Source organism: Palaemon carinicauda, chromosome 38, assembly GCF_036898095.1.
Source record: "Palaemon carinicauda isolate YSFRI2023 chromosome 38, ASM3689809v2, whole genome shotgun sequence".
NCBI lineage: Eukaryota > Metazoa > Arthropoda > Malacostraca > Decapoda > Palaemonidae > Palaemon > Palaemon carinicauda.
The window spans coordinates 15,304,384-15,371,084 of NC_090762.1; the positions used below are offsets into that span (position 1 = coordinate 15,304,384).

At 42.2% G+C, this 66,701-nt stretch overlaps 1 long non-coding RNA gene across 3 annotated transcripts; it reads left to right on the forward strand.

Moving 5' to 3' along the window:
• The first annotated feature begins 12,528 nt into the window (after positions 1 to 12,528).
• On the forward strand, positions 12,529 to 60,661 carry LOC137630099 (uncharacterized). 3 transcript variants are annotated; one of them, XR_011041650.1, is made up of 3 exons: positions 12,529 to 12,625; positions 30,943 to 31,055; positions 60,533 to 60,661. It is a non-coding gene; the product is annotated as an uncharacterized lncRNA (long non-coding RNA). The 3 variants fall into 3 exon arrangements; XR_011041652.1 differs by lacking the exon at positions 12,529 to 12,625 and adding an exon at positions 23,417 to 23,607; XR_011041651.1 differs by lacking the exon at positions 12,529 to 12,625 and adding an exon at positions 24,107 to 24,218.
• Positions 60,662 to 66,701: the final 6,040 nt, after the last annotated feature.

The window sequence follows — 66,701 nt, forward strand, 5'->3', positions numbered from 1 at the left end:
TTACACTTGTTCGACATTAGACCTGATTATTTGTTTGAGCAAACCCACTGACAGACACTCACACATGCAAACACACACATTGAATGAGTGATAGAGTACCAACCAAGTTTGAGAACTTTATATGCCCCTTCTATTTGCATTTTGTATCCCGATGATTGCACAGAAAATATGATAATATTAGAAGCAGTAGTAGAAAAATCATAACATCGATATTGATAATGATAGACATGATTGGATTATTCTCTACAGAATTTGTGCCTTCATAATCATGTTAAATATGGTTTTATTCTAATAAGTGACTCACTTTAAGATACGAGTAACAGATTACTTCTTGCTCACATACCGAATGATTCGATATATGAAATCAATACAATACATACAGTATTTAACGTTGCAAATCCTGGTTCCCTCGCTCACTCATAAACAAAAAATAGTCACAGGGAAATTTGAATGATTTTATCTTAACAAGCAAGGCATTTCCCTAAGAAAAGATGGATATGTATTAGTAAAATAATGATGGAAAAAAAGATCAGTCCAAAGAGAACCGTTGTATTTTTATAAGTAAAGTAATCCAAAACTTTGTATTGTAGTGGTTATTAAGTGGAGATTACATTATTCTTCAAAAACTACAGTCTGTTAATCAAGCTACTTCCCATACCAGTGGTGATGTCAAACCTTCCAATCTGAGCAATGAAAATAAAATTAAATAGATATAGCTCTTAATGGTATATCTTAGATATGAATTCTGATAATTCACACAATGAGAGAGAGAGAGAGAGAGAGAGAGAGAGAGAGAGAGAGAGAGAGGAGAGGAGAGAGAGAGAGAGAGAGAGACGATCAGATAATTTTTTTGTATATTTCATATTTCTCAGTATGCATAAGCGAGTGTTTTGCATATGAATATACAGATTTCAATACAAATTGTCTCTTTACAAGGAAAATGATTAAATAAGCATAGCATAAAAGTACATTGCGAGTTATAATCTCCTTCAGACGATCTGAAATGTTTGATGGAGCTTCTTGACGCAAAGACCCCGAGCTAAGCTATTATGATCTTGAAGGAAATTCAAGGAAAACATCGTTAATTAGAAGGAGTTTGGCGATAGCGTGAAGGGAGAGGGTGGCTTTGACTAATCTCTTGGAATATATAATGAGTTTATCATCCCAGCATCCTTGTTTCCGCTTAACTAAGTGGAATTTCTAAAATGGTTTGCCACCTCCAGATCGTTTTGAGAATGATGTGGTATTGCACAGGTAGCGCAATTCATATTAATAAGTACCTCCCTCTATTTTAAGGATCCAATTGGATTACTCTCAATGCTGTTCTAGTCATTAACTTTGGTTAGATACCGCCATTTGATTTTGTGTCATTCTTTTATGAAAATAGAAAAGTTTCAAATTTCTAGCCACCTTTGAAAAATAACACTACTTTAGACAAATTTGATTTGAAGTTATTTCGAAATAACATACAATATAAGATATACATACTACTCTGCGATAGAAAACATACTGTACACTGTTAAAATTTTTCATTAAAAAACGGTAAAGTCTAGCAACATTTATTCCAGGATTTTTACCGTTCTGAAAACGGTTATATTGACGTAAAAGAGTGATATTACCGTCACCAACCCGCGAAAAATAATAACAAAATAAGGTAAAATTACGGTCGCCTGTATTTTACTGAAATACAGTTCAGAACAGTATATTTTTATGGAGAATTTCCGATAAAAAATACCGTTTTTTTCTAACTGTGTAGTGATATATAAAGGTCGAAGCGACTACAAACGACATTCGTGAATGTTCTCTTTATCATTTTCACCAACAAGACAATTTCACGGTTCGACAAATCGGGTAGACAGGGAAGCAGGGCAAGTTCCATTCATTAAGAATCGATTGTACTCCTGCTGATATGAGCAATGAATAGCATATGTAGTAGTTATACGACTTAAGAATTGGGTACCATCTCCAGTCTAAAACTATATGCTAGAAACCTAAAAGTAATCTCTTCTGGAAAAGCATTACACACACATACGAGAATATATATATATATATATATATATATATATATATATATATATATATATATATATATATATATATATATATATATATACGCATATATGTACATAATACAAAGAAAGCAGAAACTTCACCATTTTGAAACAGATTTATCAAGACTATCACCGGGTCCTGCCGATGAGAAAGGTGGTTTCCCAAAACCTTTGTGATCATAATAAATCAAATTCAAATATTTTATTCTACTTTCTTGAAAACCTGAAGCTTTCTAGATGCACAAAAGCCATTTATTATATATATATATATATATATATATATATATATATATATATATATATATATGTATATATATATATGTGTGTGTGTCTGTGTGTATGTGTGGGGGGGGGGGGGAGGTTAATGTAATTTACGTATGACTCGCCAAAAGAGGTCACAGGTTTCATTCTAGATATTATTTTGATTTTGCCGATCTAAGCACTGAAATATAAATTAAGTAGACTATGAGGGGCCGGAATGGAATGCAAAATGGCACGGGATTGCAACTGCATCAAATGAATCATCTTCAGAGACCTGAAAGGCAAACACACTGAGCTTCCCCATCAGTTTAGAAACGACTTATGGTGCAATTGTATATTTGTATATGCATTAGCGATTATTTGTGGTGGCCGATGTGGTAACGTCCCTAACTGGTGCTCACCAGACTGGGGTTCAGGTCCCGCTTTGGTCGCTGCAACCTCACCATCCTTGTGAGCTAAGTTTGGGGGAGCTTATAGGTCTATCTGTTGAGTCATCAGCAGCCATTGCCCTTCCTGGTCCTAGCTTGGATAGAGAGGGGGCTTGGGCGCTGATCATATGTATATATGGTCAATCTCTAGGGCATTGCCCTGCTTGATAGGGCAATGTCACTGTCCCTTGCCTCTACCATTCGTGATCGGCTTTAAACCTTTAAACCTCCAGCTGTTTCTTGAGATAATAAAGCCTATTTTCCAGTTATCATTTAATATATAATTCTTATCTTCAAGCAATCTCTTGCTTATGCAACAAGGGATGCTTCAGCTAATCCTTTTTATTATATCCTTCATTGCAACAGGAGAGGCTATATCCAACTCTTCAATCCCTTTGCTATTGCAACAGGAGAGGCTATATCCAACTCTTCAATCCCTTTGCTATTCCAACAGGAGAGGCTATATCCAACTCTTCAATCCCTTTGCTATTTCAACAGGAGAGGCTATGTCCAACAATTCAATCCCTTTGCTATTGCAACAGGAGAGGCTATAGCCAATCCGTTTTTTTTTTTTTTTTTTTTTTTTTTTTTTTTGTTTTTTTTGACATTGTAACAGAAGAGGCTTTGACAAATCCTTTTACCCATTTGGCCATTGTAACCGGGAAGGGTTTAGCCACTCATGTTATTATTTTCACCACTACAACAGGGAGGCTTTAGAAAAGCATGTTATCCCTTGTAATTTACATTTGCAGTTGAAGAGGCACATGCCAATCCTCTTATCCTTTCCTTCATTGTAACAGCAGGAGAGGCTTTATCCAAGCCTGTTATCCTTTTTACCACTGTAACAGGATAGGCTTTAACCCAATCCGTTATTCCTTTTGGCAACTGCAACTATAGATGTTTCAGCAACTCATGTTATTCCTTTTAATCCCTACATCAAGAGATGCATTAGCCAATCGTGTTATACTTTCTACCGTTGTAATTGTAGAGGCTTTTTCCAATCCTGTTCTCCTTCCTATAATTTCATACTATTGCAAAAGGAGAGGACAATCTTGTTATTCTTTCTATCCTTGTAATAGGACAGGCATTATCCAATCCTGTTATCTTTTCCACTGCTGCATTAAGAGAGGGTATAACCAATTATTTTACTCTTTTGGTTATTGCAACAGGATAGGGTTTAGCAAAATTGGTTACCCTTCATTCTACTCCAACTTGAGAGGCTACCTATTATACTGTGAAAAAATCAATGTAGCTTTAATGTATCTGTATAACTGCATAAAACGTGATTTTAGATATTATTGAAATTCGAGGAGGACCCCTTAGGGAAGGTGTTGGAGAAGAAAGACAATACAAGACTACGTGCACTGTTTGGTAAAAAACCTACAAAAAGAGAGAGAGAGAGAGAGAGAGAGAGAGAGAGAGAGAGAGAGAGAGAGAGAGAGAGAGGAGAGAGAGAGAGAGAGAGAGAGAGAGAGGGGGTATTTCCGAGAAACAAAATGAAACTACAACGAATACGATATGCTTGTTAGGTAGAGAATTTACATAAACTTGAGTAAAAGGGAATGCAAGAATTGTCTAAGCAGAGAGGGGATGCTGCACAATTGTAGCAAACATCAACAGCAATATATTTTCCCTTTACTGCTCTGGGGTCTCATAAAAGAGGTAGTACTGTTTGGAAAGTGAAGTTTTATTTAAAGGACATTCCAATGGGTTAATTTGGCCATTCAGATTATACTAATATAAACCTTTATTCTCAAATATCGTTCACTTTGAAATTAATTACACATACGTATAAACATTTAACCCAATCAATCACACACACAAAGACACAAAACGTGTTATAATTATGTATTCTCCAGACACATCTTGGGTATACAGAGCAAAGTAAGCAGGTAATGATTCATATTTTAACGGGATTTTTCACGAAAGGCAAGATAAGACTTGATTGAAGTTAGAAGTTTCGTCTTGTATGTGACATCATTGGGCTCATTGTGATTCTGAGTCCGATAATGTCACCAAGAAGACGATAGTAGTAACTCCAATCGAGTCTTTTATCTTTTCCTTGCGTGGCTATAATACGTATTTTATGCTAATCACGCGTCGAAGATAGAGTTGAAACTAATATTTTATAATGCATAGCACAAAAAAAAAAAAAAAACTCATCCAAACTTTTCATATAAGCAGTTGAATTTCAAAAGGTATTATCATAGAATTGGTGCACAAAACTTTGAAAATGAATGAAATGGAAAAATCGTTCGTGCTTTTAAGGGTGTCAGGTCTCAGTTCCAGTTTCATCAGAATAGATGCTCACCAGAACGTCAGCCAGGGAAGCCCAAACCCCCACTGTGGTGCCCACCAACATCAGTGGCTTCCCCGGTAAATATCTTAAACTCATGGTCCTGGAGGTTGGGATCGATCTGCTGCCATGTGAATGCTATGCGAAAGCGTTACCACTGTACTAGCCTGAAAATGTAATTAATATTTTATTTCGTTTTATACACTTATTTTATGACTATACAGAATTTGTGTAGACTAAAAAGTTATAAATAGTCCGCAATACAGAATAATAATGGAAGGAAACCCACTCACTCACAAATGGGCAGCCATATTAAATAGGGGAAGAATTTCCATAAAGGACGAAATGGAACTGATTAAAACGTTGGAGTATCACTCGAAAACTCTTTAAGGGTTACATAGAGGATATAGAGGTTTTTTTAGGGTGAAATTAAGAGTTCCATTCTTTCATAAAGTGAGGGGAGAGGGCGAGAAGATTACGGGACGGGAAGATGAGTTAGAAATACACAATATTAATTCCAAGAAAGAGGAAAATTTGATGAGAATATATTTCATTTTGTAAGGAAGGAGTTTAAGCGAAGATAGACGTTTCTTTAAAAAAAAAAAAAGAGAGAGAGAGAGAGAGAGAGAGAGAGAGAGAGAGAGAGAGAGAGAGAGAGCGATTCAGCTCGGGGAGATTGTGTAATAGAATTTGGTTTTGTTTTCCATTTCATGTGTAAGTTGAAACTTTAACTCGTAATAAACAATAGTGTGAATGCAAAGCCCCCTATATGAATAGAAACATATATTATTATCATTATTATTATATATTATTATTATTATTATTATTATTATTATTTGCTAAGCTACAACCCTAGTAGGAAAAGCAGGATGCTATAAGGCCAGGGGCTACTACAGGAAAAATTTTAAATTTGCAAATGTTTATGACCGCTCTCAGTTCTATTGGATATAAATTTTGCAATTTCTAGATTTGTTCTAATAGCTATAAAAAGCACACACACACTATCTCTCTCTCTCTCTCTCTCTCTCTCTCTCTCTCTCTCTCTCACACACACACACACACACACACACACATATATATATATATATATATATATATGATACTCTATTTTTACGATGCCCTCGTTACGCATTTTATGACTATATCTACAATAGAGATTGAAAGAGTTTTCCAAACTCTTTCAACAATCTGTATCATCAGCTTGAGAGATTGGGCGTAATTTTGTGAACACACAATATTGTAACCATGACTGCCTGAATGCCCTATATTATTATTATTATTATTATTATTATTATTATTATTATTATTATTATTATTATTATTATCATGTACCATATTTGAAACATCTACCCAACCGATATTAGTTTCTCAATAGATATCCTCGATCATTATTTTTTCTTTTTCCTTCGATTCCTTTTACCCGTAATAGCTATATTTTATAATAATAATAATAATAATAATAATAATAATAATAATAATAATAATAATAATAATAAGGGTATTCATGATTATGTGCACCAATTTTCTTTTACGAAGCCCAACATCCAAAAGAATTAATTAAATTCTTAGCTGCTCTAAGATATTCTTAAAGCCCCTCTTAATGTTTATCTTACGGCATATATATGAATTTCGGGGCACACACTCCCTTCTGCTTCTCCTCTGAAGAAAACCAATTTAACACATGAAGAGGCAATTAAACTAGAAACCATCTCGCCAGGAGTGTTTGACGCTTTGTCATTTCTTTTTTAAATAAACCCCTATAAGGGCAATGAAGGGATATTCTAGTCTTCCTTATGAGCATTGCAAGGGTGTATGGGAATTCATTTCCGACGTCGTATAGAATGATACGTTAGTGTCAATTTGGTGATGTAGTCTCATGTCTTATTTTGGATAACATATATTATACTTTCTGAAACAGGAATCTTGGTCCCTTTATTCATAACCAACTTCCTTTGACTTCACTCACATATATTCCCGTTTAATTGGTTTCTTTTGAGTAAGTGTATTATGGGAAAATTATTAGAAAACTTAGTGGTCTTTAAGCTTATAAGCTTATTCCGTCAGTTTACTGTTACCACCATAAGGTTTCAGTATCGTAAAGTCCTTACTTGGTTTTATTTGATTTAGACTTTTGTTTGACTGACAGCTTGAAATTCCGGCTTCATTTCAGCTGATTCATGCGTTCACAATTAAGTTCAATTCGTTCAAACGTTCGCTTAATTTCTAATAATTCAACACTTTCTACTGATGCATGTACCCTAGTACTCCCATATTTAAAAACCATCCGGTTCAGTTGTGTGCATAGACTCGTTTACTGCCTTATGGGTCATAATTCTAGATTAGTGGGGCCTCTAACGACAGGTTTCATTTCGCCATTCCGAGACGCGCCGTTGCAAAGGCAAAGCCTCAACCTGAACCTGAACCTGACGTAAAGAGGAGGGACGGTAGCAAGGTGTTATCCTATCCAATTTCAAAGTAGAAGGGAATAAAAGTAAAGATTGAGAACCTCATTATGATATTAATTTATTTAAGGCACAGATGATATAAACTTAATAACAATAATAAGAATAAGCTTAGAAGCTTTGCACCTATCTATAAAGAGATAGTGTGCCCGCAAACTTATTTTGCGGAGTGAGCAATAAGGAACCAGGAACCAGGAACCAGGTGTTGAAGGGAATAAGTTAATGATGACTATTGCGCTAACACAACTTACGTAAACGTGAGGTACATGGCTGTCATAGCGCGCTTCGAAAAATCAGAATAGTGAAAAGCTTATAGAATACAACAGGCTTTAAGTACTGTGATAGCGGTTTATTCTACGCCGATTATGCATCTTCATGACAGAACTCATGGCTTGAAGTGTAAAACCGGCTCACGGATAAATATCCCAGTGACTTTTATTTGTTTATTTCATTTTTATGATATTGGGTAAAATCAAAACATTATTTTTTCAAGATTAATTTTTGAGCCTTTTAAAAGGCAGCAAAGACGTTGCAGAATAAAAGAATATGTACATAACAAGAAATATTGAATAAACGGTGATGCAAAATTTGATAGAAAATAGAAATAAAAGCAAAATACAGGATGCTAATAAATAACAACCTTCGTGTAAAGGAAAAATTAAATAAAAGAAGCCCTACGCAGTAAAAACACACTCAAAGAAGCTAAATATGCTGTATTTGATAAGTAAGGATAAGTAAAAGGAAAAATACTTTAAAGAATGTTTGAATTAATTAATAAATCTCAAGAAAAAAAGGAGTAAATGAACTATAAATCGTGACGGCAAATCTCTCTCTCTCTCTCTTGAATTAATGATAGTGTTTACTTACAAATTTACTTACTGTATTTATTTTGTGCTTTTGTGTTACTGCTGTAATATACTCAAGCTGTACCAATATATTCGGGGTTCAGAATACACCGCGTTGGTGTATGAGAGAGAGAGAGAGAGAGAGAGAGAGAGAGAGAGAGAGAGAGAGAGAGATTCTGTCCGAGTAAAACTGTCATTTTGTGGAAATAATAACCAGAGAGAGAGAGAGAGAGAATAGAATAGACAAATATCTCTATCCAAATAAAACCGTAATTTCGTGGAAATTAGGACACACCCATTACCAGCTTCCCCCCCCCTCCAACCGCACTCCCCCAAAACAAAAGACTGGCTGTTGAGATAAAATAGAAATAAAAAATCACCAGGTTTCTGGTACCAGGAAGTTATATCAAAGGATACAAAATCTCGTCGGTATCCTTTCTTCTTTAGTGCGTAAAGAAACCAGGTTTTCTTTAGAATCCGAAACACTTTCTGAACTCTTTTATTACCTTATTTTCTTGTTTTCCCAACTCCTGTTTATATATATATATATATATATATATATATATATATATATATATATGTGTGTGTGTGTGTGTATATATGTATATATATATATATATATATATATATATATATATATATATAATATATATATATATATATAGAGAGAGAGAGAGAGAGAGAGAGAGAGAGAGAGAGAGAGAGAGAGAGAGAGAGAGAGAGAGAGAGAGAGAGAGAGAGAGAGAGAGAGAGCACTTTGGAAAAGTCAAATTTGGTGTAAGTCATGTATTAATGAGAAACAACTATTTTTGTATAAAATATTTTGCTTAGCGTACAACGTGCTTGCCATAATTTTTATACGTTAGGATGAGGAACCAAAGGCCAGTACTCCAGTGAATGTTGCTTCTTTAACAACTAGGTACTTTTGCTTGTTATCCAAGATCGGTAACAATTAACAAATATAGATCTGTTCTATCAACCAATTTGCTGGCACCGAGAGTAAGAATTCGTTTTGCTTTAAATACACATTACTCTTTAATTGTCTGACATGAAGACTTATGTTTGTTCACACTGCAGTAATTGTAAATCGTTAATCCGATATTTCATTGGAAACAACCCGTTGCCTTAATTGTTCGCTATTTCACCCAATTCAAGTAATATTTATTGACTTAGAGAAGGCTTATGATAGAGTTCCACGGCAGGAGATATGGAGATGTTTGAGAGAGAGGGGAACACCAGGGAAATATGTTAGACTGATTAGAGATATGTATGAAGGAGCAGGGCCACAGGCACACAAATAAGAACGAGTGTTGGTTTTACCGAGACGTTTTAAGTGGGAGTTGGGTTACACCAGGGGTCGTCATTGAGCCCCTATTTGTTTAATATAGTAATGGATGTAATTACTGAAAGCGTGAGGGAGCAGTCACCATGGACCAGGCTGTTTGCAGATGATAAAGTTCTGTGTGATGAAACCAGAGAAGGATTGGAGGGGAAGCTGGAGAGATGGAGAGAGGAATTGGAGAGCAGAGGGCTAAAGATCAGTAGAATAAAAACAGAGTATATGCGTTGCAACCGGCAGAACCAATTAAATGATATACATTTGCTGGGGGAAATAGTAAAGAGGACCGAAAAATTCAAGTACCTAGGGTCATATGTGGAGGAAACAGCAGAGCTCCAAGTGCAAGTGAACAGTAGAATTCAAGCTGGATTGAATAATTGGAAAAGAGTGTCGGGAGTGTTGTGTGATCGAAGGATAAACTTAAAGTTAAAGGGAAAAGTACATAAAACTGTCGTGAGACCTGCCATGACATATGGTGCAGAGACCTGGCCCATGAAAAAGATCTTTGAGAAGAAAATGAATGTTGCAGAGATGAGAATGCTAAGATGGATGGCTGGGATCACAAGACTGGATAAGGTTAGGAATACTTGGTAAGGGGAACAACAAAGGTTACAGAGGTGTCAAAGAAAATCCAAAAAAAGAGACTACACTGGTTTGGGCACGTAATGAGGAGAGACCAGGAGTATTTTGGGAGGAGGATGCTGGATATGGATGTTCCAGGTAGGAGGAGGAGGGGGAGACCAAAGAGAAGATGGATGGAGTGTGTAACAGCAGATACGGAGGAGAAAGATCTCACAATGGAGGACATCGGAGATGGAAGAACTTAGAAACGGCTCTCTAGAAATAGCGACCCTGCTGAGCGGGAAAAGCTTTAGTCAAAGAAGAAGAATCTTAACCCAATTCCAAAAGTTATTATTGAATCATTACATTTACTTATGCAATTTACTTGCTCAAACTGTCATCTTTTGCATACAAGTTACGTTATTATTATTATTATTATTATTATTATTATTATTATTATTATTTGCTAAGATACAACCTCAGTTGGCAAAGCAGGATGGTATAAGCCCACGGGCTCCAACAGGGAAAATATCCCAGTGAGGAAAGGAAATAAAGGAATATAAAATATTTTAAGTAGAGTAACAACATTAAAATGAGTATCCCCTATTTAAATTATAAAAGCTTCAACAAAACAAGAAGAAGAGAAATAAGATAGAATAATGTGTTCGAGTATACCCTCAAGCAAGAGAACTCTAACCCAAGACAGTGGAAAACCATGGTACAGGGGGTATGGCACTACCCAAGACTAAAGAACAATGGTATGATTTTGGAGTGTCCTTCTAGAAGAGCTGTTTACGAGAGCCAAAGAGTCTCTTCTACCCTTACCAAGAGGAAAGTGGTCACTGAACAATTACAGTGCATGAGTGCAGTAACCCCTTGAGTGAAGAAGAGTTGTTTGGTAGGCTAATCTTAGTTGTCAAGTGTATGAAGACAGAGGAGAATATGTAAAGAATAGGCCTGTCAAAAGACTCCATAATTCTCTAGCGGTAGTATCACAACGGGTGGCTGGTGCCCTGGCCAACCTACTGCAACCTATGTTTAAATTGCTTCACTGATAATTTTCTAAAGGCATAGCATAGGGAGTATTATAGAAACGTATTTAGACAACCTAACCCATTGTATAGTTAGCCGACAGTAACTTGGATATTTCCAGTGTGCGTTTTTATTCTTGCCTCGGTGGAGCAGACGCTTGCAGAGTGGTCTTTAGTATCGAGCTATTTTTTTTCCTTAGTGTCAATGAAGTTTGAACCAACATCACGGATGGCCATGTGGCTATGCCTGAATTAATATGAAAATCCGCATTTTGTTGAAGGAGTAAAATGTAATTACTCAACAGAATTAGTGTTGTTTACCTGGTCGTATCAGACATGGAAACCCTCTGCAATACAAGATCTTGTTTGTCGTATACATTCTTGGGCATTTAGAGCATCACACAGCATATTTCACGTAAACTGTCAAATCCATTTTACCTACAATCATTCCCTGTTGTTGAAGAGAAACAATGTGTTATATCAAATGGAATTGTCCTCATCATTAAAAAATATGATCCAGACATTCAAAAAGGCATACTTAATAGTAACCAGATGTTGAACATAGGGTGATTTAGGAATTGTATTTTTTTTTCTTGTTGTGAATAGTATGAGTACCTGCAATTACTAATCACGGATAGAAATTTTAAAGGTTCATATTGTATAACTTAGAGTTATAAGAGCTGGTTCTGCAAAGACAGGACCTGATAAAAATAACTTGGTTACTTGGTAAACAGTATACAATGCCAGATGCAAAGTACAGTCCCATTTCTCTAAATGATCCTTCGGCCAACAACATTTTAGGGTCTAGGTCCTGGCGGCTGGCAAAGTAGTTCCTGAAGAAATAACCCTTCAAGCCATGTTGGAATCTTTTCTTCTTTTATTTTAGCGAAACAAAACACTAAGAAAGTCATAGGAATTTTAGGATAACAAAATCAGTCGGCCATGACCAGTGTTGCCAGTTATGGGGATTTATCCCTAGATGTGGGGATTTTTGGGCATCCGATGTAGATATGCTGTACAAATTCCTATGAAGAAGAAACATAAAATGAGTAAACCTTTATATTGTTGCAATTAGTTTTTTTTTTTTTTTGCACTTATATGAAGTAATTTCTATATTAGCAAAGCCTACATAATCAGAAGAAAATATATTTGGGGAAATGGGGATTTTTTGGGTTTTGTTTTTAGGGGAGAGTTTTTATCATGAATTTTGGGGATTTTTAGACCAACCCATCTGGCAACAGTGACTCGCCATCACTCGGTGAGTCAGTCGGTGGGCACTGAGTATCCATTTTTGTTTTGTCTGTGTTGGTGACTTGTTTTTTTATTGAAGCACTCGATCTAGTTGCTTTAGGTGAGTTATGATAAGAAAAAGGGCATTTTAATTCAGTTCGTGAACATATATTGTCTTTTAAGCACGGTGTTCAGATAAACCATCAAGTTGACCCCTAAGTTAAGACTACTATTACGCCATCGGTAAAATTATAGAACAACACGGAACGACATTTCCAAGTAGAAAAAAACACTCCATGCTGTAAATAGTGTGATTTTAACGAATTTTACTTATTTCCACCGCAATAAACCGTTCTTCCGGTATCCTCCATTCTCGACTGACATAGGAGAGGACCTGGGTCTTTGGGTGGGCGAAAACAGAAAAAAAAACTTTTATTTAACACTCGAGAGATGTAAAAGGCCTTGCAACCTAACCAACCAACCTAACCAACCAACCTAACCTAACCTACTAGTTCCCAGATCACAGACCTAGCAGGGGCAACCCCCGAACCCCCTTCCCAGGTCACAGATCGGTAATTTTGTATATTATTCCATGGTAATGTAACCTAGGAAAAAAACTACTGTTTCTTACAGGAAAAATTACGATCTCTACAAAAATGACACTCGTTTCCGTTGCAAATGAATAGTTTCAGAAATATATATACATCTATATCCTACGATAATGGGGGACCCCCAGTGGGAACTCGGGGTTTTGGGTGGGGAAACGATATATAATTGTTTTCCTATAGTAAATAACGTGAATTAAGCGAATTTGATGTTTATTTCAATCGGAAACAAACAGATCAACCAATTCGGATAACTTTAAGATGCACGTTGTCACTTCTCTTACGAACGAACGATAACATTAGCAACGTTACCAATAATACACGGTGTTACCAACGATGACGTATGGTACACAGAGTTACCAACGGCACGTTGACATTACTAAAGATAGTAATGATAGATATTTCCATATATTAAATAATTTCTCCATATAAGTTTTACTCAATATATAAAATGTACAAAAAGGGCACAGAACCTAACAAACCCACCTAACCTAGCCTAGTAGTATGACAGGTCACAAAATAACATTTGATCTACATCGGACGTTGGCAGCACTGGTTACTGTATTTTTTCAAGACACAATCTTTGCAACGGCGCCTCCAAAGTTTATTCAGATATACTGTTTTGTATTTTCCTCCAGTTATTATAATTTCAAGAAGGTAATGTATAGAGAAGAAAAGGCTTGTTTTACGTTTATATATCGATTCCCCAGTATGTTTTCCCCACCCAAAACCCCGAGTTCCCACTGGGGGTCCCCCATTATTGGAGGATATAGATGTATATTTATTTCTGAAACTATTAATTTGCGACGGGAACGAGTGTCATTTTCGAAGAGAGCGTAATTTTTTCTATAAGAAACAGTAGTTTTTTCCTAGGTTACATTACTATGGAATAATATACAATGAAACCCACAGATCTAGCAGGGCCCAACCCGGACCCCCTTTCCCAGGTCACAGACCTAGCTTAGGGGTGGGGGCCAAGACCCACAGACCCCTCAACCAGGTACAAATTCTTAAAGCAAATCACAAATAATTCCTATGAAAGATACCGTGTCTTTTTTGGGTTTTATTATACTGTAGTTACGGAGGGAAAAAGCTTTTCTACTAAAGGGCAGATGTCTCATAGAAAAATATTGGTTTTTTAAAATGATGCTGATTTTCCCTGCAAATCAATAATTAATTACCTTAAGAATAATAATCAATGGAGTAAGCTTGCGTAACTCAGTCAGTTTATATGAGCTTGATGTTTTTCTTTATCTGCAAGCGAAGCGAGCGCACGGTGGAGCAAAAACCATTAGTTTTCTGAAAAATCCTGTTCCTAGACGGTCTAATGAGTTTTCAGTTTATGTGCTATTGAAATGGTCAAATTCAGTGAAAGCATATTATTCACTACAGGAAAAAATACTTTTTCTGCTCAAAATGTTGTTCCGTACATGACTATAATTTTACCTGTTTTTGTCTTGACAATCTTTACAGTCTAGTTACACTATGAAATGTGCTGGTTTTCCCTAAAAGCTAATTCGGAATTACACTTGGGACACTTAACTTTGAGGGATAACACAATGAACTTTTAAGAAATTATTCACTACACTGGGAGTACTGTAATACTCACCGTGAAACTTTGCTATAGCCACCATATAGCCTTTATGGCAGCCATTACACTTAATGTTGGGCTCCATAACTCACAACCACAACGTAAGGCAACTACAAAGGAACTAGGGAGTGTTCCTAAGAAAACGGGTCTGCAGAACTGCCTACGTCACACTGAAGCATACAATCATGCAAAAAAAAGAAAAAAAAGAGTAAACTTTGTTATATAGTAGGGGAAGGTAGGAGAAGGAGCTACTTGCAAATAAACGAACAGGAGTATTTCCATTGGTAGATAAAAGTAGAATGATGTCCAGTGTACAGTAAGTATGAAGTAGTTATTACGCAACATGCTATGCACAAGCACACAAACTGGAGCAGATACGTATGGTTTGTAAAATGTAATCAAAATGAAATAAATGTTTCAGGGGAAGATGATTGCCATATTTTGTGTGACTTTAGTGGATTTATTATATGTCCCAAAGAATAATGTATAGAGAAGAAGAGTTTCTTTTAACACTACTTAACGATTCTCCAATAAATTTTCCTCACCTAAAACCCCCAGTTCCCATTGGGTAGCCCACATTACCATAGGATATATTAGGGTATATCTTATAAACTATTTATTTGCGATGGAAATAAAGGTCATTCTCGAGGAAAATGGGAGTTTATCCATATAAAGCCACATCCCCTAGGAAAATGGGAGTTTATCCATATAAAGCCACATCCCCTCATTAATAAAGCTTTTTCCTTGGTTCACTATAATAATACCCTTTTCCATGTTTAGGCTATGCATAATCTACCTATTGTTCCGTAAGTGGAATACAAACTTATGCTATTTATTAAGGGGTATTACTTTCGGCAAAGCTGAAAGGATGAGTCCTTAAAATTTAGCGAGGGTTAACTACCCATCCTCCTAGTTAGTGGGGGTATAGGGGGTAGCTACCCCCTTCACTCACACACCTGTGACTGCTTCACTTTACTTTTGGCTGGGCGGGTGAGCGATGGTTACCGCTTTTCCTCCTAGCCTCTTTTGGACTGCCATTAATCTTTTTTTTGTTGTCAAACTAACAAACCTTTTGTTATTTACGGGGATACACTTTTGGTGGAGCTGGAAGGCAGCCCTTAGATTTAAAATGCAAGGTGGCAACCCTGTCTAACCACTTGAGTGGGTAGGCAGGCGGGGGCTGAAGGTTCCCCAGCCATCCATATATACTCTCACAGTGGTGAGCTATGTCACTTTTTGCATTTGGCTGGTAGGGAGCGGATGTCTCCGCTCTCTCCCTTCAAACCTTAGCCATTTATCACTTGCTTTACACTCATTCTTTTTCTTTACAGATGTGACTGCCTTTTTAACCTGATGCCCTATTACAGAGTAATGGGGCAGTTTCCATATATCTTGTTTTGTCTGTGAGTTTATCAGAAAGAATCCACTGCGCTGACAACTCCTCTTGGGGGTAACCTCTCCTGTCTGCGGTTTGGGTTTTTTCTTTAACCCTGGAGGGGAGGAATTTCTATTTCTCTCTGTTTCTTCTTCAGCACTTATAGTCGACATCGGGGTGCAAAGCCAGTGGCTGTAGCTGCAGCTGACGTCTTAGCTGTTTACAAGATCTGCCTCCTGTTAGCCCTTCCTTCGACTCCTGCTGACGACGAGTCTTCTCGCCTACTGCCGATCTCATCATCTCCCAACGATCCGCATTTTTTTCTCTATTTCCCTACAGGTAACGTTTTAGCCGCCATATGTAACTTCCACTTGTTGATGATTCCAAATCTACGGACGATTGTCAACCCATGCCTTGGTCGCCAGATCGACGGATTATTTTCTCAACAATCGCAGGAGCAAGACTCCTAATGAAATCAAAATTTATTCTGTTCAATGATTGCAGGGTCAAGACTCATCATTTCGTTTTCCTGGTCGGACAGGATGTCATTCGCGACAATCCAATGATAAGTTCAGAATTTATTGTTTTTAACGATCACACGGGCGAGACTCATCACTCGTCTTCATGGTCGGTCAGGATGTCATTCGCAACAATCCGGTGTTAGACTCTCGTCGGGGTGTCGTCTTTTTGATGATCAAGGTTCGCCACAGAGGTGGCAATGATTACGAAATCATAGTTGTTCCGTAACAGGAATTCAAACCACGCTATTTATTAGAGGTTATACTTTCGGCGAAGCTGAAATGACGAGCCATTAAAATTTTAGCGAGGGTTAACCACCCACACCGCTAGTTAGCGGAGGTAGGGGGTGGGGGTAGCTTGCTACCACTCCCATTGACACACCTGTGATTTAGTCACTTGACTTTTGGCTCGGATCGAGAGCGGTTATTTCCTCTCTCCCTCCTCATCTATTTTGGACTGCCATTAAGTTTTGTCTTTTAACTTACTTTTTCTGATACTTGTGTATATATATATATATATATATATATATATATATATATATATATATATATATATATATATATATATATATATATATATATATATATATATAAACATTCTTAATGTTTATGTGTACGTATATGTATAGAAATGTGCTAAGTTTCCTTTTCAGTGCTTGTACTGTGTGTGATACGACGACACTTGCGTAGTAGCAAGGCCAGCACATTTCCACTTCGTGGGGAACGACCTCTCCCTCTGGTCCATCGGTCTTCCCGTCGGCATATATTCGTTAACTCAGCCGCTGGAGGGGAATCGTCATCGCCTGGACCCTCTTCATTCAACTATTGTCTTCACCTTTTCCTCTTTTCCTACGGGAAACTTGGATTCTGAGCAAAGGGAATGTGCCCTTTCAAACATTGACTACGGTCTCTCTCTTCTCGAGGTCGTTCACCTTTACTACAACAGCGCACTATTGGGGAAGCTCCTTCAAGTCTCTTCTACGAAGTATTCACCTCTTGTTCGCGGGAGAGGCCTATCATAGAGACACCTCTTCGGAAGATCAACCAGACCTTCCAGCGCAGCCTGATCGTCCTGCCAGCTGACCTACCGATCTACCAGCGCAACGTTGTGCTGCAACGTAGTCCTTTGGACTTCGGTCCTGGACTCTAACACGGACCAGCTTACGGTCCCCATCGGTGGATGCTCGCCCTTCCAAAGGGCACATCCCAGTTCCTGATTGTCCTGCCAGCTGACCTACCGATCAACCAGCGCATCCTTGCTCTGCAACGTAGTCCTTTGGACTTCGGTCCTGGACTCTAACGCAGACCTGCTTACGGTCCCCATTGGTGGATGCTTGCCCTTTTTTTTGAAGGGCACATCCCAGTTCCTGATCGTCCTGCCACTGGTCATCCTACCAGCTGACCCGCCAACCTACTAGCGCTACCTTCGTGAGCGCGAGTGCCGACTTTCTTCCGCACGCAGGCACCTATGGTCTCCTGCGGGGGCACCAACAGTATTGCGGGCGTGCGCGCCGACTTTCTTCTGCGCGCAGGCGCCAAGGGTATCCGGCACGTGCGCCAACAGTCTATCGCACGCACGCACCGGCGGCCTTCCCGCGTGCGCGTTCCAATAATCTTAAGTGCGCGCACGCAGCCTTCCGCACGCACCGACGGTTCTACGTGCGGACGCCGATGGTCTTTCGCACGCGCGCCAACAGTCTTCACGTAGTACTCTCACGCACGCGCCAATGCTCCCACTCTTGCGCAACCAGTCACACGCTTTGGGGCATTCTAGGGTGAATGCACAAAACTACACAGTGCCTTACTGCGCCCCAGCGCTCTTCCTCTCTTTCCTGCACCCTCCTGTGCAGTTACGGTCCTGGATCCATGCGCCAGCTCTTGCCAAAGAGTCAATGCTCGCCGATCCAATGCACCAGCTCTTGCCTAAGAACCAGCGCTTGCCTGCTCTCCAGGCAGATATTAAGCACCAGCATCATCCTGTGCACTATCGCTCCAGACTCACCTACACACTTGCGCAATTGTCAGTAAAAAGGAATAAAACTTTTTGGACAGGTCACCATTGCCCCATTCCTCCCCGCAAACACACAAACATTGCCACCGGGAAAAGAGGAATAAGGCTCCACAGAAGGATTCAAGATCGCGAAAATTCCATCCTACAAGGGAATCGAAACGGGGAATACTTGGTCCCTGCCTCTTCTGAAGTTTCTTTTTCCTTTGACAGACCACTGTCAGCAAACAGAAAAGCATCAATAGACTGATCTCTAGATCACTGTTTGCTGATGGCTAGTTCACAGTTTACTGATCGCTAGGTCGCCGATCACCAGATCGCCAATTGCTAGCCCAATGCTGATCTTTGACCTCTAGTCCCTCCAATGACTAACGATCTCCAATTGCTAGCATTTCCAATCACCGATTGCTAGTCAATAACCAGTCATCAGCTTGCTAATCACTAGATCACCAATGGGCAGCTCATATTTCTTCGATCATTGAACTCAGCTCGCTGATCTCTGACCAGCCCATCTTCAGCTTGCGCATCTCTGACCAAACAGGGGGGACTATAATCAGTTTGCTGATCTTGAACTCACCATCGGCTCACAGACCACCGATTCATCGGTTATTTGCCAGCAGTTCTTGACTCGAACTTACTAGTCAACCGCTTCCTGTAGTTCCTAGATTAGAAGGTATACAACATACTTCTCGCTACTGGCTGTTTGCCATCACACTAAAGTGATCGGCAAACGTTCGACAACCCTCATCAACGGCTTGCCAACAGGGAACTACTTGCGAGCCTCTCCAACTGCACAGTAACCACGATACCCAACAGTTAACCATTGATTAACATTTGCCAGATTGATTCTATTCTAAGGAATAGCATCAATCCCATCAGGGCACGTGGGAAGGCTAAGCGTGGCCTTCCTTTTAAAGAAATTCTTCTCAGAAAAGAATTCTTACAATGGGTATCGCGCCTGATCCTTTACGACACGAGTCAAGACTCCAGCGTCGACAATCTTCCATGCAAAAGGATCGCCAAGGAGCTGTCCCTTTGGGTCGATGTCCACACCATGTTGGAGTTTGATCAAGGGCTAAGACCTCAGGTCTTCATTTGCACACTGGACCTAAAGGACACTTACTACCAGGTCCAAACCATCCATCTAGGAAGGTTGGAAGATTCAGTCTAGACAAACAAGAAACACCAGTTCAAGGCACTGTGCTTCGGTCTTTCCACTACACCCATCCTGGTCTCACAGGATCGGCTTCTGTCTCCGTTCTCTCGGGACGACTGACTGACCTTAGCAGACTCAGTGGCAACCTTGCATTAACACTGGAACTTCTGAAGTCTTTTTATACCAAGATCCAGTGATCAGGGTAAACCTACGGAAATCTTCCCTACTTCCCTCCCAGGAGACTGGTGTATCTGGGAATGATTCTAAACACCAATCTCCACAAAAACCTTCTCGAAACGAGAACGACTTCCATTCCAGGAGACTTAACTCGGAAAAAGAAGAAAGGAGGGACCATAGTGCTACACCGCACGACCTCAGCCATCTGGACAGAGCCCGAAAGTAACTTCACTTAAATCTCTTACGAGATGAAGGCCAACTTTCCGGTCCTTCAGCAGCCTCATCGATTCCTAACAGACCACTCAGTGATGTGATGGACGACACACCACACACCACATAGAGACTCACATCGACAAGCAAGTAGGAACTGGCTTGTAGCCTCTTCCCATCTAATAGTATAAACACTAAGATGGGCCAAAGTCCGTTTGGTACCACTATCAGCCCGCCTCATTCCAGACTGGAAGAACGTGCTCGCCGACAATCTGTGCACAGCATCTCAGATAAGGTATACCGAATGGACTTTGGATCACCATGTAGCCAACAAGGTTCCGACTTTACAAGGTCCTCCAACTAGGAGGTCTGTTCGCAACGCTCCTGAATCTCAAGCTACCGTTGCTCACCAGCCCTAGACCCCAAGGCTCTCTGGCAACAATGGTGGGTACAACAATGACGTTTACGTCTCGTCCCTGTTTTATCTGGAGAAGGGCACTCAACAAGGCTAGAACATTGGTCAACCTCTCGAGGACTCTCCTAGCTCCGCTATGGCATTATGCAGAACGGTCTCCAAACCTTTTGCAGCTCCTGATAAGAGCCTCCAAGAGAACCCTCTCCACATAAGACAACCCACTTCGACACCTACCACAAGCTATAGCTTTGCTATGATTGTACGCCTGAAGACTACCCAATACCTCTTTGCGAAAAGGTTGTCTAGATATCTGAGGAATTCCTCGGCATCAGTCTACCAGGCAGTATCACGTCTTGTGTGGTTGGCTTCATGTGAAAGTCTCTCCACTTGATACCTCGATTCCAGCAATTGCGGAATCCTCAAGTATATGCAAGAGGAAAAGATCCCCTATTCAGTTTCGACAGGTAAAGATGATCACTCAACCTTGATCCTTCACCTTCAAACTGAAAGAAAGGGACACCCTCTCATCGATAGACTTTTCCTAACTCATATGGACTTACAACTTGCCTTTCCCCAGTCGGAATTGAGACCTTCCTCTCAAAACATGGTTCAAATCTCCGATCCCCAAAGGGACCTCCTTGTGTTCCACTTCTCCAGGCAACAAATTTTCTCCTGATTTAGGAACACAATGTTCCTACACACTCAGACAGCAACCACACGAGTCAAGGAACTTCATGGTCTCTCTTTCGACATCGCCCATTATTGAGAAGGGCGAAAGACAATGTTCAGTTTCGTCCCTGAGTATGTCACCAGACACAGTCTCCAGAGGTGACGGATCCTACACAAGTCTCAACTAGGTAACGGACGATCCAGATCATCCGTTACTGTACCTAGGGTAAGGTATGAGACTTTACCTAAAGAAAATGGCAACAGCCTGCCCGGGTCCCTCCTCTTGTCGGCACTGGGAGAAACTAGAGGAGGATCACCGAAAAATAATGTCGACATGACGACATTACATTCAGATCTCCCAGGACAATTCTATCCTGTTCGTAATACTAGGCAGGCAGTTAATTCTAATAGCCAGGCCTTCTCCATCACGAGGCTCAATACTACGCAGTACTCTAGAAGTTTTATTCCAGCTGTTACCAAGTTGTGGAATGATCTTCCTAATCGGGTGGTTGAATCAGTAGAACTTCAAAAGTTCAAAGTTGGAGCAAATGCTTTTTTGTTGACCAGGCGGACATGAGTCTTTTTATAGTTTATTTATGACATATTTGTTTTTGATGTTGTTAATAGTTTATATATGACATGTCTGTTTTGACGTTGTTACTTATTTTAGAATGATTTATTGTTAATTTGTTCTCTTCATTTATTTATTTCCTTATTTCCTTTCCTCACTGGGCTATTTTTCCCTGTTGGAGCCCCTGGGCTTACAGCCTCTTGCTTTTCCAACTAGGGTTGTAGCTTGGATAGTAATAATAATAATAATAATAGCTTGGAATCTAGACATAGTCCTGAAGTTCCTAATGAGTAACAGGTTCGAACCTTTACATTCAGTCTCGTTAACCCTTTTACCTCCAAAGGACGTACTGGTACGTTTCACAAAAGCCATCCCTTTACCCCCATGGACGTACCGGTACGTCCTTGCAAAAAAAATGCTATAAAAATTATTTTTTTCATATTTTTGATAAATTTTTGAGAAAATTCAGGCATTTTCCGAGATAATGAGACCAACCTGACCTCTTTACGACAAAAATTAAGGCTGTTAGAGCAATTTAAAAAAAAATATACTGCAAAATGTGCTGGGAAAAAAATAACCCCCTGGGGGTTAATTAACGGATTGGAAATTTCCAAATAGCCTGGGGGTAAAAGGGTTAAAGGACTTCACCATGAAGACTCTCTTTTTGGTCAGTTTTGCGACAGCAAAAAGGGTCAGTGAAATTCATGCCTTCAACACAAATGTAGGCTTTAGAGATAACAAGGCTATCTGCTCCTTACGGCTAGGTTTTCTTGCTAAGAACGAACGCCCTTCACAACCCTGGCCCAAGGCTTCTGAGATTCCGAACCTTTTGGATTTGGTTGGAGAGGAGTTAGAGAAGGTCCTGTGTTCAGTAAGAGCCCCAAAGTTCTACCTGGAAAGAACCAAGAATTTACGGGGTAAGTCAGAAGCACTTTGGTGCTCAGTCAAGATACCTTCGCTACAGATGTCTAAGAATGCGCTATCCTTCTTCATCAGGCTCTTAATAAGGGAGGCTTATTCACATTGTAGTGAGACGGACCTCAAACTTTTGAAGGTCAAGGCACATGAGGTTAGAGCTGTGGCAACCTCTGTAGCTTTCAAACAGAATAGGTCCTTGCAGAGCATCATGGACACGACATTCTGGAGGAGCAAATCTGTGTTTGCCTCACGCTATCTGAAACAAGTTCAGACTCTTTATGAGGACTGCTACACCCTGGGACCATTCGTAGCAGCGAGTGCAGTAGTGGGGTAAGGACCTACCACTACATTCCCATAACCTAATATCCTTTTTCTTCCCTACAAAACTTAGTTGGGGCTATAGTTAAGTGGTTGATTTAGAAGTGAAAATTAATGAATTTTCTTTGGTTTGTAAATCATGGAAGAGAAGTTAATAATAAAATTAAAATCTGTAATCAAAATTTATCATTTTACTGGTTGAACGTGGCTGTCCGAATGAAAACATTGTTTTGGATACACGTATTTTAACATATAGATTATTATGATACATTACTACCTCTCATTAGTAAGTAGCATATTTCTTAATTGGCACATGCATTTCTGATAACTGTAATGGTAGGATTTTGTTTCTTGAGATAATTAAAAATCTGTTTCAGAACCAGCGATTTCAGCTGTTAAACACTTCAGTTTCCAAATTCCATTTAAGAATGTTCTAACTGGAGACGATGGCATTAAATTGTCTCTGTAAACCTGGCATTTGGTCACCTTGTTTATAAAGACATTTGTACCATATCTGTAAGAATCAGTACTGGGACTGGTGTTTGCTTGTGAAGACTTTTAACTCTTGAAAGGTAAAATGAACTACTGTATCTCCATATCTGTTGCTTCTTCCACATATCCAGAGAGTTAAAAGAAATAACGAAGTCCGTGTAGTTAATTACTTCATATAATTACTTTAATTATCATTCCAGGCAAAAGTGCATTAAATTGCAGCATTCTAGATCATACTGCACTTGTAACTTGTGCTCTAGATGCCCTAGGATAGTCTTAGTAGCTATTTGAATCTAGTTAGAAAACAATAGATTGTAAAGATAATTTTTCTATTATAATAATGATGATATTGCTACAAGCCAAGTTAGAACTGTATTCAGAAAACAGAAATAAAACCTCATTCCTGTTATCCTGAAGAAACTCTTAAAGGGCAATGATACCAGTTGGTATTCACTACTAAATTAGTGATATATAACCAATGTCAATGTTATTAACTTAGGCTTTTAGTTACTTTATTATATGATAGGTAAGTGCATGAGAACTATAGTTGCACTTCATGTGAATAATTCATGACTATTTTTCAGATGTTGTTTGGCAGCAAAAGCATAAAAAATAATCGATACTAGTTGGAGATCGTTTACCTATGAAGATCATCTCAATGAAGGATGACTTGGTTATTGTAATAGGAAAGGTGACGAATTTTACTTTTAGTTATCCAAGCTCTCTCTTTCTCTCCCCCTCCTCCTACCCATTCTCCTCTCTAAACACACACACAGTATTCACCACCACCTCTCTCTCTCTCTCTCTTCTTGTTCTTACTCCTCCCCACTCTCTTTTTCTTCCCATTCTTTCTTCTCCCCTCTCTCTCTCTTTCTCTCTCTTCCCATTCTTTCTTCTCCCCTCTCTCTCTCTTTCTCTCTCTTCCCATTCTTTCTTCTCCCCTCTCTCTCTCTTTCTCTTTCCCACTCTTCTCGTTCTTTCTCCTGCCCCACTCTCATCTCGTTCTTTCTCCTGCCCCACTCTCTTCTCGTCCTTTCTCCTGCCCCACTCTCATCTTGTTCTTTCTCCTGCCCCACTCTCTTCTCGTTCTTTCTCCTGCCCCACTCTCTTCTCGTTCTTTCTCCTGCCCACTCTCTTCTCGTTCTGTCTCCTGCCCCACTCTCTTCTCGTTCTTTCTCCTGCCCCACTCTCATCTCGTTCTCTCGTTCTTTCTCCTGCCCCACTCTCTTCTCGTTCTTTCTCCTGCCCCACTCTCTTCTCGTTCTTTCTCCTGCCCCACTCTCTTATCGTTCTTTCTCCTGCCCCACTCTCTTATCGTTCTTTCTCCTGCCCCACTCTCATCTCGTTCTTTCTCCTGCCCCACTCTCTTCTCGTTCTTTCTCCTGCCCCACTCTCTTCTCGTTCTTTCTCCTGCTCCACTCTCATCTCGTTCTTTCTCCTGCCCCACTCTCATCTCGTTCTTTCTCCTGCCCCACTCTCTTCTCGTTCTTTCTCCTGCCCCACTCTCTTCTCGTTCTTTCTCCTGCCCCACTCTCTTCTCGTTCTTTCTCCTTCCCACTTTCTTCTCTCCTCCCCACTCTTTCTTTCTTCTCAACACTTTTCTTTCCCCTCCCCACTCTCTCTCTCTCCTCTCCACTTTTTTCTCTCCCCCCCACTCTCTCTCTCCTCTCCACTTTTTTCTTTCCCCTCCCCACTCTCTCTCTCTCCTCTCCACTTTTTTCTCTCCGCCCCACTCTCTCTGTCCATCCTCCCCACTCTTTCATTCTTTATCTTCCTCGTCGTGCTCCCCTCCCCGCAAGCGCAGACCAGCGCACTCGCCAGAGAGGGAGCGCTCCCCGGACAGGTCTAGGGATTCTTCTCTTTCAGCCCTGCAGGCGAACCCTCGTTTGTCGACTCGTCCTAGGGATCCTTCGATCCCCTTCCCTCCAGAGGGAGTGTCCGACAGCGCAGCTGTCAGACAGCAGCCCTGGTTCGGCACCCTACTCAGAGCTCTTGTGCAGGCGATTAAGCCAGCCCTCTCTGATTCGGGTCGCGAACCAACGGCAGCTTCCTCCTCCCTGAAGAGGAAGAGAGGAGTCTCTCCCGTGGATCCTCCTCCGAGGCCTATTCTGTCCCCGCGCAGATCCTTACGCAAGGCTCCTACCCCCCCCTCAGACCTTCTCGCCCTCCCCTTCGGAGGAGGATTACCCCTCCTCAGGAGAGTCGGACGAGCAGGAATACTCCCCCATCGCACCAATGGGGGAGGTTGAGAACATGCGTTCTGGCAAGTCCTGACCCTCATGAGGAACCTTAATGGGATCCCAGACCCTGAGGTCCCACCTCGTGAAGGGAAGGACACGGTCCTGGCCCGCATCTATGGCACTCAGAAACCCTCTAGGGCCAGTGCAGCTTTGCCCTGGTCCCAAGGGATAAAGAGTGCCAGGGACAAGGTCGAGGGCCAGCTTGCTGAGCTTGCCTCCTCCAGGAGATCGAGTGCCTGTAATAAGCTCCTTCCTCCTCTTCGAGTCCATGAGAGGAGGTACTTTGAGATCCTCGAGGAGTCTTCTCTGAGTCTTCCCTTGCATCACTCTGTGGAAGAACTCACAGGGGGAGTCCCTCTTCAGAGACTCTCCAACCGGCACGTGTCCTTCTCTGCCACTGAGATCCTGAGCCAGGAGAAGGTCATCAAGTGCGCCATGCAGGCGACTCCATGGCTCGACCTCTGGCTGGGGTCTCTGGGCATCCTGGTGCGGTCCGAGGACCTCTCCAAAGGAAACATCAGGAAAGCGCTGGAAACCTATCTTCTCTCGGGCACACGGACCATTGAGTTTCTGTCCCACCAAGTCAAGTGCTTGTGGGCCAACACGATCCTCAAGCGCCGGGACGCTGTGGCTGAGAGGTTCCACCATAAGGTACCCAGTGCGGAGTCTAGCAGGCTCAGACACTCTTCCGTTCTCGGTAAGAGCCTGTTTGAGCCTAAGGACGTGGAGCTCACTGCCGAGAGGCGGAGGAAATCCAACCAGGATTCCCTCATCCATAGGGCCCTGACATCGAGGCCCTATAAGCCTCCAGCAGCCCAGCTGCCCCATCCTGCTAAGGACACAAAGAAGACGACCACCGCAGCGAAGCTCAAGGTGTCTAAGCTCTTTCCTGCCAAGAGCAGGAGGGGCAAGAAGTCCTCCAGGGGAGGGAAAAACCCTAGAGGTACCAGCCGAGGCCGGAAGCGCTAGGGTTGGCAATCCCCCTGCATGTCCACCAGTGGGGGGATGCTTTCAGAGTTGCGCGACCAGGTGGCAGCAACTTGGGGCGGATACCTGGACAATCTCCGTGATCTCTCTAGGGTATCGTGTCCCGTTCACAGCCTCTCTACCTCCCCTGACAGTGAACCCAGTGTCGTTGAGCTCTTTTGCCATGGGATCGGTGAAAGGGCAGGCCCTCCGGGCCGAAGTCCAGACCATGTTGGAGAAGGACGCTCTCCAGGAGGTCGTAGATGGGTCCCCAGACTTCTACAGTCGATTCTTTCTTGTGAGAAAGGCATCTGGAGGCTGGAGACCAGTCATCGACCTCTCGACCCTGAACGGGTTTGTCAAGCAGACTCCGTTCAACATGGAGACGGCAGACACGGTCAGGCTCGCAGTGAGACCGCGAGACTTTATGTGCACACTGGACCTGAAGGACGCGTACTTCCAGATCCCAATCCATCCGTCTTCAAGGAAGTACCTGAGATTTTGCCTAGACAACAAGATCTACCAGTTCAAGGTGCTGTGTTTTGGTGTCTCCACAGCTCCTCAAGTGTTCACCAGAGTCTTCACCATCATCTCTTCATGGGCTCACAGGATCGGCATCCGTCGCCTTCGTTATCTGGACGACTGGCTGATCCTGGCAGACTCGGAGGCGACCCTTCTTCGCCACTGAGATAGGCTCCTTGAAGTTTGCCAAGATCTGGGGATCGTGGTAAATCTCGAGAAGTCCTCTCTGCAGCCCTCTCAGAAACTGGTATATCTAGGCATGGTCATAGACACCAGTCTCCTCAAAGCCTTCCCATCAGACGAAAGGATAGCAAAGCTGAGGGAGGTTGCGAAACCTTTTCTCAATCGAGAGGAACTCCCAGCCCAATCGTGGCTTCGTCTCCTTGGTCACCTCTCCTCCCTGACCCGTCTCGTTCCCAACAGCCGCCTCAGAATGAGATCCCTCCAGTGGCGACTCAAGTCTCGGTGGAGTCAAGGACTCGACTCCCCGGACATCATGATCCCCATGGGATCTGCGGAAGGAGTGGACCTCAGTTGGTGGGTGGCAGACGAGAACCTGCGAAAGGGAGTGGATCTTCTCATCCCTTCCCCGGATTTTATGCTGTTTTCGGGCGCATCAAACAAAGGGTGGGGGGGCCCACGTTCTGAACCACAGGACCTCAGGTCTGTGGTCAGAATCAGAAAAGTACCTTCACATAAACCTGCTAGAAATGAAGGCAGTATTCCTGGCTCTTCAGAAGTTCCACCAAGTCCTGGCGGGCCAGTCGGTGGTGGTGATGAGCGACAACACCACGGTCGTGGCTTATGTCAACAAGCAGGGAGGTACCTTTTCAGAACAGCTATCCCATCTTGCAGAAGAGATCCTGAGATGGTCCGAAGTCCACTCGATTTCACTAGCGGCTCGCTTCATTCCAGGCAAGAGGAATGTGCTCGCCGACAGTGTGAGCAGAGAAACGCAGATAGTGAGTACCGAGTGGTCTTTGTATCCTCAGATAGCCAACAAAGTTCTGACTTTGTGGGGTTCCCCGACAGTGGATCTGTTCGCTACGGCGCTGAACACCAAGCTCCCGCTGTACTGCTCCCCAGTCCCGAACCCCAAGGTTCTCTGGCAAGATGCCTTCCAACACCGGTGGGACAACGTCGATGTGTACGCCTTTCCCCCGTTCTGTCTGATGAGGAGGGTACTCAACAAGACCAGAACATCGGTCAATCTCTCCATGACTCTTGTAGCTCCGCTGTGGCATCACGCGGAATGGTTCCCGGACCTTCTGCAGCTCCTCACGGAGATCCCGAGGGAGCTCCCTCCACGTCACGAGCTACTCAAACAACCACACTCCAACATCTAACAAAGCTGTAGCTTCGCTTCGGCATCACGCCTGGAGAATATCCAGCATCTCCTCACAGAGAGAGGATTTTCGCAACAGGTTGCGGAAAGGAGGTCTGGCCACCTGCGCAAGTCATCCGCAGGAGTCTACCAGGCGAAGTGGCGAGTTTTCTGTGAATAGCGGAGTTCCTCGTTTATCTGCGGGAAGAAATGTGCCTTTCAGTCTCAGCAGTGAAAGGCTATCGCTCAGCCTTAAGTCTTGCCTTCAGGCTCAAAGGAATGGACATTTCCTCCTCGCCGGAACTGTCTCTTTTCATACGGAGTTATGAACTTACCTTCCCTCAGTCGGAAGTGAGACCTCCTCCTTGGAACGTGGTTCGAGTTCTCAGGTCTCTTAAGAGACCTCCCTACGAACCATTACGCCAGGCTTCTGATCGCCACCTTACCTGGAAGACGGTGTTCCTGCTAGCTTTGGCCTCGGCCAAGCGAGTCAGCGAACTTCATGGTCTCTCCTACGACGTCGCCCATTCAAGGAGATGGGGGAAGGTAACGTTCAGCTTCGTCCCTGAGTTTGTGGCTAAGACTCAAAATCCGGGAGTGCCGGACCCTTGGTTCGACTCTTTCCAGGTTTCGAGTCTCCGTTCTGTAACAGATGACCCAGACCATCTCCTACTGTGCCCAGTCAGGAGTCTGAGGTTGTATCTTGAAAGAACAGCTGCAGTCCGCCCCCAGTTGCGAGCATTGTTCATGAGCACCGGGGAAACGAAGAGGAGGGTCACCAGGAATACCATCTCAGCCTGGATTTGCAAGGTAATCCATCTGGCCTTGAATCCTGACCCTCCTCTGTCACGTCATCCTAGGGCGCATGACGTCAGGGGTGTGGCTACGTCCCTGGCCTTCAAGAAGAACTTTTCAGTGACGCAGGTCCTGCAAGCTGGGGTTTGGAGGCGTCAGACCACCTTCACAGCCCACTACCTGCGGCCCTGTGATGGCTGCACAACAGCTGGTCTAACCTCAGGCTCCTTATTGGACAGGTAGCAGAAGGTTGAGGGCATTGTTACCCAGTTTTAGTCTGTGCGAATGAAAAGATCTGTCTGGCCCTTTTCTTTCTTCATCCTCTCCTCCCTTTGAGAGAAACAGCATCCTGGGTCCTTTGCACAGCTGACCTCGAACCTTTGCAGGTAAACCATGCTCCCTTGTGTTCCTAGTATTAAGTTGTAATACTGTCATGTCCCCATACCCTGACGAGGTGGTATTGGGAGAGTCCTAACCTACATTTCCATCTGAAGAACTCCAGGTCAACTTCCTAGGATGAGTCACTGCTCACCTTCACACACAGCTTACGTAGGCCGCAGCAGTCTCACAACTGCCTGCGAGGTGCAGGGGCCCCTCGACCCCTGAGTTCTTTTAATAGACTCGGGTTCGGGGCCCCCGGGCAAGCCAAAGCCAGTATGGCAGGGGACTTGCCTCCCTTCCTAAGGGTTAAGTTACCCCATGTAAATAGCGTGGTTTGTATTTCAATTATGGAACAAATGACAAATTCGTAGATAATTTGTATTTTTCCTAACTACAGTATACAAACCTTAGCTATTTACAGTTATGTGCCCGGCAGCCCTGTCCCCCAAGATAAGTCCTACCTCTAAGTAAAGTGAGCTATTCACCGATGTGTGTGGGGGGGGAGGGGTAGCTAGCTACCCCTCCCTAACCCCCCCCCCCCCACTTACTAGCGGTGGGGTAGGAAATCCTCGTTAAAACTTTATGGCTCGTCATTCACCTACGCCAAAGTAATTACCCCATGTAAATAGCTAAGGTTTGTATAGTTAGGAAAAATACAAATTATCTACGAATTTGTAATATTTTTTTTTCTTTTCTGAGAGCAATTTCTTCACGTTCCTATTTTACTATTAAAAGTTAAGATAGCCGTATTTGATGCTAGTATACTTTGGTGGTGATCTTCATTCAGGATAAATAAATGTTGTGGGTTTCTCAGGAATGGATTTAATTTGTAGATGTTTAGGTTACGTCATGAGATGTTTGGGATGCAGGGTGGTTTCCCACTCTAATCACAATAATACCTTATTTTTTAAATGCTCTTAGTGAGAAGCTAAAAAAGCTAAAAGTAGACATTGTCAGTGGTGGTGATGTAGAGAGATTTGAATGTTGGGGAAAAATATTGTAGAATATATGAAGTTTAAAATTTACTATAGCGGATGGTATATAGTTTAAAACCTTTTATATTAGATAATTACAAATTGCAAAGTTCTTAATTTGAGCAAATACCAAGTGTATTCTATGATATTAGATAATTACAAATTGCAAAGTTCTTAATGTGAGCAAATACTAAGTGTATTCTATATTTTCAGATGTTGTAGAAGTAATAAAGTGTTGGAGAAAAACTGGACATAAGATGCAATCATACTTATGGAATTTAGCTCGTAAAATGGTGACCCAGTTTAATGTCTTCATGATATAAAATGTAAGTTGGAAATTTGATTTTTTTTCTTTCCACGTTTTTCTCCTTTTGTGAAAATAAAGCTGATCGTTTGTTCCTACACAAATACAAGCCATCATTCTTCACTATAGGAGAAAGATAACAAACAAATCTTGAATACAGCAATTAAAACTTAATGCAGTGTAAACAATCTACAGGTATTTACCCTGGCAGTGGTTGGGAGGTGAGCCTCCCCTGCAGCTCACTGTAATCCCAATTGGAATTCAGCCGTCAAAGAATACACTTGTTCTCTCTGCAGGGAACTTTGGCAAGTTTTGATTTGGATATTATCTATGAAGATTTGCTTTAAAATTTAATTATTTCCAGCCCTGCATGTATTTGTTTATGACTACTCATCAGGCATATTTGACTGGAGTTTAGGACTTTTTGTTACATTTGTGTGTTGATGCTCCTTGGATTATATCCCTGCCTGGTAATTACCAGGGCTAGAAGGTCATCCTTCAAAGGGAAGCAGTTCTGGGGAGATCCCTTCTTCTCAGGGGTTCATGAGACTGCTTGCAACCTCTTCCCCTTTCTTCTTTTCCATTGTTTCCTGTAAAGGCCAGTTGGGAAAGAGGAAATCCATTAACCTCTTATGAACCTTGTATTTGGGTGTTTTTCTTGTTTCTCTTGGAATGCGAGAAATTTCCTCCCAAGGGGAGTTTATTTTTCTTTTTTCAGTTTTGATGTTGTGATGTTGCAAATTCAAAATACGATACCAAAGCACAGGCCGACTGACCTGGAGAGTTCCTTTTGGAGTTTCTAGTTTTAAGTATGTAACTTCCCTGGCAGTTACATATATATAGCTTAATCCTGCCGATTCGTCGCGCATGGCAGAAATTCAAAATTCGTGGCAATCGCCGACAGGTGGCCAAGTGATTATACCTGTGCTCCCTCTATCCAGGTACTTGGAACCATTCCCATTTGTCCTCGGAAATTCCCTGCCGTCGTTCCAGCAACACGTCAGAAATTCGCTCTACGTTGTGAGTTTGCTTTTTCTACAAATTGGTGAAGTACCCATTGTTTGGTTTTTTGTTGATGGCTTTCGCTGATTTTGGATTTTCCCTATTTACTTTTCACTCGGATAAGAAAGATTTTGCTGTTTTTTTTTTTACTTGGACAGTTAGTTTAATTGCTTTTCAAGTTTTTTCAAAATGGCTGACTCTGTTATTAGAAGGTGTGTTAAGGGGTGCAAGACTCAGCTTCCAAAAGCTGCTCTTGATTCCCACTCAATATGTAAGAATTGCAGAGGGCATGAGTGTTCATTTAATAACAGATGTAATGAATGTGAAAGTTTATCTGAGAGTGAGTGGAGAGATTATGATCGCTATGTTAGGCGTTTGGAAAAGGACAGACTTAGGAGAGCTAGATCGTTGAGTATTCTGTCTTATAGGTCTTCGGATAGTCAAGTCCTTTCTAACTTGCATAAGACTAATATTCCTGATCCTAACTCTAAGGTTGTAATACCAGACCCACCTACAGAGTCGGAGGTAAGTGAGCTTTCTTTGAAGAATATTATGGCTGCTATCTCTGCCTTGGGAGTGAAAGTGCTATCCCTTACTTCGGATAAGAAAGTGATATGGGGGGCAGTGCGTGGTTTGCAACGCAAGTTCGGGGATAGTGATAGTGCAGTGGAGGGTGCGTCCGTTCGTGTCTGTCATGCTCCTAGCCCTGGACGTCTTCCATGCTCCCCAACCCCTGGGAGAAGGAAAGTCGACAGGCTAATGGAGGTGAGAGACGTTGAACAGTGAATGGACGTCCCCTCCAGCGATCCTGTTGACGCATCCCAGGACGCTCCCCCTCGCCACAGGAAAGGCAAGATGAGGAAGTGTTCACCTTCTTCGGAAGACGCAAGACCTAGACGCGGTTGGCGACAGCCTCTTCAATAGAGACCTCTCAAGAGACATAGGTCCCCCCTTAAGTTCCAGCAACCCTCGTGTAGCAATTGGGGCTCTCCGGAAATCTTCTTATCGGAAGACGACGACGTGTCCGCGCCCAAACAGAGGTGTAGGACGCATAGTTCGTCGGAGGAAGAAAACTTGCTCTTTATATCGGTTCACGCTTCTCCCCCATCCCCGGATTGGGAGATGTCGCAAGGGACTTCACCTCTTCTTCGCCAGAAGACCCCAGCTAGGGTTTCCGAAACTGTGGACACTCCCTTGCAGCGATCTGGACGCAGTACAGGAAGCGACATGGATCGTGACGCTCCCTCGCAGCAGGCTGGACGCATGCAGGACGCACCGCAAGCAGCATGCCTGTCAGAGCTTCAACAGTCCATTACGTCCTTGTTTGACGTTTACAAGTCGCAAGGACTTTCAGAGGAAGCTCGCAAGAAGGAACCTAAGGACGTCAATAGACCTAGGAAGAGAATAAGGTCAGAGCGAGATACGTACAGCCAGCAAGACGCGGATTCGCGGAAAGTTGCAGCGCTCATGGACGCTCCCTTGCAGCGATCTGGACGCGTTACGGGAGGCAACAAAGATTGTGTACGCCCCCTTGCGGCATGCAGCACGCAGACAAGGCATGTGATTTTCCCACTCGTTCTACATCGGAGATCGCTAATCCTTTAGAGGCGATCTCAGAGGAGGAGACGCAAGAAACTCTTCATGCGACAGATCTTAAAAGATTACTTGCAGTTTTGGCGGACTTATAACCGGATGACTTTCAGCAGTCTGCACTTCGGAGCCCCCCCCCCTCGCAGTTTTTGAAGGGTAGACCCCAGAAATCTTCCTCCTTCAAGAAGACAAGTGGTAGCCAAATTGGTCAAGAGGGCTTTTTCTACATTAAACGATTGGATTCTCAAGAAAAAGGAACAAGGAAGGACTTCCTTTTCCTTCCCCCCTACGAGGTTGGCTTCTGGATCCAGTGTGTGGTACGAGACTGGGGAGGCTCTCGGTTTTGGAGTTCCTGCCTCCTCCCAAGGGGACTTCTCCAGACTCATTGACGCCTCGTGTAGATCAGCCATGACTAAGGCTAAGGTTATGTGGTTCACATCAGAGATGGATCACTTGCTGAAGGGCATCTTCAGAACAATCGAGGTCTTCAGCTTGATGGACTGGACTCTCGGACCCCTCGCAGATGTCACAGACGAAAAGAACGAGACGCAGATGCACCTTATTGCCTGTCTCGATAAAGCCCTTTTCACGGGAGGTGTTATTAAGAAGAGAGGATTGACTCTCGCTCAAAGAGCAGAGCTCTTGTATGCTCCTTTAAACAATCACCTCTTCCCTTCAGATGTAGTGAAGGACTTTTCGGCAGCTATTGCGCAACAAGCGACGAAAGATATAATTACCAGGACTGCGAAGAAAGTTCTTCCGGCAAACTTTTTAGCCAGGCAGGAGAAGGAAGCTCCTCCCACGCGCCAGCGCTTTCGTGGGAGGGCCCTTTCGAGAGGAAGTCAGAGAATGACTGCTGGAGGACAACCTCGTAAATACACAAAGCAGCAACCAAAAACCAGAAAGTGAGTTCTACAACCTCTAGACACAAGTGGGAGCCAGGTTATCCCACTACTGGCAAGAGTGGAGCCAAAGGGGAGTGGATGACTGGACAGTCAATGTATTGAAGGAGGGTTACAAAATCCCCTTCCTAAGAAGACCACCTCTTTCACCAGAGCCGTTAGAGTTGACAGCTACATACTCGGGGAGCAAGGCAGCATCTCTTCAAGAGCAGGTAAACCAGATGCTATCAAAAGCAGCGATGTGGAGGATTAATTTTATTTTAATTTATTTTTTTTGTTTGCCAAATCGAGAGAGAGAGAGAGAGAGAGAGAGAGAGAGAGAGAGAGAGAGAGAGAGAGAGAGAGAGAGAGAGAGAGAGAGAGAGAGAGTGTGTTTATTTAAGTTTTGTCAGGGAGAGAGAGAGAGAGAGAGAGAGAGAGAGAGAGAGAGAGAGAGAGAGAGAGAGAGAGAGAGAGAGAGAAATTGTTTACAGTATTGGCTTTAGTTTGTCACAGAGAGAGAGAGAGAGAGAGAGAGAGAGAGAGAGTTGTTTTAGTATTGTTAGAGACATTTTATTTGCTTTAGCTTTGTCATTAGAGAGAGAGAGTGTGTGTGTGTGTGTGAGCGAGTGTTTATTTACTTAAGTTTGTCAAACCGCAAGAAAGAAAGAAAGAGTGTTTATTTGCTTTAGTTTCGTCAGAGAGAGAGAGAGAGAATTTCATTTGCTTCGTTTTGTTAGATCGCGCGTGCGCAAGAGAGTATGTGTGTATGTGCGTTTGTGTGTGCGTGTTTTGTGTGTCCGCGGTGCGCGCTGAGGAAAGGGTAATTAGCGAATGATTGTTTGAAGTTGGAAAGATTGTTGGTATAATTGAGGTTGTTTGTTTACCTTTTTAGCTAGGATAGGGTGGTGATGAATGTCTTGGGCGAAAGCATTGGATATCGAACGATAGTAGGAGTCGGCTGTGTATTTTTTTTGCTCTTCGAAAGCCGGCTGTGAAGCTTTTTTTTATATTCTGAGTAAGTACTGTTTTTATTTATTTTTGTTAGGCTTGTTCATGAGTGATAGAAAGTTTATTGTTTATCTTTGATTATGGTGCGATAGTTAAGTTAGTTAGGAGTGTTCATAAGTGTTTTTTTTATTTTGGCAGGCCGCGATTCCTCCTTTGGGAGAGAGTTCCTCGAGTGTTTACGTGATTGTTGACGACTTGGCCTGTAACAGAACTCGATACGATTGCTCAGATTTATTTTGTTGACGACCTGGACTACGATTATGATTATGATTTGATTGCTCTTAACGATGTTATTGATAGATGCTGTAACGACACCGCCGGTTGAAGGAATTGGTTTGGCATATTGATATATTAGATGATGATGATGATGACGATGATGATAAGTGCAATTGTGCATTAACATTTTTCAGCGGTCCGGTTGCTGCAGAGTTGTGTTTTTTTGGCTACAAAAGACTGTTGGCCTTGTGTGGACGAAAGTGTCCACTCAGAATTACATATTGGTTGTGTGGTTTAGTTTTAAGTTTTGTTAGGGTTTAAATTTGGTTTATTTGAATTATGTTACGTTTATTGTATGTTTTGTAAGTTGTTAATCGTTATTTATTTTGAGGGTTTAATTGAATGGTGGTATAATTAAGGCCGGTTTTGTGTTAAGTGTATGATTATTGATAAGTGTGTTTTTTTTGTTTATGTTGAGTTTGTAAGAAATATATAGTTTTAAGGTTATGTTTTGTTTGTTTTTCCCTTCGAGCAACAGTCCAGTTTGAAGTAAAGTAAGGGGAAAGTTTGTGTTGTGGGATATTTTGAAAGAAGAGTGATCAAAGGTGTGTGGGGGTTTGTTTTTGTTGACATCCCGCTACATAAATTTGGCGCCCGAACAGGGACTGCCGAGGTGGGATTAAAGCTGGACTCTTGGACGAAGGACTGATAGGATTAGGAATTAGATTTAAGGCTGAAGAACAGGTTGATGAAAAATGGAAGAACAGTTAAGGGTTTTGAAGGAGGAATTGCGGCTGAGTAAGGAGCGTGAGGAGAGGTTGCTAATAGAGAATGAGAGGTTGAACTGGGAGAATGCGGCGATGCAGAAGGAGCTTAGGGAGTTAAAGGGGACAGTAGAGAGAGTGGAAGAATGTGTTGAGATAAGGATGCGAGAGAATGAAGAACGAATAGAGAAACGAATGGAAGATATGATGGGGCAAGTTATGGGGATGATGAAAACTATAATGGGTGAAGGTGCAGTCGGAGGAGTGTCCTCAGCTTCGGGCAATGGGTTGGTAGTGGAAGAGAAGGATAAGGTAGGTGATAATGGGAAAGGAAGTGATAGTGATAGTAGTAATAGTGATGATGTTGAAGATAAGGGAATTAGGCATAGTAAGGGTGAACAGAAAGGTGAGAGGAAAGATGAAAGGAAAGGTAAAAGTGATGTGAAGAAAGGGAAGAAAAAGTATCAGGTTGATAGCAAGGACGATCGTGAATGGGTGAAAGTGGTAAGTAAGAAAAAGGGTAAGAAGGGAATAGTTAAAGATAGGACTTTGAGTGTAGAACTAGATTCATTGTATTCAAATGAAGAAGAAGGCAACAAGAAGGGAGTAGACAGTGAAGATAGTAGTGAGAATGAAGTAGAGGAAGTTTGTAAGACAGTGTTTATGAGAGAGGTTCCTAGGTGTGCAAGTTTTAATGAACATAGCAGTAGGGATGTATATGACTTCTTTAGGGAATATGAAAAGTTTTGTCAGGCTAAGTATGGGGATAGTAAGAGAGTTTGGGCTAGGGAGTTGGGAGAATTTTTGTCAGGATATTTGTTGACGATGTATGGGGTGATAATGAGTGTAGGAGAGGTTGAGTATGAAAGTGTAAAGAATAGGATAATTGAACAGGTAAAACGTATGAAAGGTAGTGTTAGGTATAAGCGAAAAAATGATTTTGATGAAGCACGAATGAAGGTGGGTGAAGCAATCTCGATGTATGTATGTCGGTTAGAAACATTGGCTAGAAAGAAGTATGGGGACGAAGGAATAAATGAAAATAAGGAACTAATGAAGAAGTTTTTGGGTACAGTACCAGAGAGTGTGTGTGAGTTTATTAATTTGAAACGGAAGGAGAAAATGAGGTGGACTAGAGAGAGATTGACTTGGGATGATATTTTAGAGATAGTTGAGGATTACGAGTTGGATAGGTGTATGAAAGAAAGTAAATCTGTGAGTGTAAGAACTGGAATGGAGGAAAGTGTGCCAGAATTTGGTAGTTTTAGAGATGCTGTTATGAGAGGGCCAATGAGGGCAGCTGATAGTGTAATAGATAGAAGTGTTAGGGTGAGTAATGTAGGAATACCCATGCCGAGAAATGACGGGTTTAGACAGGGAAATCAAGTTTGGAGAGATAGAAGTGCTAGTACGCAGCAAGTTAGGTTAGGTAGTGGTATCCGTGAAGAGAGGTGTTATAGGTGTGGGAAGGTAGGACATAAAAAGAACGATTGTAGATGGGCATTAGGAGCATGTTTCGGGTGTGGAGAGACAGGGCATCGTATTAGCGACTGTAAGAAAGAGAAAGTGGTTAAGTGTTATCGGTGTGGTATGACTGGACACATAGCGAGTGGATGCCGTAATAATCGTATGAATGTAATTTGTGGTAATTGTGGTAAGGATGGTCATTATGCTAGAATGTGCAAGGAGCCGCGGGGTAAGTGTACTGAATGTGGTGCAGATGGGCATGTAGCTAGGGTTTGTAGAAAGAAGGGATCAAGTCAGCCAGGATGTTCGGGAAACTAATTCATCAGAGGGTTCAGCTGGGTGAGTCCTCGTGTGTGTGGGGAGTGAATGTGATGCATGTTCGTGAGGGTTTATTGCATGAAGATGTGATGGGAGAAAGAGCACATGATTGCATGAGTGTGAAAATGATTTTTAATGGTGTAGAGTTGGTTGGTTTGATTGATACTGGTTGTGGTGACAATTTAATGTTTAGGAATGCATATGATAAGGTAAAAGAGGTTTGTGAATTTACGGGATGTAAGGGTGAAGTAAAAGGTATTGGTAATTTGCGTATGCCTGTGCAAGGGAAGTTGCGGGAAAATGTTATGATTGGGGGGCTGATGATGGAGGATAATGATTTTTACGTGGTTGAGGGAGCGAATGAGAAATATGACGTACTGCTTGGGTATAAATTTTTGAAAAAATGTGGTATGATTGTACATCCAAGTGTGAATATGATTGAAATAAAGGTTAAAGGTAATATTTGTGGGGAATTTTATTTAAAGGAAGACGGCAGAGTGAGTACGAAGGTGTGGAAGGGAGTGCCGTTGGTAGCAAAGGAAAGTGTAAAGTTATCGGGTAAGAAAGGTGAGGTTATTAGTGTAAAAGTTGCATGGCCGAGCAGTCTGGGAATTTCAAATAGTGACAAGGATGAATATGTAGTGGAAGGTATGGAAGCAGGTAATTTGGTGAAAACGAGTGCGTATATATATGATGGTGTTATGAATATGCAGGAACCCAAGGTGTATGTAAGGTTGTTGCCGTGTGTTAGGAGGAAGAGAGTACGCGGAATACGTGAGGGTGATTGCATGGGATGTATGTATACACTGATTAATGTAGAGGATGGAAGATATGTTAAGGCGAGACAGGTGATGTCTGGTAAGGTAAAGAACGATGACGATTGGGATTACGATACGTTGAAAGGAAGAATTAAGTTAGATGAGAATATAAGTGAGGTCGAAAGGGAACGATTGCTTAAGATGTTATGGAATAAGCGGAGAGTTATGAGTCTCGGTGACGATGATTGTGGGGGGTCAGACCTGCCAGAATTTAGAATAGTTCTCAGTGATGATACCCCCATATATCAGCGTCCCAGGCATTTTTCTCCGCCTATTGCCAAGGAGATAGAGGAGCAGTGTCAGGAATTAGAGCGTATGGGTGTAATAGAAAGGAGTGAGAGTGCCTGGAATAGCCCTATTGTCCCTGTACGAAAGCCTGATGGAAGTTTACGCATGTGTATTGATTATAGGAAGGTGAATGAGGTGACTGTTAAAGAACGTTTTCCAATGAATGTGGTGTCTGATTGTGTTTATAAGATGCATGGAATGAAAGTTTTTACTAAATTAGATTTGGTGAGGGGCTATTACCAGATGCCTCTGGCAGAGGGGAGCAGGCCCATTACCGCATTTTCAAGTACAAATTGTCACTACCAATTTAAAAGGTTGAGTTTTGGTCTTGCTAATGCGCCTGCTGCCTTCCAAAGAGCGATGAATGTTGTATTGGCTGGTTTTGATCGACAGAAGGTGACTGTTTTTATAGATGATATTCTGATTGCGAGCGAGACTGTTGAGGAACATATGCGGTTGCTTGAGGCAGTGTTGATGCGGTTAATTGAAGTTGGTGTGAAAATTAAGCTTGAGAAGTGTACATGGTTGTCCAGGGAGGTGGAATTTCTTGGGCATGTAGTGGGTGAATCTGGTATAAGGAAGAGTGACAAGTTTGTGAATAAGGTGCGAGAATTTCCACGTCCCCGGACTGTGCGTGAGTTGCGAGGTTTTCTTGGTTTGGTTGAGTTTGGGCGCAAGTTTGTTAGAGATTGTTCAGGTATAGGGAAGCCTTTGAATGAATGGACGGGTAAAAGGAATAGTACAAAATTGAAATGGGATGATCGGATGATAGAAGCGTTTGAAAGGTTGAAGGAAGAGGCCGCGAAAGACGTCACTTTGGCATTTCCAGACTACAGTGAAAATGCGAGTATGCTAGAGTTGTATACGGATGCGAGTGGGGTTAGTATGGGTGGTTGTTTGGTTCAAATGCAGAGAGTAAATGGAGAAGAGCAATTGAGAGTAATAGCGTATGTTAGTAAAGCGTTTAATAAAGCTGAGCGGAAGTATTCGACGATTGACAGGGAATTGGCTGCAATACGATTTTGTGTGAAAGCATTGAAAGTATTTTTGTATGGTGTAAAATTCATTGTGCGTACTGACCATCAGCCCCTAGTGTACATGATAAGGAAAGAGTGTGTGAATGCAAGGGTTGCTAGGACCATAGAGGATTTGAATGAATTTGATTTTAGGTTAGAATATGTACCGGGAAATAAGAATGTGATAGCAGATGCGATGTCGAGGATGCATGGGAGGATGGAAGATAAAGAGAGTAATCTGAATTCTGAAAGGTTGCCTGAAGGTTTAGTTGTGGAGCAGAGTTGTGAAGGGGAAGATATGGTATATGAGTGTATCCTAATGGGTTTAAGTAAGTTAATACAAGAGGGGTTAGATACGGAAATACCAGGTAGCGTAGGCGAGCTTAAAAGAAGGGTGATGAATGAAGTGTCAAAAGAAATGGTATATGAGGAGGAGAGTAGTGTACTAGAAGGGGAAGTATTATCAAAGATATTAATGGTGGTAAGTAGGTTGTATGGTGTAACTGTGTATTTGTATTTTGGATGGAATAGACCGATGGAATATAGGGCATGTAAGGAGAATGATAGGGAATATATTTTGAGGATTCAATGTAAGGAGGAATGTTGCAAATTGTTGAGTGAGAAGGATAATGGTGCAAGTGACCTTAATCTAAGATATGGGGGTATAGAGGACAGTGAACATGATGAACATATTGGTGAAGTGAGTGACAGAATTGAAAGGAGAGTAAATGTATGTATGCATGGTGTAAAAGGAAGGATGATGACATATGTGAATATAAATGAGAATGAATATTGTAGTTTAATTGATACGGGTGCTCAAGTGTCATTAGTAAATGAGTCGGTTATCAGGGAAATTGAGAGGTACAATTGGGAAGTGAAAAGACAGTGTACGAGTGTGAGAATTCATGGAATAGGTCAGGGAAGTTTACTTGTTTGGGAAGAAGTGAGGTTGAAGGTGAAACTAGGGAGTATGGAAGTGGAACATAATTTTATTGTAATGGGAGAGAATGAAATGCCTAGTTGTTTTTTGATGGGAATAGATTTTTTGAGGTTGCACCATGTGTCAGTTGATGTTGGTAAGGGTTTGCTTTCAAAGAATGGCTGTAAGGTAATAGTAATCGAGGATAATAGTGTATTCATGGCGAATTTTGTTGGCATGATTGATATTGCAAAAAGTGAAGATGATTTGTTGAGCAAAGAAGAGGTGGAAGAAATGCAAGGTGAATGTTTAGAGATAAATAGGTTACGTGAATGTATTTTAAATGGTATTAGGGTGGAAGAATGGCCGTGTGATTTGGAAGCGTATAAGAAAGTTGTTAAAAGATTTATTGTTTGTAAGAATATTGTGTATTTTTTGCATAGGGGAATGGATGAAGATATATATGTTCCTGTATTTCCAATGCATGCAGCTGTAAGTATGTGTATGGTAGTGCATGACAGGTATGGGCATATGGGGAAGAATAAATTGTGGGAGTGCATGCGAGAGAGGTTGTTTACGCCTGGGTTGAGTCAAATTTGTAGGGATGTAGCGACCACTTGTGAGGATTGTCAGAAGGGGAAGTATCAGAGCATGCATGCAAGTCCGCCTGTTCTGAGGTTACGTATGAAAGAGCCATTTGAGATGTTTGTGATTGATTGTGTTTCGTTGCCTGTGACTGCGAGAAGACATGTGGGAATGATTGTCATGGTCGATCATATGAGCAAGTTTGCGTATGCAGTACCCATCAAGAATAAAAGAAGTGAGACGGTAGCGAGAATGGTAAGTCAAGTGATGTTGCCGATGAGTGTGTGTAAGCCTGCAAAAATGTTAAGTGACAATGGTCCGGAGTTTGTTGGATGGGAGTTTGAGCAGATGTTGAGAGAATGGGGCATTGAACATGTGTATTCGACTCCGTATATGCCAAGTGCGAATGGTTTGGCTGAAAGGACGGTAAGAACCTTGACAGAAATTTTGCGGATGATGAGTACATGTGATAATGATTGGGATTTATATGTTGGGCGTGCGTTGTGGGCGTATAATGCGACGGTGCACAAGAGTACTGGTATGTCTCCGTGTAAGTTTGTGTTGAATTTTGAAAAGATAGTAAGACCGAGATTGAGTGTGTCCGAGAATGATAGAGATGTTTGGAAGAAAGCAAATGAGAGATTTGAAAGCTACAAAGTGGGAGAGAAAGTGTTGAAAGAAGTAATTGAAAAGGGAAGAATGAATGTCAATAAGGTACGTGATAAGTTTGAAGGTCCATATGAGGTGTTAGATGTTGGTTCTAGTGGGTTGAGTTATGTTTTAGGTAAAGTAAGTGTGGATGGTAGTGTGGAAAAGGTTAGGGCACACCACAATCAGTTGCGGAAATGGAAGGAGGTACCAAGATATATTCAGGAGAATGGTATGACTAAATGGCTAAAAACGAACAAGTATGAACCGAGTATGTGTGAGGCATTAGGTTTAGAAGATAAGCAATTGGTGTTAGTAGAGTATGGAAAGAAAAAGAAGTCTAAGAATTTTACTGGGGATAAAAGACGGGAAAATTTTGTAGTTGTAGGCGGGAATCAGAATAAGCAGGACAAGGGTGTAAATGTACAGGTGAGTATGGAAGATAAATGTATTAATACAGATGAAACTTGGATGAGTATGAATGATACTTATAGTGTGTGTGGTTTTTCGTTAGATGAGGCAAGAGAACGTATGACGGACACGAGAATGAAAGATAGGAGAATGATAAGCAGTATGAATGATTCTTTTGTTAAAGTAGAAAATGGTTTAGATGTGATGGATGAATTGTTGACAGAAATTAGTGGGATTTTCGGGCCAGATGAAACTGAGGTAGATGAAATAGTGAATGATATCTTAGACGAGCAGAGCATAGACGGAAATAGTAATAGTACGTTGAATGAAAACGACATGGAAGAAGTGAATGAGAGAGTGCAGGTGTATGAAGGCCCAGTTACCCGAAGCCGAGGCCCTGTTCCTGATTGCGACTGGGTAATGAGAAAATAGGTAAGTGTTGTGTGAGGATTTGGCAAAGTAAGGGGGGAGGAATGTGGAGGATTAATTTTATTTTAATTTATTTTTTTTGTTTGCCAAATCGAGAGAGAGAGAGAGAGAGAGAGAGAGAGAGTGTGTGAGTGTGTTTATTTAAGTTTTGTCAGGGAGAGAGAGAGAGAGAGAGAGAGAGAGAGAGAGAGAGAGAGAGAGAGAGAGAGAAATTGTTTACAGTATTGGCTTTAGTTTGTCACAGAGAGAGAGAGAGAGAGAGAGAGAGAGTTGTTTTAGTATTGTTAGAGACATTTTATTTGCTTTAGCTTTGTCATTAGAGAGAGAGAGAGAGAGAGAGAGAGAGTGTGTGTGTGTGTGTGTGTGAGCGAGTGTTTATTTACTTAAGTTTGTCAAACCGCAAGAAAGAAAGAAAGAGTGTTTATTTGCTTTAGTTTCGTCAGAGAGAGAGAGAGAGAATTTCATTTGCTTCGTTTTGTTAGATCGCGCGTGCGCAAGAGAGTATGTGTGTATGTGCGTTTGTGTGTGCGTGTTTTGTGTGTCCGCGGTGCGCGCTGAGGAAAGGGTAATTAGCGAATGATTGTTTGAAGTTGGAAAGATTGTTGGTATAATTGAGGTTGTTTGTTTACCTTTTTAGCTAGGATAGGGTGGTGATGAATGTCTTGGGCGAAAGCATTGGATATCGAACGATAGTAGGAGCCGGCTGTGTATTTTTTTTGCTCTTCGAAAGCCGGCTGTGAAGCTTTTTTTTATATTCTGAGTAAGTACTGTTTTTATTTATTTTTGTTAGGCGCGTTCATGAGTGATAGAAAGTTTATTGTTTATCTTTGATTATGGTGCGATAGTTAAGTTAGTTAGGAGTGTTCATAAGTGTTTTTTTTATTTTGGCAGGCCGCGATTCCTCCTTTGGGAGAGAGTTCCTCGAGTGTTTACGTGATTGTTGACGACTTGGCCTGTAACAGAACTCGATACGATTGCTCAGATTTATTTTGTTGACGACCTGGACTACGATTATGATTATGATTTGATTGCTCTTAACGATGTTATTGATAGATGCTGTAACGACACCGCCGGTTGAAGGAATTGGTTTGGCATATTGATATATTAGATGATGATGATGATGACGATGATGATAAGTGCAATTGTGCATTAACATTTTTCAGCGGTCCGGTTGCTGCAGAGTTGTGTTTTTTTGGCTACAAAAGACTGTTGGCCTTGTGTGGACGAAAGTGTCCACTCAGAATTACATATTGGTTGTGTGGTTTAGTTTTAAGTTTTGTTAGGGTTTAAATTTGGTTTATTTGAATTATGTTACGTTTATTGTATGTTTTGTAAGTTGTTAATCGTTATTTATTTTGAGGGTTTAATTGAATGGTGGTATAATTAAGGCCGGTTTTGTGTTAAGTGTATGATTATTGATAAGTGTGTTTTTTTTGTTTATGTTGAGCGTTATAGTTTGTAAGAAATATATAGTTTTAAGGTTATGTTTTGTTTGTTTTTCCCTTCGAGCAACAGTCCAGTTTGAAGTAAAGTAAGGGGAAAGTTTGTGTTGTGGGATATTTTGAAAGAAGAGTGATCAAAGGTGTGGGGGGTTTGTTTTTGTTGACATCCCGCTACAGCGATAGAAGTAGTAGGGGACCCCTCGTCAGAGGGATTCTACAACAGACTTTTTCTGGTTCCCAAGAACTCGGGGGGGTTGGAGACCCGTTCTGGACGTAAGTCCTCTGAACAAGTATGTAAGCAAAGTCAAGTTTGCTATGGAGACATCTGTGTCAGTCTTAGCAGGCACCAGACAAGGAGACTGGATGGTGTCGATAGATCTGCAGGATGCGTACTTTCACATCCCAATTCACCCGAACTACAGAAAATTTCTGAGATTCGTACGCCACACAACTACTTATCAGTTCAAAGCACTTTGTTTTGGACTAAGCACGGCTCCTTACGTTTTCACTAGAGTGGTGTCGAACGTGGCTCGCTGGTTACATCTGAAAGGGGTACGAATATCAATGTATCTGGACGACTGGCTAATCAGAGCCAGGTTGCAAGAAAAACGTCTGGAGGATCTACGAGTAACAATGTTCATGACACAACAGCTAAGTCTGGTTGTAAATCTGGCCAAATCACAACTGATGCCTTCACAAGACATCATCTACCTAGGGATGAGGATTCAGTCAGTGGTTTTTCGGGCTTTTCCAGCCCTGAAACGCATTCTGGAATGGTTAAGAAAGGTGAAGCGCTTCCTGGGCAGAAGGACCTGCTCGGTGAGGGAATGGATGAGTCTGCTGGGGACCCTCTCCTCGATCGAGCAATTCGTATCCTTGGGAAGACTTCATCTACGTCCACTGCAATTCCATCTGTCAAGATATTGGACAAGAGACCAAGGCCTAGAGACGTGGATTCCGATTCCTCTGGGAATCAGGAATCAGTTGAATTGGTGGGATGACTCCCAACAAACTCCTAGAAGGCCTCGAACTTCAACAGAAGAACCCCGACCTAGTGTTGTATTCAGACGCATCGGACGTGTGGTGGGGTGGGGTGCAACACTGGGGAAGGGCGAGATCTCGGGTCTGTGGGAAGATTATCAGAAGGAATGGCATATAAACGTCAAGGAACTAGTGGCCATTCATCTAGCACTAATGCACTTCCAGGAGGAAGTCCAGAACAAGGTAGTTCAGGTCAACGCAGACAACACCACAGTATTAGCCTACATCAGGAAACAGGGAGGCACTCGTTCGGATTCCCTTTACGAGGCAGCAAAAGATCTCCTATTGTGGGCAAAAGCGAGAAATATAACTCTGATAACCCACTTCATAGAGGGGGAGAAGAATGTCAGAGCAGATCTTCTCAGCAGAGGAAAACAGGTTCTCATGACAGAGTGGACCCTACATCACGAGGTGTGCAGCAGGCTTTGGAATCTGTGGGGAGAACCGTCAATAGACCTCTTCGCGACGCAGAGAACAAAGAGGTTACCAGTTTATTGCTCTCCAGTCCCAGACCAGGAAGCAGTGGCAGTGGACGCCTTCCTCATGGAGTCGGAAGGACTAGACACGTACGCCTTCCCCACATTCAAGATTCTAGACAGAGTCTTGAAGAAGTTCAGAGAGTCGAACAACGCCCGCATGACCCTGATAGCTCCGTTTTGGCCCATGAGACCCTGGATCACAGAAGTGATGGAGTGGCTAGTAGACACCCCCAGAGCGTTACCGTGTCGGAACGATCTACTCAGACAGCCACACATAGAGAGATACCATCATAATCTCCTCGCTCTCAACCCCCCCAGATGCTGAAGCCTTGATGAGGATGGGGGGCTTAGGGATTAGCAGTTGGGCTCTAATGTACAGTGGGACCTACTTCCCCACTGGACCTCGGTGCCTAACTGTTGATCCAACTAAATTAGTCAGCACTTTCTCTCCGTTCTTTTGATTACTTCTTTTTTTCTCCCATCTCTTCCTCTTGGGCATGAACTTGTTGACGACTTTGGCTTGTATGACTTAGGTTTTGACTGCTGCTTTGGATTTGGCGCAGGGTGGGAGGGATGTCATACCATCTCAACCTGTACAAATATAGACGCCATCACCATCTGACAGACCCCATTGGGTGCAGACTAAGTCTGTTAAGAGTCGGGCTCCAATGATCCGGTTTTAAGTCGCCCATATTTGCGGGTAATGGGTGACGCCAGGCATTGGAGTCGTCGGTGGGAGGGGCTAACTACCCCCATTGACCAGTGTACGCCCACCTTAAGAGAGGCAGCCCCTCTCTAATAGAGGACTGGTCCCCTGCTGAAGCCTCTTCTTGTGTTGGGCCACATGGGATAGGAGGACTGACATCCTCCGATAAGAGGTGGATAACCCGGCTTGCTTCTACTTCAAAAGCTAACCCCAACTCTAAAGGACCATTCTACTAATGTTCAAAAACAAAGTAATTTGGGTGATATGGAGAATTTGCAAATCCCATTGAAACCAATTATGATGTGCTGTATAAATTATTTCAATGTTATGGTCACATCAGGGAAATTAGAATGAGGCTTGAAGGTGATAAATTGGAAGCATTCAACGCAATCAATGATATCATAAATATTAAAATCAATAATTTGAATTTCAAGGGTGCTCTTTGCGATCGGGTACCTAAGAATCTAGATGTATATAAACCTGCAGATTGGATTGATAAAAGTATAGAGGTAGTTGTACCCTCCCAGAGAAAGCCAAAACCACCAAAGTGGCTTGTTGCTCAATCAAAAGGGAGTACTGGAAATTATTTCAAGACATGTAAATTTCTTCAAAAGAAAGTAGGTACCATCGCACCAGGAGATATATCTCGGTTTGGAAAAAAGAGAGTTTCCTAATAAGTGCCTAATCAGAAACTCAATCTGTTATACTTTCCAATTTAAATACAGAGAACGATGACATAAAGCTGGATGTGAAACCCCATCTAAACTTCAGTTATGGAAGGGGAGTAGTTTTTAATAGAGACATATGAATTCACAGAAGAGGAGATATTGGCCATGTGCCCTTTAACTGTGTGGAAAGTGCATAAAGTCCCTGGAATGTCAATGATTATCCTGACTTTCCAGGATGCTGATGTGCCTTTCCACATTTACATAGAGAATGAACGAATTAAAGTTAAACTTTTAAGCAGAAGTCGCTGCAATGTTTTAATTGCTTTAGATATGGGCATCCATCTAAAGTATGCAAGAATGATAAAATGTGTAGTACTTGTTCCAATGTTTACCATGGAGAATGTACACTAGAGGCCAATTGTATAGACTGCAATTTGAATCACAAATCTACTGATAGGAACTGCCAGCAATATAAGTTGGAAGAGGCTGCTCTCAATAAATCCAGTATCGAACACATAAGTGTGGAGCATGCCAAGAGACTATTGAGTAAATCAAATCAGCAAGTTATGCAAAAGTATTGAAATCAGGAGAAAAAATGAGGCAGGAGACATCCAACCCACCTAATACTGCCGCTATTCCCCCGAAAAGAAATTTACCATCTTCTGATAGAATTCTAGAGGATAAGGCAAGAATATCACATAAGACTTTGCTCACCTCTAGTAAACATTTGTCCCCCACTACAAAGGATAATACTAACCTCTCCCAGGCTATATCTTTGCCTGATTTGATGGAGGTTCCACATAAAACAGAGTTATCAGGTGTACCTGTAGTTGGGAAAACATCAAAATCTAATAAATCACCACCTGTCAATAGGAAAAGAGAGAAACCTCCATCTCTCTCACCCTTATCCATTAAAAGCACTAAAGTTATGACGTCAAATAGATATGATGTTTTGCCTGTTGATATTTCAGATCAACAGGAAGACTACTTCAATCAGTCAATCAATTCAAGTTGAGGTCCACCATCCCCCACAAGAATTAGGTAACAACACTGAAAAGGCTAATATAAAACCTAATTTATCAAGACCCAAACTTAAAAAGCCTACAGAAAATATTGTCAAATCAAAAACTGTCAGTGGGAAGACCTCATCAAAGATGTCTTCCAGAAAGTAATACATAGTTATTTCATCCAATTTGCAATGGAATTGTCAGGGTTTGAGGGCCAAATATGATGAACTTAAGCTCTTAATTCACGAGCATTCCCCCATAATTGTATGTCTCCAGGAGAGCAAGCTTGATGCTAATACCCCTTGTCCTCGCAAATATATTAGTTATAGGACACCTTATGATCACGGAGTAGGGAGCCATAGCGGAAGTCTCACATACGTTTGTTGAGATGTTCCCCAACTTCCTTTATTTGTCCGTACACCTCTGCAGGCAGTGGCTGTACGGATTGATATAGGGAGAAGATATACAATCTGTTCGCTGTACTTGTCTCCAAGCGATAACGTCGTCGTCGCCCACTCATGTTCGAGTATTGGGTTCTGTCGTTAGCCATCAGCCTCCTATCTGTTGGGTGGGTGCTTATGCCTGATGTGGCTGTTAAGTCCTAGTCTGTGGTGGAAGAGTCGCGGACAGTGTTCACAAGGGAGGGTAGGTGGTGGGCGGGGCTGTTCTAATCGCTCTCTTCTCTAACTAGCCTCCTCATTTTGTCTCCTCCTCTCCTCGAAGTCCACGGTGCCATGGTGTACTGTACTCCTCCAGGTTTTCCTGTCCCTGGCTGTTTCTTCCCATGAGGAAGGATCGATGTCAGTTAGAGCCAGGGTGCGCTTTAGTTGATCTTTATAGCGCATTTTTGGGGCTCCTCGTGGTCTGGTGCCCTGGGTCAGTTCTCCGTAGAATATTTTCTTTGGGAGCCTAGATGGATCCATCCTATGCACGTGTCCTATCCAGCGGAGGCGGTGGTGGATGATGGTGGCCTCCACGCTGGTCAGCGAGGCACGTTCTAAGACTTCAATGTTGGTGGTGTGGCTCTCCCAGGGGATTTTCAGGATCTGCCTCAGTTTCATTTGTTGGAAGCGTTCTAGGATTTTAATATCGTTTCTATATAGCGTCCATGTTTCACATGCATACAGGAGCGTGGAGAGGACTACTGCCCTGAACACCATTATTTTGGTGGTCATTGTCAGTGCGTGGTTGTTAAATACACGGCAGTTGAGTCGGCCAAAGGCGGAGTGGGGTGCCCTGATCCTGTTCTCCACGTCCTTTTTGCTTGTGGGAGCTGATGTTAGGATGCTCCCTAGGTAGGAGAACTGGTCCACCTGTTCTAACGGTTGGTCATTCACTGTGGTATTGAAGTTGGGGAGCATCAGTCCTGGTGGATGTTGGACGAGGGTCTTGGTTTTGTCTGAGTTGACTTGCATCCCAAAACGTTCGCAGGCAGAGTTGTATGCATCAGCTAACGACTGCAGGTCCTCTGCCGTCTGACCTGGGGTGGCATTGTCGTCAGCATACTGCAGTTCTCGCACTGCAGACAAGGTGGTCTTGGTTCTGGCGCGGAGTCTAGCGAGGTTGAAAGCGCCTCTATCCATGCGGAAACGTAGGTCGACTGAGGGTGTGTCTGGGGGAATCTCGTTGAGCATTGCTGCGGTGTATAGCGAGAAACACGTCGGGGCCAGAATACAGCCCTGCTTCAGGCCGCTGTTGATGGGGAAAGGGTCTGAAAGAGAGTTCTGGTGGCAGACTCTCCCAACCATTCCGTCATGGAGGGCACGCACCAGCTTGACAAAATCGGGTGGGCAGCCATATCTTTTGAGGACAGCCCACATGGCAGGTCGAGGTACTTTGTCGAAGGCCTTTTTCAAATCCCAGAAGATGAACATTATGGGCTGTTGTTGTTCGAGGCTCTTCTCTTGTAGTTGTCGCGCACAGAAGATCATGTCTATGGTCCCGCGGGAAGGTCGAAAGCCGCACTGAGACTCTGGCAGGACGTCTTCTGCGAGAATAAGGAGGCGATCAAGGAGAATCCGAGCGAAAATCTTACTTGCGATGCTTAGTAGTGATATTCCCCGGTAGTTGTTACAGTTCTCCCTGTCTCCCTTTTTGAAGATGGTAATGATGTTTGCATCACGGAAGTCACTGGGGGGGTCTTGGTCTCCCATATTTTCAGTATAAGGAGCATCAAACGGTTCCTCAAGCCGGGGCCACCGTGAGTGAGGAGCTCCAACGGGATGTTGTCTGGCCCTGGGGCTTTGCCGGGCTTCATGCGCTGCAGGGCCTTGTTGAAGTCATGGATGGAGGGTGGTAGTGCCATCCAGTGACGGACGGGATGCTGCGGGGTCATTCGCAGGAGATCGTCTGGGGTGTCTGCTTGGTCATTGAGGAGGTTCTCAAAGTGAGACCTCCACCTGGCCAGGATGCCCTCGCTGTCGGTGATGGTCGTGGCCCCATCCGCGTCCTTCAGGCTGCCCACTGATGACCGTGTGGGACCGAATATTTCTTTTGTTGCTGCATAGAAGCTGCGCAGGTCACGTTGGTCAGCGAAACTCTGTATTTCTGCAGCTTTTCTTTGCCACCAGGTGTTCTGGGCTTCACGGATACCTCTTTGGCAACCAGCTTCAGCCACCTTGTGAGCACATTTGTTAGCTGCTGTTGGTTGGTTTTCCAAAGTCAGGCGTGCTTGTCGTTTGGTTTCAATGAGAAGAGAGATGGTAGCATCATTCTCATCAAACCAATCCTGCCGTTTCTTGGTGGTGTAGCCTAGTGTTTCCTCCGCGGCACGGGCCATGGCGTTTCTGAGGGTGGTCCAATGGTGCTCGACAGTGGCCTGACCCACAGGGTCTGCGAGGTATTGTTCGCAGGCCTCCTTGTAGTTCTGTGCCACCTGTGGGTTGCGGAGCTTACTACAATCAAAGCGTTGGTGTGGTACGCTGTCAGGTGCCCTTCTGGGTGGTCGTAGGGTCGTCACGGAGAGTCGGGAGATGAGGAGTCTGTGGTCCGTCCAGCAGTCGTCCGCTCCGGGCATGGATCGGGTGATGCGGACGTCTCCTCGGTCTCTGGCTCTGGTCAGGGCGTAGTCCAGGGTGTGCCAGTGTTTAGACTGTGGGTGTCTCCATGTGGTCTTTTGTCGCTTTGGTAACTGGAAGATGGTGTTGGTTACCACAAGTTGGTGTTCTGCACACAGACCCAGTAGGAGTTGACCATTGGCGTTGCAATTTCCAATGCCATGGCGGCCGATGATTCCCTCCCACAGGCGATGGTCTTTGCCTACTCGGGCATTAAAGTCGCCAAGCACAACGAGCTTGTCATTGGCGGGCACTGCCTGGATGGTGCGGTCGAGCTGGGTGTAGAAGGCAGCTTTGTTATCATCGGTTGAGGTCATAGTCGGGGCGTAGACAGAGATCAGGGTGAGATGTCTGTCCCGCGTGATGGGGATGCGGACAGTCCTCAGGCGCTCACTGATGGCCTTGGGAGCGAGGTTGTGCTGCTGCACTAGCTGGGAACGGATGGCGAAGCCGACACCGTGGATGCGAGGCTCCTCTAGGGCCTTGCCTTTCCAGAAGATGGTGTAGCCTGTTCCAGCTTCCCTGATGTTGCCCTCTTCGGGTAGTCTGGTCTCGCTAAGAGCCGCCACATCAACATTGAAGCGGGCTAGCTCCTTGCAGACGAGGGCTGTACGTCGTTCCGGGCGGTTGGTGTTCGTCACGTCTTGGAGGGTGCGGATGTTCCACGCACCTAAGGTTAATATTTTTTTCTTGTTATTTCGACCGCATTAGTGGGATGTCCACCAGCCGCGGTGAGCTGACCAGACGGGTTTGCCGTGTCCGATGTTTACCCCACCTTTTCTAGGGGCCTCCCCATGTGGGGGGCTGCGGTGTCCTCAATAGGTCAGCCCAGTCACGGGTCCAGCTGCCGAACTCTGGTGTCACGGCACCGTCACCAGAGAGCGACTGAATCTTAGACTCGCCGCCTGAGTGCAGTCGTGGGCTAAGGGCTTCCAGCTATCCAGGCCTGCCCCCTTCACCCACGGTGCTGTCGCCTCAGGACTTGCTGGTGGTGATGATGATGATGATGGTGAGAAAGAGATGAAGAAGGGTGGAGGAAACGACAGAATGCCAGTAGCTAGGTATATTGTTTTGGGTGGTCGTGGCTTTGCAACGGCCACGCACACACACTTGGCCCACATAATTTTCACCGCGGCTCAAGACATATGAGACAGGCGGCTTCTCCGATGTTGGTTGCATCGGGCTGCCGGGTTCTTGTTATGTCAAGGCCCGCCTTGTTGCCTGCCCGACAGGCATTGCCCTCTTCCGCCGGCGCTGGGAAGCTCCGCCGTTGGGGTCTTGTTTGGTTTGATTTTGGAGTTTTCCTTCTCCTAGCCTTTGCCTATCTTAGAATAAAGGAGAAGGCCTATAGGGGTCTTTGGGACGTGGATCCCGGCCTTTAGACTGAAAGATTAAGTAAGCAAACTACCTGGTTGATCCTGCCAGTAGTCATATGCTTGTCTCAAAGATTAAGCCATGCATGTGTCAGTACAGGCCGCTCTAAGGCGAAACCGCGAATGGCTCATTAAATCAGTTATCATTCATTTGATCCAAACCTACTACTCGGATAACCCTGGTAATTCTAGAGCTAATACGTGACCATTACAACTCCGACTGGATATGATGATTCAGCAGAGGTGATTCAACAGCTCCCTCAACCTTTTCTTTTACTTGGAGATTTGAATGGTAGACATCCTTTGTAGGGTGATGTTTTAGCAAACACCAGGGTCAATATTATATCATCAATAGTGGAAAACGAGGATGTAGGACTCCTTAATACAGGAGAGCCCACACACTTCCATGTTCAGACAGGTAACTTGTCATGCATTGACCTTTCAATTGCAAGCTCTAACTGCCTTCTTGATTTTGATTGGAGGACATTAGATGATTGGCATACTAGTGATCATGCACCAATCCTTATAAACACCAACAAGGGTCCGCCTTTACAAAGATCGCCACGATGGGATCTAGACAAGGCAGACTGGGTTAAATTTCATGAGCTAAGTGAAATCGAGGGTAGTGCAGAGCAGTTTGAATGTGTTGATAATGCCATAGCCCTACTGAATGGAACTCTCCATACAGCAGGAATCAATTCGATTCCCGAAACCACAGGACTATTCAAAAGACGACCAGTTCCGTGGTGGTCTTCAGAATTAACAGCCTTGCACAGAGCCACCCGAAAATCTCTTGACTAGATTGCGTAGACGCCGTACGGATGAAAATTTGATATCCTACAAAAAGTGTAGAGCACAGTTTCGTCGTGCCATGAAAGAAGCTAGACGCCAATCGTGGGTGGCTTTTGTTTCCTCCCTTAATTGTAGAACACCAACATCTTCTGTATGGAGGAAAATAAAAAAAAAGATTGCCAGCAAATTTACCCCAAACCCACCACCAGTGTTTAAAGTGAATGGTCAGTATGTGGCTGAAGCAAATGTAGTTAGTAATGCCCTGGCTGACCACTTTTCAAATGTATCACGCAAGAGTGTAGCAGCTCCTGGTCACCAGTACAGGAGCATTGAAGAAAAGAAAATTTTAAATTTTGCAACAGGAAAGGAAGAAGCGTATAATTCTCTTTTTACTGAAAGAGAACTTGATTCCACACTCGCTACATGTAACGATACAGCCCCTGGACCCAATGGAATTCCATATGTAATGGTTAAACATGTACATTTTAATACAAAATTGTTTATTTTAAGCATTATTAATAGAATATGACATGATCATAGTTACCCAAGTGTTTGGGAACTAGCCATTATTTTACCCTTTTTAAAACCTGGTAAGGACAAGTTTTTAGCAGCAAACTAGCGACCTATTGCATTGGCATCTTGTTTATGTAAAATTATGGAGAAGATGGTCAATGCAAGACTGATGTGGTACCTTGAAAAGAAGGGTATTTTATCACCAATTCAATGTGGATTCAGAAAAATGCACTCAACGACTGATGTGTTGATATGACTTGAGTCCTCTATTTGTGAAGCATTTGCTTCCAAAAAGCACCATGTGACAGTCTTTTTTGACCTTGAAAAAGCATATGATACCACTTGGAGATATGGTATACTGTACTTAAAACAATTCATGAATTGGGATTGAGAGGAGAGCTGCCACTATTTATTCAGGCGTTTCTTTCAAATAGAGTTTTTCAAGTGAGAGTGGGGGAAGCTCTATCAGAGAGTAAGTGTCAGGAAGGAGTTACTCAGGGGAGTGTGCTGAGTGTAACCCTTTTTGCACTAGCAATTAATGGGATATCCTCAGTCGTTCCCCAGGATGTTCTCTCAACATTATTTGTGGATGATCTCTCGATATCATTTGCTGGAGCTAGAATGGCAATGGTTGAGAGAAAAATACAACTCTCAATTGACAAAATTATCCAGTGGGCCGATATGAATGGATTTAAGTTCTCGACAAGTAAAACTACTATTGTCCATTTTTGTCGTATCCGGGGAGTACATCCAAACCCGGATATATACATTAAAGGTCAACGGATACCATGTGCAAGTGAAGCTAATTTTTTAGGTTTGATATTTGATTGTAGGCTTACATGGGTTTCTCACTTGAAAGCGTTAAAAGCTAAATGTCTCAAGGCTCTGAATATTTTAAAAGTACTGTCCCATACATCGTGGGGGCAGACCGCAATACTATTTTGAAATCATACAAGGCCTTGATTTTTTCCAAAATTAGTTATGGATGTGAAATATGCTCCACCCACCCCAAGCCGGTTAAAGATATTAGATTCAATACATCATGGTGGTATTAGATTGTCCACAGGAGCATTTAGAACCTCACCTATCCCAAGTCTCCTTGTTGATGCTGGAAAGTTACCTCTAGATCTTTACCGAGTTTCTGCTATTATTCGGTATTGGTTTAGATTACAGAGACTCAATAATTTTTTAGCCTTTCAGACTGCAAGCCATGTAAGTCACTCAACATACTTTGAGTTGCACCCAAAATCTCCTCTACCGTATGGGTTTAGGGTGAAACAATTTTTAAACAGTCTTGATATAATTAGAATTAGGGTGCTTCCATTTAAGGTATCATCAACGCCTCTATGGAAATTACCAGAGATATCTTTTTGTAAATATTTTATTGGAGTCAAGAAGAATATGACTGACTTGGAATCCAAGTCTCTGTTTATGGGACATGTTGAAGAACATAGGGGATCGACTTTTATATATACTGATGGCTCCAAATCTGATGCTGGCATTGGATTTGGAGTACTGTACATAGTATTGGTTTTAATTGTAGAGGTGCACTTCCTCTAATAGCTTCAATATTTACTGCTGAACTGTATGGCATACTAACCGCTGTTGAGAAAATAGCGTTGGAAAAGGATGGTAATTTTACAATTTTTAGTGATGCAAGGAGTGTTCTTCAAGCTTGTAGAAGTTTTTAATTCTAGTAACCCTCTGGTTTTAAAGATTTTAGAATGGCTTTTTATTATTGGACGGAGAGGTATAACAGTTCGATTTTGTTGGGTTCCAGCACATGTAGGTGTTTCTGGGAATAAGAAGGCCGATTTACTGGCGAAGAATGTGGCATCCGAGTTAATTTTACAATTTTTAGTGATGCAAGGAGTGTTCTTCAAGCTTGTAGAAGTTTTTAATTCTAGTAACCCTCTGGTTTTAAAGATTTTAGAATGGCTTTTTATTATTGGACGGAGAGGTATAACAGTTCGATTTTGTTGGGTTCCAGCACATGTAGGTGTTTCTGGGAATAAGAAGGCTGATTTACTGGCGAAGAATGTGGCATCCGAGTTAATTTTACAATTTTTAGTGATGCAAGGAGTGTTCTTCAAGCTTGTAGAAGTTTTTAATTCTAGTAACCCTCTGGTTTTAAAGATTTTAGAATGGCTTTTTATTATTGGACGGAGAGGTATAACAGTTCGATTTTGTTGGGTTCCAGCACATGTAGGTGTTTCTGGGAATAAGAAGGCCGATTTACTGGCGAAGAATGTGGCATCCGAGTTGCTACCAAAGAGGTATCCCATTCCCTGTAATGATTTCCTACCTTACATCAAGAAATTAGTTTGTAATAAATGGCAACAGCAATGGGATAGTCTAGATGGCAATAAAGTGAGGGAAGTAACGAATATCATATCACCTTGGAGGTATAACATGATACCCCGAAAATGGGAGAAGACTCATTGTCGTTTGCGTGTTGGAAACACACGATTGACACACGAGTTTCTGCTGAAGGGCCAACACCAACCGTATTGCGAGGACTGTTTAGTACCTTTAACAATGAGGCATTTGTTGACCGAATGCCCTAATTTTCATAACTTAAGAAATAGATATCTGTTTGAGGCTCGAGGTGAGGATGGCAGGTTCATCCTTGCCAAGATTCTTGGGCATGATGTGTCCTACTATACGAGCGGAATTTTTAGATTTATTTCAGAAGCAGGTCTTCTGAAAACTATTTGATTATTATAATGATTTCTTAACTTTTATGGTTTTAATTGAATTCTCTTTTATTTTTCATATATGATAAATGCTATCGGCGTCAATGACCTTAAATGTCAGGATGCCAGAAATCAATCCTCGCTCTTAATCTAACTGCGTTTGACTATCGAAAAACTGGCAAGAATGAAGGGCTTTTCGAGGGAAGCTGCAAGAGCAATCGTGAGAGCGAGGAGGATGTCCACAATCAAGGTGTACCAATCTAAGTGGAACGTGTTCAGAGAATGGTGCAGGATTAACAACATATCCTCTTGCAGTACCTCTCTAACTCAACTGGCAGATTTTCTGTTGCATTTAAGAACACACGAGAAGCTAGGAGTATCAACCATCAAGGGATACCACAGCATGCTAGCCTCCGTCTTCCGTCACAGACATATTTATGTGTCAGGAGACAAGGATCTCTCGGACCTCATAAGATCCTTTGAGACCGTTAAGAGGAAGGACAACCCAACCCCCTCTTGGAATTTGGATGTAGTCCTGATGTTTTTAACCTCGAGCAGGTTTGAACCTCTCGACAAGGCTTCATGGAAGGATCTTACTAAGAAGACCCTATTCCTGGTTGTGTTGGCGACAGCAAAGAGAATAGGAGTATTGCAAGTCATTAGCAAAAAGGTGGGCTTCAATGGAGAGAATGCAGTCTGCTCTCTACAACTGTTTTCTCGCCAAGAATGGGAATCCTTCACAACCATGGCCCAAATCCTTCACCATTCCAGGGTTATCTCATTTAGTAGGACGGGAAAAGGAGAGAGGCCTTTGTCCAGTGAAAGCCCTAGAATTTTATCTGCCGAGGACCAAAAACCTGAGAGGACAGGCAGAAACCTCTGGTGCTCGGTAAAGAAGCCTTCGTTACCCTTGTCATAGAATGCTCTGGTGTTCTTTATAAAGGATTTTTAATAAGAGAAGCTCACCAGAACTGTGACGAGAAAAGCTTTCCAATCCTCAAAGTCAAACCACATGAAGTAAGAGCTGTGGCAACTTCGATGGCTTATAGACACTACAAGTCTATGAAATCAATTTTGGAAGGGACATTCTGGCGAAGCAAGTCAATCTTCGCAGATTGTTACCTTAAAGAGGTACAGACCCAATATGAGGATTGTTGTTCCCTGGGTCCGTATGTTGCCTCCGGCGTCGTAGTTGGAGAGGGTACTACTGCCTCTAACCTATAACCTTTTATTATATACCTTTGCCTTTTTCTTGAACTTGATATCACAGGTTGTCTGTGAAGGTTGTTGCAACCTTCCACAGTCTGGGATGCAAGTCTAAGTTAGTTTTTATGGAATATGTTTTCAGTGTGCTTTTGGGCTATGCCAGGATAGCAAGGGTGGTGGTCTAGTCATGTTAAGGTCAAGGACCGTGTGGCAGCCCTACAGAGACTTTTACAGCCCCCTGGGTGGATCACTGGGTCTCTCAAGGAATGCAGGCAAATGAGGCAGGATAACTATGAAACCAGCTTCCTTATCAGGTAGGAACCAGATTATTGGTACAGCTAATTTGTAGCGATTAATAATTATACGAATTCCCGACGGGGTTTGCGGTTTTCTAACCCACCACCAATGGTGTCAATCAGCTATATATATATTTTAAATATACTTACCTGGTAGTTACATATATGAAAGGTCCCTCCCTCCTCCCCTCTGAAAACAGGGGCATGGAATTTCTGAGGACAAATGGGAATGGTTCCAGGTACCTGGATAGAGGGAGCACAGGTATGATCACCTGTTTCTATTCATGGTTTTGTGACAAGTGTAGTGTCTATGGCTGCCAGCAGTTATTCCTGCACAGAGACGTTCCCCCTGAATATTCGGGATCATCTCCAGGATGCTCTTTTTGGAGGACTAGGCTAACGACGGCTTCAAAGACCTTCTCTCCAAGAGGATGTTTTTGGCTCCACCTCCAGGCTTTGCTTCTCTAGAGCCCTTATGCTTCTGGAGCATGCTATCAAGGTTGCTTGTCGTCTTTGTTTGATCTTTCATCTTTAGATGAAGATCCTTGATGCCTCTGGCATCCTTAATTTTAGTCTTTAGGGACCTTCTAGATCTTGCAAGCAACTTGCTGAACATTTTTCAGCTGCAGTCTAGTCGTCAACCTTCGGGGTGTTCTCCTCCAGATACGTCCTTCTAGGAGGAGGAACTCTCTCACCCTTGCTGCCCATCCTCACCTACAAGGAAGTTTGCGGAACTTCTAAACCCGCAACGACTTTGAGGGCCTTCTCACCAGGCTGTGTCCTTCTGGAGTTCCTTTTTCAGGGCGTTGTTCCTCATAGTATGGTTTTTTTGCCCGCAACAGTTCCCTTGGCTTTTTTTTTTTTTTTCTCCACAACACTTCCCTTGGTTTTTTTCCTCCGCAACAGTTCCCTTGGCTTTTTTCCTCCGCAACAGTTCCCTTGGCTTTTTTCCTCAGTAACAGTTCCCTTGGCTTTTCCCCCGCAAAAGTGTCTTTTTCCCGGCAAAAGTTTGCAGGTTCGGTTTTTGCTGCCAGAGTTTGTCAAATTATTATTAAAAATTTCTCCCAATTGTCTAGAGGTTCCACTATTTTCTATTTTGCTTCAACTCCATTGTTTTGATTAAAAAATTCCAGTGAAAAATTTTCCCCCAAGGCCATCTACATGGTTTTTCCCCAATACATCTACCTGGTTTTTTTCCCCCATTCCTTCTCAATATTTTTCTCAAGTCCATTCAAGGTTTTTGAAGTACATTAAAGTGTTTTTTTGTAGTTTTTATTTTCTAAATATTATTTGTCTGTCCAGTCATTTTTTTTTTTTTTTTTTTTAATATTTTTTGACTGTCCACTTTTATTATTTGTTAGTCCTGTCAGATGTTTTTCCCCCAAGTGCATTCAATGTTTATTCTAAGCCCATTTAAATTTTTCTTTCAAGGTCAATTAAAATGTCTTGTTTTGAAAAGCACATTTATATAAAAAAAATTCCAAATCCATTCAATTCCTTTTTCTAAGTGCATTAAAAAAAGAAAATTCAAATGGGCTTTCAATGTTTTTTCTAAGGTCATTAAAATATTTTTTCAAGGTCCATTCAATATGTGGCATTTTTTCCATTAACATTTTATAAGTCCATAAAAAAATACCAAGTCTAGAGAATAATGTAATTTGTGTTTTGCTTTTTCATAAATACATTCAAATTTTATTCAATATTTTTTATTTGTAAATCCATTCAAATGTGATTGAACTGAACAAAGTATATAAGTCCTTTTTATGGGGTTATTTTTCAATTTTCTAAAAATTTATAAAAACCATTTTCTTTTTATGGAATTTTCATTCACATGGACTAATTTGTATTTTCTCTTTTACAGGATGTGGTTTATGAAAGCTACATCGCCGAGGAAACATGGCATCGCCGAGGAAACATAACATCGCCGAGGAAACATAACATCGCCGAGGAAACATAACATCGCCGAGGAAACATAACATCGCCGAGGAAACGTTATTAACATCGCCGAGGAAACGTTATTAACATCGCCGAGGAAACGTTATTAACATCGCCGAGGAAACGTTATTAACATCGCCGAGGAAACGTTATTAACATCGCCGAAGAAAAATAATATATATGCCGGTCATCCAGGGCAACTATAAAAAAATTCTGGACCCCTCAAAGTTGTTTTGTTTTACTTACATTTTCACCAAAAAAAAAATTAAAAAATAAGTTTTTTTTTTTTTTATTTTTTTTTTTGGTGAAAATGTATGTTTTTTTTTTTAAATCTTTATTGGGGTTACTTTAATTTAACATAATTTGTATCACACCATTGCTTTGAATTTAATATATTCATATTACATAATTTGTATCACACCATTGCTTTGAATTTAATATATTCATATTACATTCAAACTTTTTGGGATTATCTAAAATAAAATGCTTGATTTTGAATTTGTATTGCTTTCAAACTATTGTGGATTATATTGAATAAAATGCTGAACTATATATATATGCATATTTATTTCTTACATCATTACAGTATTTATTTACAATGAATACCTATTTTATAAACAAAGGTTGATTATGAAATACCAAATAAACCAGCAAGGTAGTAGACTATTATAGCTTGGCCAAAACTGGAGGTTGCCTTAGGTTGTCAAATAGTATATTTTCCTGAATTATGGAGATAGTGCAAAAACGCCCACAAAAATATACACAGCTACAGGCCATGGCCCAGCTTCTCTTCTGCTCCGTTTTTAATTCTCATCCGCCCCGTGCTTAGCCTCATCCTTTCCGACCTCTGCAAAACATGCAAAAACGCCCACAAAATATACACAGCTACAGGCCATGGCCAGCTTCTCTTCTGCTCCGTTTTTAATTCTCATCCGCCCCGTGCTTAGCCTCATCCTTTCCGACCTCTGCAAAACATGCAAAAACGCCCACAAAATATACACAGCTACAGGCCATGGCCCAGCTTCTCTTCTGCTCCGTTTTTAATTCTCATCCGCCCCGTGCTTAGCCTCATCCTTTCCGACCTCTGCAAAACATTTCGTATATCAGTTATTATCCTGACATGGCTCAAGACAAATACTAAACATATGGCTACTCATTACGATAATAATAAAACCTCAAATTTTTACTTTAGCTATTACAAATATCGTGAATTCTACCAGATTATTCCTAGTGATTATCATCCTAACATGGCTCAACACAAGACAAATACCAAATATATGGCTACACATTACAATAACATAATACCTCAAATTTTTACTTTAGCTACTCCAAATGTTCTAGTGTATTCTACAAGAATACTCCTAGTGATTATCCTGAAATGGCTCAACAGAAGGCAAATACTAAATATATGGCTACTCATTACAATAATAATAAAACCTCAAATTTTTACTTTAGCTATTCCAAATGTTTTCGGGAACTCCACAGGAGTATTCCTAGTGATTACAATCCTGACACTGCACAACTGAAGACAAATACTAAATATCTGGCTAATCAATGCAAGAAAGATAAAACCTCAAATTTTACTTAAGCCATTCAAAGTGTTTTGCTACTCTATAGGAATATTTCTGGTGGTTTTAATCATGACACTGCTCAACAGGAAACAAATACTAAATATATGGCTAATCAATACAAGAAAAATACAACAAAATTTTGCTCAGTCTACAGTATTCCAATTATCCAGCATGTGTTCTCATAACTTCACGTGGATATTCCTTGTGATTGTAATCTTAACATTGATCAACAGAAAACAAATACATATCTGGCTACTCAAGACAGTAAACTAAATCCAAAAAATTTTGCTTAATCTATTCCAATTATCCAATAAGAGCTCTCGTCACTAAACGGGGATATTATGAATGGTTGTAATCCTTACACTGATGACAAGACAACAGATACTAAAGATCTGGCTATCCAATAAAAGAAAAATAAAAGCTAAAAACTTGGCTAAATCTCTTCCATATATGCAATAACTGTTCTTATAACTTCACGGGTATATTCCTAGTGATTGCAATCCTGCCACTGCTATAGAAAAAAAAAAGTACTAAATATCTTACTACCCAATATAATTAAAATAATCAATTTTAATTTATTCTAAATATCCAACTAATATTTTCATTACTGAGGGGGAAAATTCCTTGTAATCCTAGCACTGCTTAACAAAAATGTACTGTAATACTCTAACAATCTACTTCTTACTGGCTACCCAATGGAAAAAACAATAAAATCTATAAATTCCACTTAATCTATCCTACACATACAAAAGTTCGCATTACCTACATTGGAAATTCTTATTGTTTGTAATCCTAGCACTGCTTGGAAATTAAATAGTAAATAACTGATTACCCATTGCAAGAAAAATAAAACTTAAAAATTTCACTTGATCTATTATTATAAATATCCCACAAATGTTCTTATTACTTAAAGGGCAAATTCACAGGGATTGTAATTCTATCACTGCAAGAAGCAAACTATAATAAATCTTTGTTCATACTGGTTACTTAATGGAAAAACAATAATTCAAAATAAGACCTGAAAATTTCACCCAACCGTGCTAAACATCTTACATGTGTTCTTGTTACTAAATGGAGAATAATCAAATATCTTGCATTCCTAGTGATTGTAATGCTAGCACTGCTTAACAGGAATTATTAAGTGGGCTTTCAACTATATTTCTATCCTTCTTTTATATAAAATTTGCAATACACAGTTTCCTTAGGGCTGCACAAGGCTCTCTTGTCATTATCTTAAATCCTAAACTACACCAGTCGTCCATAAAGAATTAAATCCAAAGGATTACTATAATACATATGGATAGCCTTCGTTTTAAGAAATAGATTACTATTAGCATAGTGTGTGGTTAATATAAACTATAGCATATTCATCTATAATAAACTTAACTCCAAAGGATTATTATATTAGTATATCAACAGAATTCTTGAGCTAAATTAGCATTATGCATCAATATCTTTGCAGTTTGTGAATGTTCTAGATTACATTTTCGCCCTTTTGAGTATTTGTTGGAAACGTTTTGTATAAGAATACATTTGAGTTAGTGGTTATAAGAAATCTAAAATCTAACATATAATTTAAAGTCAACTTAATTTCACTGACAGTTCCAATCACAAACATTTCTAACGTTTTAACGATCACCAAACAAACAGTGGATTATACAAACTAAAAAAGGGATTTTGACGAAGGAAAAATCTATTTCTGGGGAGAGACCTGTGGCGCCCGGTGAAAAGAGTCCTTCTTATATACCTTTTCTGATAAAACCTTCCAATTATACCAGAGAAAGATAAAAGCATGGAATGCTGAGGTTACAACCCTCGCGCGAGCACCTTTAGGGTGTCGTGTATAAAGCAAAGGCGCGTGAAATCCACTATTCACAGGTTGTCTTCCATTTAGTTAATTCCTTCGTCAAAGGGATGGGCCGATACAAAGGCCCTTGCCAACCACCAGCGCCACACCACCCACGCCACGACGCGAGCGCCATCTGAACAACATCCTTCTGTATTGGCCATGATGGCTTGGAAAGGAAAGGGTGGGATTGTGTAAAATAAAGGGGAAGGGTTTCACCGGGCGCCACAGGTCTCTCCCCAGAAATAGATTTTTCCTTCGTCAAAATCCCTTTTCTGGGTCGATCTGTGGCGCCGGGTGAAAATGTACCAGAGAATGCCTTCCAAGCCCAACAATAACTAATTTAAAGAGGGAAGAGAAACAACACCATGTAAAGAAAATCATAAATAATTAAGGTAAACAAACATGATAACAGGGAAGCCTCCGAGTATCAGAGGAAACATGCTACAAAACTGACATGGCTAAGAATATCCCAACCCTGTAACAACGGTAACCAATAATAGTTACAAACATAACCTAATATGTAATAAACTTAGGGCTAACGAACCACCAAGGAAGCGGCGTCGTGGTGCGAGTGGCGGGTAGGAGGGAGAAGAAAAGAGATGGATGAAAGGAAGAACAAAAGATCACTGGGGAGAGATACGGCTCCCAGCTGCAACTGTTGGGTATTTAAGAGCCTGTAAGTTCATTAGATAGTGGCGTTTGAAGACCATAGGAGATTCCCAACCCGTGAACTTTATAAGGTCATCAAAGTCCATCTTCTGGGGGAAATGATCCCGGATTGGCTTGTCAAACGAAGTATAGGATCTATAGCCTAATACCACGTATGGGAATGGTACCTCCTTGTTCCCTGATAAACAAGGGGCCAGACGATCGGGTAGCAGTCGTGGCTAAAAAGGCCCTGAGAGTGGTGACCGGACATAGAAAAGTATCTTGGAGAAGAGGAATAACTTTCCAAGGGGACCACCTATTTTGGGGGTTAACGGCCTAATCATATTGGCGAATTGTCGAGTCCCTTTTGACTGATTCGAGTAAGAAATCGTTTTCCGGTTCAATGTTCGAGTCTCTACGAGCTGCCAACTTCCTGTAGTCCACAAAGTTAGGGTTTTGGATATCCTTGAGTAATCTGACACAGTGAGTTTGGAATACTCGGGTCAGTTTGAGGAACGGAATCCGGATGGGACGGAGTTTCCACTCGAGGAGGAGAGGAAACCAACTGTTCCTGGGCAGTGAGGTGGTACTAAAACCACTGCGCCCCGGAAGGAGCGCAGTCGGTGTTAAAGTTTTTAGAAGATTCACTGGGAGAGATAGGGAAATCTTCCTCTAATGATTCCAATCCCGGGGTAATGCGTCCATGGCATGAGCCCGAGGGTCCAGGATTGGGGTCACATAACAAGGAAGTTTGTGATTGATCTGAGATGTGAATAGATCTACCTGGATGCCTGGAACGAACCTGAGTATCCACCGGAGTGAAATTCTGACTCCAGGGAACTCGTCCTGGATAGTGAGCCCGTTCTCACATCCTGGCCTCCCGCTAGGTGAGGTGCTGACAGGAACCAGTTCTTTTCTGTTGCCCAGGCGAAGAAAGTGACCAGGATCTGATTCAGGTTGGGTGACTTGGATCCTCCCCTGTTTCCGTAGTGTACCTCGTCTGTGCTGTCTGACACTAGTCTGATGTGGGTCGACCTCGGAGGAGTCTCTCTCTTCAGGGTCAAGAACACTGCCATGGCTTCGAGAACATTGATATGGGACTGTTTCATGGCTAGTGACCAAGAACCTGAAACATCTGATGTTCGGAGAAATCCCCCCATCCACTTAGAGACACGGCTGAATGGAATGTCACTTGTGGAGGTGGGAATTGTAGAGGAACCGCTTTGGAGAGGTTCTTCGGTTCGGACCATGGGCGTAGTCTCATTTTCCCGACAGAGGGGATCTTCGAGACCTTGTCTTCTTATAGGTACTGTAGCTCTCTTTCTCCAAAATCGATTGATGTCTTGAGTTTGGCTTTTATTAGGAGATCTGTTACTGAAGTGAATTGGGAAAGGCCGAGGATACTTTCTAGGCTCTTTGGACACCTGTTTGTGCTTGAGAAATTCTTGATCTTGGAACCTATTCCTCTTACTTTTGGAAGGGAGAGACAACGTGTGCTTCGAAAGGTCCCACTGAATGGCTAACCATTCTAAGTGGCCTGATGGTCGCAGGCGAGACTTATGGAGATTGACCCGAAATCACAGGTTGTCGAGCGATCGAAGAAATTCCTTCGTAGCTCTGTTACCTTCTATGGCCGGCCGGGCCCAAATGAGCCAACCGGCCAGATAAGCAATGATCTGTATCTCTTGGTTCCTGAGTTGTTCTAACACTGCCTCTCCCAGTTTCGTGAATATCCTGGGATCAATGTTGAGGCCGAAGGGCATGTCTTGAACACAAAGGCTTTCCTGCTTAGGTGGAAACCCAGATAAGAAGAGAAGTTTCGAGCTATAGGCGCAAGCTAATAGCGGTCGGTAAGATCGACAGAGGTGGTGACGGTCCCACGGGGAAGTAAGGTCCATACCTAAGAGATAGTCGTTTGATTGCTTTTTCTTGAGTAACCCTGTGGTGTACTCTTTCAGGATGGGAGTGTATTTCTGGGAGAAGGTCACTGGCGGAGGAGGAGGACCTTGAGGCCATTTTCATCTCAA